At 41.6% G+C, this 72,089-nt stretch overlaps 2 long non-coding RNA genes across 2 annotated transcripts; one reads left to right on the top strand and one right to left on the bottom strand.

Annotated features, from left to right (window-relative positions):
- Positions 1-15,108: 15,108 nt before the first annotated feature.
- Positions 15,109-40,114, bottom strand: LOC117509162. Its single transcript, XR_004560281.1, has 3 exons — positions 39,986-40,114; positions 19,143-19,151; positions 15,109-15,120 (listed from the first exon to the last, which is right to left on the bottom strand). It is a non-coding gene; the product is annotated as an uncharacterized LOC117509162 (long non-coding RNA).
- Positions 32,158-49,020, top strand: LOC117509161. The gene is made up of 3 exons (XR_004560280.1): positions 32,158-32,168; positions 38,584-38,589; positions 48,863-49,020. It is a non-coding gene; the product is annotated as an uncharacterized LOC117509161 (long non-coding RNA).
- The last annotated feature ends 23,069 nt before the right edge of the window (positions 49,021-72,089 follow it).

The raw sequence follows: 72,089 nt of genomic DNA, 5'->3' as shown, positions 1-72,089 counted from the left end.
CACTCCATGTGGCAAGGTAGAAGGACAGCCGTTAGTCCCATCTGTGATCCATGCAGAGCACCAAAGTGAGAGAGAGAATAAAAAATGATAGTATATTATAGAGCATAGGTTCTCAAGTACCAGTGAACTTACACATTTTCCGTCTCTCCCTGCTCTGCCACATGCACATTGGCTCTTTCAGGTGTCTGTTAGTAACATGGACTGTATATACAGACAGACAGATATATATATAGACAAAGCCTATGTGACGTCACGCATAGGTTTTCTTTAGAGACCCAGAACAGCCGATATGGGCATCACCATGTTGGCAGCAGCGGCACAATGAACTCATTAATGCATAAAGGGGTAGAGCATGGGTGGCTCAGTGTGTGATGAAAGAAACCTGAACACGCCCTTTTCTTCAAGTGCGATCCACCTAAAGCCTGGGTCCCATCAAATACTGAAGGATGAATAATGAGCCACGCAGCATGTTTTCTTTCCTATGAGAGGGTTTCTTCAACTATCGTGGGAGTTTCATGGCTCTTAGAGCATTATCTTCAGGTAACGAGGCTCCTCTCTGAGCGTGGCGCTAATTTCAAGATGTTCCAAATTTAGCAACAACAACGTGGGGCAATTTGTGTACGAGTTACTACGACGACTTAGAGGCATGTGCGTGGTGCTTACGAGGCTGCTAAAAGCCCATTATCCGTGTGCCTGGCACCTACGCAGGACCTGAGAGGCTATTTTTGGAGCGGCTGCCCTCTTGCGCACACAATTCCACCTGCTCTGTGCGCTGGACGCTATATATAAAATAATTATTTTGTGGCGGATTAATCATTTTCTGCCAAACTTTGGATGCTGAAATCACCTCTAATCACTTCTGGAATCAGAGGACTGTTTCATCTGAATGCATTTTTTTCCTCTTTCCTGCTCCATGTGGAATGTATTTTGAACAGCTTAAGGTAACTATTTTTAATGTTTTTATCGCTTGATAAAACAGTTCCAAGCTGTTAAGGTATGTCTATGGTTGATGTAATATCTTGTTAATGGCTCACATGAGCTCCGCTGTGTGTGCGCACTGTGCACTGACGCAGTGACTCATCATGTTCCAAAGGAGCATTTAGGCAGAACGGCAACTCACAAAAGAGTGATTTTTCAGTCAATAATGGACTAACACAAAGTTAAATTTTGGATGACTGTGTGAAAGTGGATGTGTGTTTAAAGCCGCAGAAGAAATGACTCCAATGAAGCCGCTGAAAGCAGCGCAGAGCTGGGCAGCAACACAGAAGGAGAGCGCACAAAAGACCGATTTTGTAGACATAACACAAAGATAAAAGTTGTATCACGGTGACTTGTAAGCTGTGGAAGAAATAAAGAATTTATTTATTTATTTTTTTAAAGTGATCTACATGAGTTGCGGCAGCAGGTGTATATAATTAAATCAGCCACCTCATTGTGTATGGAGAATGGCAGCACACGCAAAAGAGCGATTTCGCAGAAATAAACAGATGAATACAAAGTTAAAAGTGGGATCACGGTGTGAAAATGACTGGTTAAAGCCAGGGAAAAAAATAAAGCCAGCAAGCCACGGATGGAAAGGAAGCCAGTGAGAAGGAGCACAGAGGCGGTTGTTCAGGAATGGACAGCAGCGCGCACAAAAGGGCGATTTTGCAGAAATAAATGGACGAATACGAAGTTAAAAGTGGGATCACGGTCTGAAAATGACTGAGTTTAAAGACGGGAAAAAATAAAGCCAGCAAGCCGCAGAGGTGGCTGTCCAGGAACCCTTGGTTTGGTTCTAGCTGGTCTGGTGCATTACAGGTGGACAGCAACCTGGCGCACAGCGCACAACCGCGGGTCTGTACTGGAGCATCTATTTTTGGACTGCGTTTAAAAAAAATTACTTCCTGCACAGCCGACCAATCTGCTCCACATGGACTGGGTCCTCAGGATTCAGCTTCAGAAGCCTCCAACTCCACGAACTGCAAAAACTGAACCCAACCAACAGGAAGAACGACACACATTTCACCTTTCTGTATATTTTCAAATAAAAGCTTCAGTTACTGTGATCCTGCTGCTTGATTCTATCCTGATCCATGGTCCAGTTATCAGTACAAATCTTGTCTAGCGTGCACTGGTGCACGTCCATCACAAGTTGCATCAATTGTGCTGTCTCTCTCTTTGTGGAGAAACAGTTCATCAAATATTGCAGAGAAAGACTAAATGATCCTATATGAAGATTATTTTTCAAAATGCGACTTACAGAAAGCACGTTTCACATGTCCACATCCTGTGATGCTTTTTCTTTTCATTTTAATTGGGTCATGTCTGTGACGCTTCTCATCTGAGTCTCTATCAGTAACTGCTCGATTGATGCATCATCACTCCAGCAGTACCCAAGGATCTTTTGAAGAGACCTCGTACCAAGGACATTGAGTTGTCAGCGTAAGTCACTGGTTATCACCCAAATTTTACAACCATACAATGAGACAAGAAGGAGCAGGACCTTCAAAACTTGGATTTTCATTCTTCTGTTACAGTTGTTACAGGTCTCTGGGTTTTTAAAGATTTAAATCATATTTTTTCTTCAGCACCACTGTAATTTTATTCCTTTATTTTCTTCACAGCCGGTCTGCTCGGTGTCAGCCTGATCCCGTCAGATCTCAGAAGCTAAGCAGTGCAGGATCTGGTTAGTACTTGGATGGGAGACCTCTTTGGAACACCAGCGGCTGTGTGTGTTTCTCCAGTTGAAACTGGTGTTGTGTCAGGAAGGGTATCCGGTGTAAAACTTGTGCCAAATATCAGTGCGGCTCTGGCTGTAATACTGTGGAGACCTCGAACATTAACGGGAGCAGCCAAACTGATGACAACAATATTTTATTTCCTTTCTTCACGCTGTGTGGGTACAAAGTCGAATTTCGATCCCTGAATGAGAGAAATTCAAGCAATAAGATGCCATGATCTACATTTGGTAGTGATGCCAGAGATCCCATGGGGGATCCCGCTGATCAGTGCGAGGATGCTGGGAAGAACACAGTGACTGCCAATCACAGTAAAGAAAAGCAGCGTGACGACACTTGAACAAAATCAAGCAAGATGATGGAAAGCAGTTTGACACAGCTTGCTCAGGGGTGCACACCTGAAACATTTTGACTGAACCTATGCCTGGGAGATCATAACCGGGTTGCGACCACCGGTAACCTCCAGTGTGACTGGACCTCAACAGTTTAATCCAATCATATGTTTTAAGGACATCAGATGAATCTGCCCACCATAAAAGTTTATTTTTCAGGATGAGAGGTCATAAAGTGAGTAAAAATTTAAAACAATGTAAACAGAATACAGGCACATAAAAACAAAAGTTGGTTTGTTATTTTCTGGTATATTACAGTATGTGCTGTCTTAGTGCTCTTGAATGAATTTTTCACAGTAGATAATGAATTCGCTGTTCTCTTCGTGAATCAAGTAGAATTAAATGTGTCATTTAAACTTTTCTGTCTATTATAATTAATGTTTCATGTCCACTGGAACTGAATTTATTTTATAAAAAATGATCTCTTATGACTTGAAGATTTTGTGACACCCTCTTTGTAACATGAAGCTGTGATGTCCACCTGACCGCAATGTGTGTGGGGCTTAACACATAAACATCATATTAATTTAAGCGGTCATGAATTCTGGAATCATTTCTGCCACAAAACTCAAAGGGAGAAGTCATAAACACAAGAATATAAATTTAAAACTGAACACTCCACCGAGGTGACCTTACATTTAATGTTTCAAAATAAAATATACAAAATATTACTGCAAAATGATAAGTTGATGCACTGTAATGTGTAATTTGTGGGTTTATTCGTTAAATTATTTGAATCAAATGTTTTAAGGACATTGGATTCATCTGCTTATCACAAAGGCTGATTTATAAAATGAAGTTGGTTATTATCAAACTGAGGTATGTGATGCTCTTCTGGTTTTAATATTTTCATGAATTTTCTAAATATATAATTAAACCTTTGAGTTGTTTTCATGAACCAAACAACTAAGGGAATCAATTGAACTTTGACAAAATTTCTCTTTATTTCAAAAATGTTACAATCATAAAAGTTAAACTGTTAAAATCATAAAGTTAAAGTTTATTTTTCCCCCATTTAAACTGACTGTTATGTTAATTAAAATTTATTGTCTCAAAAATGATTGGTTGTGACCACCAATCACTATATAATACTGGATAGCTCATTGGTCAATATTTTTGAAGCAAACTGGCCGCCATATTACCACTCAGATGTTCCGCTCCAGATCCCTCATTTCTGTTGATCTTTAATGAGGTGCACACAACTTTATTCTTCATAATTTTTTAAAAAATACCTTCATGCGCACCTATAACCTGCGCAAATCGCCAGATCAAAGGCTGTGGATGAACATTTCACCTGTGAGTATGATTGAAATGGGAAGTAATGAACAACAATTTGAAGAGTTCTATCCATTATTCCAGCATATATGCAAAGATAATAAGTCTGTGTAGCCACATGTTGTGTTTTGTGTTGGATGAGCTATTTAAGACATTTATTAGGTCTACTTATGCATAGTTTTGTAGCTTTAAGTGTTTCTACAAGCTCCATTACTTATATTAGGCTGAAGCTTATAGAGCTACGATGTGTAATAAACATTGTTATTTTAGGGAAAACTAGCTAGTTAAGTGGTCTTTTCTTTTAGCGCAACTATTTTAAAAAGTACACTCTTTCTGTATTAGCCATCATTACTTTTGTTATCCGGTTTTGTTCAAAATATGGTACCAATACATAAACACACACATACAGTAGTGTTCAGAATAATAGTAGTGCTATGTAACTAAAAAGATTAATCCAGGTTTTGAGTATATTTCTTATTGTTACATGGGAAACAAGGTACCAATAGATTCAGTAGATTCTCACAAATCCAACAAGACCAAGCATTCATGATATGCACACTCTTAAGGCTATGAAATTGGGTTTTTAGTAAAAAAAAAAAAAAAAAAAAGTAGAAAAGGGGGTGTTCACAATAATAGTAGTGTGGCATTCAGTCAGTGAGTTCGTCAATTTTGTGGAACAAACAGGTGTGAATCAGGTGTCCCCTATTTAAGGATGAAGCTAGCACCTGTTGAACATGCTTTTCTCTTTGAAAGCCTGAGGAAAATGGGATATTCAAGACATTGTTCAGAAGAACATCGTAGTTTGATTAAAAAGTTGATTGGAGAGGGGAAAACTTATATGCAGGTGCAAGAAAGTATAGGCTGTTCATCTACAATGATAGAAGAATAACCAGAATGGCAAAGGCTCACCCATTGATCAGCTCCAGGATGATCAAAGACAGTCTGGAGTTACCTGTAAGTGTTGTGACAGTTAGAAGATGCCTGTGTGAAGCTAATTTATTTGCAAGAATCCCCCGCAAAGTCCCTCTGTTAAATAAAAGATGTGCAGAAGAGGTTACAATTTGCCAAAGAACACATCAACTGGCCTAAAGAGAAATGTAGGAATATTTTGTGGACTGATGAGAGTAAAATTGTTCTTTTTGGGTCCAAGGGCTGCAGACAGTTTGTGAGACGATCCCCAAACTCTGAATTCAAGCCACAGTTCACAGTGAAGACAGTGAACTGGTGGTGCAAGCATCATGATATGGGCATGTTTCTCCTACTATGGTGTTGGGCCTATATATCGCATACCAGGTATCATGGATCAGTTTGGATATGTCAAAATACTTGCAGAGGTCATGTTGCCTTATGCTGAAGAGGACATGCCCTTGAAATGGGTGTTTCAACAAGACAATGACCTCAAGCACACTAGTAAACGAGCAAAATCTTGGTTCCAAACCAACAACAACAATGCCTCGCAGATGTGAAGAAATGAAAAACTGTGGTTATACAACTAAAAACTAGTTTAGTGATTCACAGGATTGCTAAAAAAGCAGTTTGAACATAACAGTTTTGAGTTTGTAGCATCAACAGCAGATGCAACAATTATTGTGAACATCCCCTTTTCTACTTTTTTTTACTAATAGCCCAATTTCGTAGCCTTAAGAGTGTGCATATCATGAATGCTTGGTCGTGTTGGATTTGTGAGAATCTACTGAATCTACTGGTACCTTGTTTTCCATGTAACAATAAGAAATATACTCAAAACCTGTATTAATCTTTTTAGTCACATAGCACTACTATTATTCTGAACACTACTGTATACAGTCACTTGCCCAGTTCCAGATCATTGCCAGTTCTGGATCACTGCTATAGTTTTTGCACTGCCGTTTCTCGTCATCAGTGCAAATAAGCTAATACTTGGTACCAATGGAAAGACTGATGTTTTTTCTACAAACGACCACAAGCTCGACCAGATCCAGCCACCCTTGTAATCAGCAGAGGAATCAAAATATCCCGGTCTCGGTGGTGTATGCGCGTTTTCTGACTCACTCATTCCTGCAAGTGTGAAAGTGATGATCTCTAAGAAGTAGCAAAGGTGAGTTAGCCATTCAGTGTCATTGGTTCTAGAGTGGGAAAATACTTATTTGGGTAGAACATGTCATTGTATTATGGCTTTCTGTTTAATTGCTGTTTAATTAATTGCTGTGTATATATGTATACACACAACCCCAATTCCAATGAAGTTGGGACGTTGTGTAAAATGTAAATTAAAAACAAAATACAATGATTCGCAATTACTCTTCAACCTATATTCAATTGAATACACCACAAAGACAAGATATTTAATGTTCAAACTGATAAACTTTATTATTTTTGTGCAAATATTTCCTCATTTTGAAATGGATGCCTGCAACACATTTCAAAAAAGTTGGGACGGGGCAAGGAAAGACTGGGAAATTTAATGAATGTTCAAAGAACACCTGTTTGGAAACAGATGAGTGTCATGATTGGGTATAAAAGGAGCATCCCCAAAAGGCTCAGCTGTTCACAAGCAAAGATGGGGCGAGGATCACCACTTTGTGAACAACTATGTGAAAAAATAGTCCAACAGTTTAAGAACGATGTTTCTCAATGTTCAGTTGCAAGGAATTTAGGGATTCCATCATCTACAGCCCATAATATAATCAGAAGATTCAGAGAATCTGGAGAACTTTATACACATAAGCGGCAAGGCCAAAAACCAATATTGAATGCCCGTGACCTTCGATCCCTCAGGCGGCACTGCATTAAAAGCTAACATCATTGTGTAAAGGATCTTACTGCGTGGGCTCAGGAACACTTCAGAAAACCATTGTCAGTTAACACAGTTCGTTGCTACATCTACAAGTGCAAGTTAAAACTCGACCATGCAAAGCGAAAGCCATACCTCAACAACATCCAGAAACATCGCCGCCTTCTCTGGGCCCGAGCTCATTTTGAAATGGACAGACGCAAAGTGGAAAAGTGTGCTGTGGTCTGATGAGTCCACATTTCAAGTTGTTTTTGGGAATCATGGACACCGTGTCCTCCGGACAAAAGAGGAAAAAGACCATCCAGATTGTTACCAGCGCAAAGTGTAAAAGCCAGCATCTGTGATGTTATGGGAGTGTGTTAGTGCCCGTGGCATGGACAACTTACACATCTGTGATGGCACCATCAATGCTGAAAGGTACATCCAGGTTTTGGAGCAACACATGCTGCCATCCAAGCAACGTCTTTTTCATGGACGTCCCTGCTTATTTCAGCAAGACAATGCCAAGCCACATTCTGCATGTTTTACAACAGTGTGGCTTCGTAGTAAAAGAGTGCAGGTCCTAGACTGGCCTGCCTGCAGTCCAGACCTGTCACCCATTGAAAATGTGTGGTGCACTATGAAGCACAAAATACGACAACGGAGACCCCGGACTGTTGAACAACTGAAGTCGTACATCAAGCAAGAATGGGAAAGAATTCCACCTACAAAGCTTCAACAATTGGTGTCTTCAGTTCCCAAATGCTTATTGAGTGTTGTTAGAAGGAAAGGTGATGTAACACAGTGGTAAACATACCAGTCCCAGCTTTTTTGAAATGTGTTGCAGGCATCCATTTCAAAATGAGCAAATATTTGCACAAAAACAATAAAGTTTATCAGTTTGAACATTAAATACCTTGTCTTTGTGGTGTATTCAATTGAATATAGGTTGAAGAGGATTTGTAAATCATTGTATTCTGTTTTTATTTACATTTTACACAACGTCCCAACTTCATTGGAATTGGGGTTGTAAAGCTTTTATAGCCACATTTCTTCATTCATGGATGGATATATGAACATGTCCAAGTCCCTGAGTATCTTGGAGTTCACTGATCTTAATAATTAAAAAAATACAAACAGCATGGTACTGGACAGTGACTATCTGGTGCAGGCAGTTTTCAAAAACTGAGTGATCGTGCAAGGAGACTACTGAGGGAAGCCATCAAGACACCGTGACAGCGCTGAAGGTGAATGTGTGCATCGTGGAACGTTTGTCTGTTGCATCTTGTCTGTAGCTTCATGGTGTTTTTGGACGTCATATAAATAACCTAACATCCTTATAAACGTGTCACCCCTGTTAAAAGTTGCACAGCAAATCAGCATAAGCAGGAAACCCGAACTAGTTTATTAACATGTTTTTATTGTTTCGATTTAATTCGAATTTTAAATCGGGATAATTAACAAATATTAATTTTCTGACAATTTCTGCCATGCCTACCAGTGTGACACAAAAAGAAGAAGAAGAAAAAAAACATGCAGCAGATAAACTGTGTATCCTTTCATTCACAAGCAAACAGAGCTGTGCTGCAGGACAAAAAAAAAAAAAAAAGCCCATATAGTGAAAATATAATTTCACACACAATTCACTCTTATTTTTCCCAATCAACAGTCTGATTTTGAGCATTCTGGGCAGAAGGCAAGCTAAAGCACTTCTGAAAATGAGTTGTACAGTTACCATCTTGTCAACATCATATTATGTTCTTAATGATGATGACAAGCAGCTTGTCTAGTGTGAGGAAAGCACTCGAGATTTTTACATCTGTATAAATATCCTGACTGTGTGCTCTGCCCTGCAGCGCTGTTGACAAAGTGGATAATAGAGGGGAGAAGATGGGCCGACATGATGTAACACAGTGGTAAACATACCACTGTCCCAGCTTTTTTGAAATGTGTTGCAGGCATCCATTTCAAAAGTTTATCAGTTTGAACATTAAATATCTTGTCTTTGCGGTGTAGTCAATTGAATATAGGTTGGAGAGGATTTGCAAATCGTATTCTGTTTTTATTTACATTTTACACAACGTCCCAACTTCATTAGAATTGGGGTTGTACACGGGAGGTCTGGCTCTGCTGGTGGGTGTTTTTATGTCAGAGAATTTGCTTGTCAGGTGGATCTGAGTGTGTTTTTTATATAACGTCTGAATTTTGCACAGTGATGTATGGGGAACCATGAGGTTCTGTTCCAGGTCCATTATTGTTCTCTCTGTATGGTCTCTCTCTTGGTCAGATTGTCTCACTGTGATCCTGATGATCTGCAGATGTTCGTGACTGTTTATGTCACTAATGTTCTAAAACTGGACCTTTGTCTGGCTTCAGTTTTCCACTCCTTCGTTGTGGAATAATCTGATAGTGGATTTTAGAAAGTCCGCTTCTGTTTAATCACTTCAGGTCAACCTTAAAACATATTTGTTTTGTACAGTTTTTAAATCATCTTTTGATGCATTTCAATGAATATGATTTGTGTGTAATTCCTGTTTTGATTTCTAATCTTTCTGTTTCATGCATTTATCGTGTAAAGCATGTTGTAATTTTCTATTAAATGATTATTATTTTTAATCTTGTCTCCATGATACAGCAAACATGATGGACGACTTTATCTGTGGATTGATTTAAATCGAAGAAGAGACTGATTTAATGCAGAATCCAGCCTTAAAGAGATATCTGGACCAGGAATCTCCTACTCCTGCACCTCCTGAGGAGGCACAGGTGAGGCTGGACACAACATGCTGTCAGTAGGAGTGTTACCTTATTACATCATTCATGAATGTTTATTCTTTCAAATGAAGCAGCACTTCAAACAATTTCAGTGTCACATAAAACATGAATGTAGGCTTGACAGAAGATCAGCCACAGGAGAAAAACCTAATGATATCCAACCGCTTACTCCAATAGCGCAGCACTCTCGTTTGAACCCCTCTGTGATATTGCGGGATTTGACCACTTCTGGCGACAGCCTCCCATTGCGCAATACAAACACAGCATAACTTCACACGGGTAAATGGTGTACTGTTTTGTTTTTGGCTGCAATCACTGAAGCACTTGCAAAAGTGCAGATTTTTTTTTTTTTTCGGTTCCCAGCAGAGAAGGGAAGACGGGACAAATGGGAGAGGTCGTGTCGGTAGGTGTTAGCCTACAGAGCTAACCAGAGTAGCTGCGTTCTCTCACGTGCACAACCACCCCAACACATTTGAGCTCCGGGTCATAAACAAACCGCAAAACATGTCCATTTTCCACCACATCGTCACTTTTTCTTTATATTTTCACTTTGTTTGCCGTGTAATTTGCCCAGAAACACAGAGGGCTGTCCCAGGATGTAGGATTATTGCATCATATGCGTCATATTTTAACCCTTTAGCGCCCACCCTCAAACGAGACTGCACTGCCCAATTAAGGGTCACGGGGGGCTGGAGCCTATCCCAGCAGTCATAGGGCATGAGGTGGGGTACAACCTGGACAGAAGACCAGAGTGTCGCAGCTCCTAATGATACATTATTTTGTAAATGAAAGAAGCAGCTGTTGTAATGAACAGTTTTAATTCAATGAAAGGCAGATTTAGGACATTTTGTCACAACTGGTTGTGTTTGCTTGTTTCTCCAGGATTGGTATGATTCCCTGATCCTGCACTTTATCTGTCCTGAGGACACAGCTGGGCCTCTGGAAGTCCCTGCAGACCCTCCTGTTCCTCCTGTGGTCCCTCCCTACACCAGTGCTCCTCCCACCTGTGAGGCCCCTCCTACCAATCTTTCTCTGCAACCATCTTACATCCCCACCATCACTGACGCTCCTCCACCAGTCCATCCCTGCACTCCTTCCCCACCCAGACCTCACATTTAAAAAACCCCAAACTCCTTCATGCTGTTTTGCCAGGAGCAGCGCCCCCTTGTAGTGACACAGAACAATATCACAGACTGTGGTGAACAAAATTCTGGGACAGATGGTGAGTGTTGTGTGCACACTCATGCACATGTACAATCTTGTCTTTGTGTCAGTGAGCGTGTTGACTGATGGTGTGTTTTTGTCTGTTTGCATTGGAAATCACTTTCTGAAACAGAAAAAGAAAAATATGGCCGACAGGAGAAAGAGTTGAGCGACTGACATAATGAGCTCCACCCAGGGTGGACGCCCAGCAAGACTGTGAGTAAACACATCGAACAAACGTGTTGTCAGTGATAAATGTCAGATGTCTTTTTATCAGTTCATCCATGTAGAAAGTCTCAAATGTCTTTTTGTTTTGTTTTTTTACAGCGCACAAAGAGAAAGTCTGACAGCCAGACCGGGACTGAAGGTGAGTAGAGGTGGGCGGATCGATCCTAATATCGATAATATCGATACCAACACTGGTATTGATATTGAACGATCCTTGTGTAAAAAGATAGATACTCAAGCTTTTTTTCTCTCCCGCAGGCACTGACTGCTGCGCACGCAGATTCATCAACGTCTACTCTCTGTCTGTAAGAGCAGCGCTGCGCTGTGTCACAAAACACGGAGCAGCGCACCCTTGTATTGTGGTTTGTCAGCCCTCTACCTCAGGAGATTTTTTTTTGTGTTGAGTGATATTTTTTTAAACAAAAAAGTTGATTGCGACAATGTCACATACGATGTTTGGCGAAATTCTACCCTAGGTCTTTTGGATCCTTTGGATCTATGAAGCTTAAATATGAAAAAGTATCATATTGGTATCAATATTGGCGATACTGGGTCTGTATTTACTTGGTATCGGATCAATACCAAAATTCCCTGTATCGCCCACCTCTAAAGGTGAGAAGATTTCCCCGGAAGACTTTAAAGAAACACAGCAGCATTTTCAGATTAAAGTCCTTTCATATTTAAATTAATAAATGCAGTTTTAACAAAATTGTGAAATGAAGTGAGATTGCTGATGTTTTTGTTGTTTGTGTTGCAGAACCAAAGAAAAGAAGCAAGAAAAGGAAGCAGACAGAAGAAACCAAGAAAAAGACGAAAGATGACGAAGATGACAGCCACGTTGTTCAAATCCCAGTCAGGATCCCGACACAAAGTTTCCGTGCGTTTTGGGAGGAGCAATGCAGCCATGCAGTCCAACAAGACACCTTCCAAACCAGCCTCTGCAAAAAGATGGATCAGATGGGTGAGTGTGCACACTCCTGCACGTGCGTGATCTTCTCGTTGTGTGAGCGTGTTAACAGAAGGTGTGCTGTTTGTTGTCTGTCTGCGGTGGGATTCTCTGACTGTCCAACAACACATTTTACCGTCTGGGTCACGGGTTGGCTGTGAGGAAGGTGAGAAACACTCAGATCATACATGTTGTATGTTGATGTCACTCACACATGACTCTTGTTTTTAGCAGCTGACATTATGTAGGAAGTCTAAATGTGTTTTTTTTTTTTTCTTTTTTTGTGCAGGTTGGAAATGACAGAACGTCCTGACACTGACAGTCAGCAAACAAACACATGCACTTTGTGGTTGATTTTTTTTTTTTTTTTTTTTTAATTGTCACAATAATAAATTATCTTTACAAAATAAAATGCTTCATTGCATTCAATGTTTTCCCCTAAAAACCAATACGTCAAATAGATAGATACATAGATAGGTGGTATAATACAGTATATGCTGAACTAGACTTTTATGGTATAATAATACAATTCAAAGCAGAAAAACTGCAATGAATAAAAAAATAAATCAATACTTCAAAAACTTTGTGTTTCCATCCTCTGATTTCTCTCAAGAGAAATGGTTGTAAAAGTGATGTTTTTAATAAAAGATAATCATTACAGTCAAGTCAAGCCTGGGAGCAGGCGCTGGTGCTGCACATCACTGCATTCATGACACCACAGAATTCCTGAGGTTCCTGGATGGCAACCACCCAGGCAGACAACAGGTCCATCCCCACATTTCAGAAAATAACCATCTATCTGCTGCAGCCAGGTGAAGTGTTGGCACCTGCTTGGTCTCCTCCAGCCACTCACAGACAAATGTGCTACATGTCCAAAATGTCAAAGGTGGTGCTCCCTCACAATGTCAGTGACACGCCTTTATCTTAGTCTCGCCTCAGGACACTGGTTAGAGTCCAAGTCTCATAACTACAGTACATCTGAAAAGTATTCACATCGCTTCAATTTTTCCACATTTTGTGTATGTTACAGCCTTATTCTAAAATGGATGAAATTCATTTTTTTTTTCCTAAGGTTCCACACACAGTACACCATACTGACAATATGAACAAAAAGGTTTTTTTTTTTTGGTTTTTTTTTAAGAATTTTGCAAATATATTAAAAAACTAAGAAATCACACCTACATAAGTATTCGCAGCCTTTGCCATTAAGCTCAGAATTGAGCTCAGGTGCATTTTGTTTCCACTGATCATCCTTGAGATATTTCTACAGCTTAACTGGAGTCCACCTAGGGTAAACTCAATTGATTGGACATGATTTGGAAAGACACACACCTGTCTACATACGAGGGCTGTTAGAAAAGTATCCGACCTTTTTATTTTTTTCAAAAACATAGGGATTTGAATCACGTGTGATTGCATCAGCCAAGCTTGAACCTTCGTGCGCATGCGTGAGTTTTTTCACGCCTGTCGGTTGTGTCATTCGCCTGTGAGCAGGCTTTGTGTGAGCAGTGGTCCACCCCTCTCGTCGGATTTTTATTGCGAATAAATGTGAACGATTTGGAGCTTTGCTGCATCAATTTTTTCCAGAAACTGTGAGAGACCTCCAGGTGGTAACCATTCAGAAAATTCAAATGGCTTTCAGGGACGATTTTATGGGGATTACACAGATTAAGGAGTGCTCCAGCCGGTTTAAAGACCGCCCACAGCGGCTGAGAGCGCGCCGCGCTCCGAGCGCCGATCGACAGGCTCAAACCCCGCTGAAACAACCAGATCATTTCCAGCGTGAAGGCTTTGTTGATCCGGGACGTCGTCTTACAAAAAATGGCAGGAGACGTGGACATCAGTACTTTTTCGGCACATTCCACTGTTACAGGAGTTTTTTTCATGGAAAGAAAAGCGGACGGATGCGCCATGGAGCCGCTCATGGTGTGGCACAAAACCACCTCGGTGTTGGTCTCACAGGACGGCTTTGAGATGGCTTTCAGATGGCTGTCGGTGGGTTTTCAGTTGTGTGACTAACCGAGAAATTGTGGATGAGCTGGACATGCCAGAACATGTCCTGTGAGGCTTCATCACGGCGTTGCTTTGTGCCATGCGGCTCCACCGCGACGTGCGGAATTCCTCCGCACGTCTGTCTCAATGTGCCGAAAAAGTGCTGATGTCCACGTCTTCCGCAATTCCTGTGCCAGTCAGAGGACGTCCCGGATAAAACACAGTATCCAGTTTGGAAATTAACGGCACATTCCACTGTTACAGGAGTTTTTGTCATGGAAAGAGGAGTGGAGGAATTCCGCGCATCGGGACGGAGCCGCATGGCGCAAAGCAACGCCGTGATGAAGCCTCACAGGACATGTTGGGGCATGTCCAGCTCATCCACAATTTCTCGGTTAGACACGACTGAAAACCCACCGACAGCCGTCTGAAATCCATCTCAAAGCCGTCCTGTGAGACCAACACGGAGGTAGTTTTGTCCCGCGCCATGAGCGGCATGGTGGCGTATCCGTCTGCTTTTCTTTCCATGAAAAAAACTCCTGTAACAGTGGAATGTGCCGAAAAAGTACTGATGTCCACGTCTCCTGCCATTTTTGTGTAAGTCAGACGACGTCCCGCAACAAAGCCTTCACGTTGGAAATGATCTGGTTGTTTCAGCGGGGTTTGAGCCTGTCGATCGGCGCTTGGAGCGCGGCACGCTCTCAGCCGCTGTGGGCGATCTTTAAACCAGCTGGAGCACTCCTTAATCTGTGTAATCCCCATAAAATCGTCCCAGAAAACCATTTGAATTTTCCGAATGGTTACCACCTGGAGATCTCTCACAGTTTCTGGAAAAAACTGATGCAGCAAAGCTCCAAATCGTTCAGACATTTATTCGCAATAAAAATCCGATGAGAGGGGTGGATCACTGCTTACACAAAGCCTGCTCATAGGCGAATGACGCAACCGACAGGCGTGAAAAAACTCACGCATGCGCACGAAGGTTCAAGCTTGGCTGATGCAATCACACTTGATTCAAATCCATATAGTTTTTGAAAAAAATAAAAAGGTCGGATACTTTTCTAACAGACCTCGTATAAGGTCCCACAGTTGACAGTACATGTCAGAGCACAAACCAAGCATGAAGGAACTGAACTGCAGACCTCTGAGACTCAATCATCATGAGGCACAAATCTTTGGAAGGGTACAGAAACATTTCTGCTGCTTTGAAAGTCCCAATGAGCACAGTGGCCTCCATCATCCGTAAATGGAAGAAGTTGAGATCCACCAGGACTCTTCCTGGAGCTGGACCCCCGTCTAAACTAAGTGATCGAGGGAGAAGGGCCTTAGTCAGGGATGTGACCAAGAACCCATGGTCACTGTCAGAGCTCCAGCATTACTCTGGGGAGAGAGGAGAACCTTCCCGAAGGACAACCATCTGTGCAGCAATCCACCAATCAGGTCTGTATGGTAGAGTGGCCAGACGGAAGACACCCCTTTGTAAAAGGTGCATGACAGCCCACCTGGAGTTTGACAAAAGGCACCTGAAGGACTCTCAGACCATGAGAAACACAATTCTCTGGTCTGATGAGACAAAGATTGAACTCTTTGGTTTGTCCTTTACACTGTTACTTAACTTTAACCAATTTAAAGATTTTGGTGATATTAGTTAGCCAAATTATTTAAGTTATTCTAACTTCTTTATTTTGCCTCCATTCCAGTCAGTAATGTTAATGCAAAATATTACCTTAATTTTCTCTCTGTCTCTCAAACACACACACACACACACACACTCTCTCTCTTTCTCGCTCTCTTTCTTTCACACTCTTTTTTTTTGGAAGGTGGTGTAAACATTGTATGTACATAATGTTCTTTTGTCATTTGAGGAATTTTTCCATATTTGCAAAGAGTCTAAATTTGCTGATATTTTCTATTCTGTTAAGGTGGGGGGTCACTGTGAACCTCAGGATCTGTTTGGGTGAAGATAATGGCAGTGCAGTACAGTTTGGTGTACTGTGTGTGTAATTGGTGTCAAATGGTGAAATGTTCCTTGCAGAAGAACTTGAATGTTTTATTGTATTTGACACTTTTCCTTTCCAAAGTATAAATGAAGCCTAATATAGCTGTAAATGGTTAACTTTATCTGTGAAACTGCTGATTTTGAGGATATGAAATGATTATTGTGGAATTCCAATAAAGTTGGGACACTGTGTAAAATGTAAATAAAAACAGAATACAGTGATTTGCAAATCCTCTTCAACCTATATTCAATTGAATACACCACAAAGATATTTAATTTTCAAACTGATAAACTTTATTGTTTTTGCGCAAATATTTGCTCATTTTGAAATGGATGCCTGCAACACATCTGTGATGGCACCATCAATGCTGAAAGGTACATCCAAGTTGTGGAGCAACACATGCTGCCATCCAAGCAACGTCTTTTTCAGGGACGTCCCTGCTTATTTCAGCAAGACAATGTCAAGCCACATTCTGCACGTTACAACAGCGTGGCTTCATAGTAAAAGAGTGCAGGTACAAGACTGTCCTGCCTGCAGTCCAGACCTGTCGCCCATTGAAAATATGTGGCGCATTATGAAGCGCAAAATATGACGATGCTTATTGAGTGTTGTTAGAAGGAAAGGTGATGTAACACAGTGGTAAACATACCACTGTCCCAGCTTTTTTGAAACGTGCTGCAGGCATTCATTTCAAAATGAGCAAATAGTTGCACAAAAACAGTAAGGTTTATCAGTTTGAACATTAAATATCTTGTCTTTGTGGTGTATTCAATATAGGTTGAAGAGGATTTGCAAATCATTGTATTCTGTTTTCATTTACATTTTACACAACGTCCCAACTTCATTGGAATTGGGGTTGTAGTAATTTTCCGACTATTCATTTGAATGCCTCTACTGGGCAAGGCTGTGGCTGTTATTGGAGAAATTGTGCAGAGTGCATGTTTTGCATTTTGTGTCCCGTTATACAGCTTCATGATGAAGTGGTATAGAGGAGGGTTTTCTTTCACCAAAACATTAAAATCTAGGCTTGCATCTCAGATGTACCCTCTGGCAAATTGTAGCTGAACTTTCAGGTCTTGTGGATTGTGCAAAACATGCACAATGCACAATTTCTCCAATCACAGCCACAGAAGCCTGTAACTTCGTCTGGGTGTCTTGGTGGCTTTCCTCACTCTTCCTTCTTGCACAGTCACTCAGTTTTTTGAGAACTGTCTACTCCATGCAGCTTTATCATAGAGTGCCATACTGTTTGTATTTCTTCATAACTGATGTAAATAAAGTTCAAGACATATTCAGTGACTTGGAAATGTTCATGTATCCATCCCCTGACTTGTCTGAAGAAAACTGGCAATTAAACTGATTATATACAGGTATTATAAAAGGGGATGATTACTTATGCAACCCATCATCTTGGATTTTATATTTTAATTAATTTACATCAAGTTGTAGAGATTTACTTTCAGTTTGAGTCTAAGGAAGATAATTTTAGAAATTTTTATATTGAGAAGCCTGATTTACTTTTTGTATTTGCCATAAACAAATTAAAATGCATGAAATATCAAGGGGCTGGATACTTTTGCAAGCCACTGTATATGAAAATTCAGTAAGGTATATCTTATATATTAAATTCCAGTTCTAAGGTGGAACTATGCTATTATACTAAGATACAGTGAAGAAAATAAGTATTTGAACACCCTGCGGTTTTGCAAGTTCTCCCACTTAGAAATCATGGAGGGGTCTGAAATTTTCATCTTAGGTGCATGTCCACTGTGAGAGACATAAATTTAAAAAAAAAAAAAAAAAAAATCCGGAAATCACAATGTATGATTTTTTAATAATTTATTTGTATGTTACTGCTGCAAATAAGTATTTGACCCCCTACCAACCAGCAAGAATTCTGGCTCACACAGACCTGTTAATTTTTCTTTAAGAACCCTCTTATTCTGCACTCTTTACCTGTATTAATCGCACCTGTTTGAACTTGTTACCTGTATAAAAGACACCTGTTCACACAATCAATCACACTCCAACATGTCCACCATAGCCAAGACCAAAGAGCTGGCTAAGGATCCCAGGGACAAAACTGTAGACCTGCACAAGGCTGGGATGGACTACAGGACAACAGGCAAGCAGCTTGGTAGAAGACAACAACTGTTATGATTATTTATTAGAAAGTGGAAGAAACACAAGATGACCGTCAATCTCCCTCGGTCTGGGATTCCATGCAAGATCTCACTTTGTACAACAGTAACACATGATGCTGTCATGGTTTAAAATCCTTCAGGGCAGCAAGGTCCCCTCTGCTCAAGCCAGCACATGTCCAGGCCCATTTGAAGTTCACCAGTGACCATCTGGATGATCCAGAGGAGGCATGGGAGAAGGTCATGTGGTCAGATGAGACCAGAATAGAGCTTTTTGGAATCAACTCCACTTACCATGTTTAGAGGATGAGAACAACCCCAAGAAAACCATCCCAACCATGAAACACGGGGGTGGAAACATCATACTCTGGGGGTGCTCTTCTGCAAAGGGGACAGGACGACTGCACCGTATTGAAGGGAGGGTGGATGGGGTCATGTATTGCGAGATTTTGGCAAACAGCCTACTTCCCTCAGTAAGAGCATTGAAGATGGGTCATGGCTGGGTCTTCCAGCATGACAATGACCCCAAACACACAGCCAGGGCAACTAAGGAGGGACTCCGTAAGAAGCATTTCAAGGTCCTGGAGTGGCCTGGCCAGTCTCCAGACCTGAACTCAATAGAAAATCTTTGGAGGGAGCTGAAACTCCAAACCTGAAAGATCTAGAGAAGTTCTGTATGGAGGAGTGGACCAAAATCCTTGCTGCAGTGTGTGAAAACGGTGAAAAACTACAGGAAACGTTTGACCTCTGTAATTGCAAACAAAGGCTACTGTACCAAATATTAACATTGATTTTCACAGGTGTTGAAATACTTATTTGCAGCAGTAACATACAAATAAATTATTTAAAAAAAAAATCATACATTGTGATTTCCGGATTTTTTTTTTTTTTTTTAGATTATGTCTCTCACAGTGGACATGCACCTAAGATGAAAATTTCAGACCCCTCCATGATTTTTAAGTGGGAGAACTTGCAAAATCGCAGGGTGTTCACATACTTATTTTCCTCACTGCATATCTAAATATCTGAAAAGGAAGAGTAAAATAGAAGAGTAGAAAAGAGTAGAGTAGAGCCACTTAGGTGCCTGGTCTTGAGGACCAGGGATGGTAGGTTTAATATATGATATGTTGAACCACGGCAGCAGAAAGAACATCGAGCATAATGCAGCTGCAAGTTATTAGCACCTACAACAGAAAGTGAGATGAGCCAGCATGTCATAAAGTCAATAAATAACTTCATGTTCTTGCCACAAGCTGTTCCTGAAGGAGCGTTTCACACTCAGGTGGGATGGATTTCAACACCCAGCAGGCAATTTCTGCCTCTGAAAGCTGCTTCTGTCTCTGCAGACTGCTTTTCCTTCATGCAGACTTCTGCATCTACAGGTTGCTTCAAGCTTTGTAGACTGCTAATTCTGCCCCTGCAGGCTGCTTCTGCAGGCTGCTTTTGCCTCTACAGGCTGTTTCTTCCACTGCAGATTTTTTCTGTCCTTTGTGGGCTGCTTCTGCATCTACAGCCTGCTTAAGTCCTCTGCAGGCTGCTTCTGCCTCCTGTCTTTGCTAGTGCAGCGGATAACTGAAAAAAATCATTCAAATGGTGATGCAAGCACCAAATTGAGCACAAATACACCTTAGACGTTACCCTTTGAAAAGGCAGGCTGTCCACTTGAATTTTCAATAGGCAGACAGGTAGGGATCAACTGAAGAATTACACAGGGGTCAAAATTAAAATCAATCATATTGCTTAAATTTTCATTGTTACGCAGATGATACCCAGCTTTATCTATCCATGAAGCCAGAGGACACACACCAATTAGCTAAACTGCAGGATTGTCTTACAGACATAAAGACATGGATGACCTCTAATTTCCTGCTTTTAAACTCAGATAAAACTGAAGTTATTGTACTTGGCCCCACAAATCTTAGAAACATGGTGTCTAACCAGATCCTTACTGTGGATGGCATTACCCTGACCTCTAGTAATACTGTGAGAAATCTTGGAGTCATTTTTGATCAGGATATGTCATTCAAAGCGCATATTAAACAAATATGTAGGACTGCTTTTTTGCATTTACGCAATATCTCTCAAATCAGAAAGGTCTTGTCTCAGAGTGATGCTGAAAAACTAATTCATGCATTTATTTCCTCTAGGCTGGACTATTGTAATTCATTATTATCAGGTTGTCCTAAAAGTTCCCTAAAAAGCCTTCAGTTAATTCAAAATGCTGCAGCTAGAGTACTGACGGGGACTAGAAGGAGAGAGCATATCTCACCCATATTGGCCTCTCTTCATTGGCTTCCTGTTAATTCTAGAATAGAATTTAAAATTCTTCTTCTTACTTATAAGGTTTTGAATAATCAGGTCCCATCTTATCTTAGGGACCTCGTAGTACCATATCACCCCAATAGAGCGCTTCGCTCTCAGACTGCAGGCTTACTTGTAGTTCCTAGGGTTTGTAAGAGTAGAATGGGAGGCAGAGCCTTCAGCTTTCAGGCTCCTCTCCTGTGGAACCAGCTCCCAATTCAGATCAGGGAGACAGACACCCTCTCTACTTTTAAGATTAGGCTTAAAACTTTCCTTTTTGCTAAAGCTTATAGTTAGGGATGGATCAGGTGACCCTGAACCATCCCTTAGTTATGCTGCTATAGACGTAGACTGCTGGGGGGTTCCCATGATGCACCGTTTCTTTCTCTTTTTGCTCTGTATGCACCACTCTGCATTTAATCATTAGTGATCGATCTCTGCTCCCCTCCACAGCATGTCTTTTCCTGGTTCTCTCCCTCAGCCCCAACCAGTCCCAGCAGAAGACTGCCCCTCCCTGAGCCTGGTTCTGCTGGAGGTTTCTTCCTGTTAAAAGGGAGTTTTTCCTTCCCACTGTAGCCAAGTGCTTGCTCACAGGGGGTCGTTTTGACCGTTGGGGTTTTACATAATTATTGTATGGCCTTGCCTTACAATATAAAGCGCCTTGGGGCAACTGTTTGTTGTGATTTGGCGCTATATAAAAAAATTGATTGATTGATTGATTGATTATGATTTAAAAAGAGTAAACCTGGTTGTTTGACAATAAATGGCTTCAGCCAATCACTAACCATAAGTGAAAAAAAGTTTTTGTGTTGTCATTCATATTCTCTGAAAAATGGCCAAAACCAAAAATTCCGCCAGGGTATGTAAACGTTTGAGCTCAACTGTATGAACTAAAAAAAAAACACAAGCTGCCCACAAACTCTCTTTTTCTGACTGAAATATTATTTCCTTTCATCACATGATGTGGTTTAGACAGAAGAAGCTTTTTTTGGGGGGGGGGGGGGGGGGGGTTGGTCTCAAGATGTTTTAACTTGCGATTTTCAGATCTACTTGATCCAGGCATTGTTTTATTTTTGTATTGATTGGTATCATTTCATTAAACCCGACTGAAGCAGAGTCATCACGTGTGCACACATTCTCTCTACTTCATTTTAGAAGTTCTTGTTGGCACGTCGAACAGACTCCTGGCTGCTGCTGCCAGGGGTGTTGGACTGGGGGGTAAAGGGTACTATGTACCCAGGGCCCAGAGCATGGGGTGGGGGGGCACAAAAAACTGGCATTAAATACATTTTTGTGTTGCATGTTATTAATGTCCATACAATTCATGTTGTAAAAGAATATAATTACAATGAATGTATAAATGCTGCGAACATACACATAATTCTGCCCTAACAATAATATTGAAAGATCTCTGAGGGCCCTTCCCACCCCTGCACAGTTGTACAATGGTTTAGTCCAGGTGCACAGGCGGCACTCACACACACACATCCCAAACGGGATCTGACAGAAAGAGGAGGTGTTTAGTAGTGCTGAAACAACTAATCGATTTAATCGATTATGAAAATAGTTGTCTACTAATTTAGTCATCAATTTGCTGTTGAATAACTTTGTTTTACCGCAAATGTTTTGTTTCTTCCATATAAATCAACCACTTCTGCAGCGTGGCTTTGCTTTGAACCTTGAACCAAACGAAGCAGTGATTCGCAGATCGAACCAGTGCTTCGATCTGGTGCTTTGTTGATTCATTGTTTTATTTCGCTTAATCTTACTTTTTCCCCACTAAAACCCCAAAGAGCATATGTCTGTGAGTAACATTTACCTTTGTATGTTAATCTGACCTGTTATGGTCTTCTGAAACAGTTGGTAGATGTATTTTAGAACTTAAAAACGGGACCAATGCTAACGTGTTAGCATGTCTGTGGCGTTTTCAATGTTAAAGTTAGCATTAAGCTGTTGCAGCTGTCAGCACATTTGTGTGCATTTGTTTTCTGTATAATAATTCATGGCTCAGCGTTTGTTGTCGTAAAAGAGTCAAATGTATTACAAATTGTAATATTTTATTCATTTATATATCAATAATAATAATAGCAACAACAACAATAATAGTAATAATAATACAATAACATGCTCTTGGAGGGTGGTATGCATTAAAATGCATACCGCACGACAACAGCATGTTATTTGCATTATTATCACTTACTGAGATACACAACACATGGAATCACATTAACAATATTTAATGTAATTTCAAAACGCACGACACCCAGCAAACACGTACATGAAAAGTTGGCTCACTTTAACTTTTGTCATGTTGGCTGGTGCGCGCTGCTCTCCAAATTCACCAGTGCGTCCTTTATCAAGCTGGCTGCTTTGGCTGCTGTTCACTGTCATACTATTCATGATAAAATCATCCGGAATATCCAAACTGGGACCAACACACACTTCTCACCTTTTCATTTTTTCCTCTGCAGACAGTTCTTGGGCTGCGCGCTATGACGTCATTTGTTTACGCAGTGGGCGGGTATGCCGATACTCATTCGCTTCTGTGGGCGGGTATAGCCAGGTAGCGTCGACGTAAATCTACGCTACCGGCCTAGCAACGCCTCTGTAAAGTCATAATAATAACTAACAATGCCACAATACAGTTTTAGAGAAACGGACAAAAATAATCATAAAACAAAACAGAAAAGATCAAACCAACTAACAATGAACATAAATAAATAAATATAGAAATAAGTGTTTCCTGTGAACACTTAGTGACTCTTAAACCTCCACTTCATCCCTGTTTTACTTAAGTTTAATGACAATTCGTTTTGGTCAAACCACATCTAAGCTGTGTTTTTACACAAGAAAAAAATGAAATGCAGTAAATTGCACATTTGTGTCTTTTTCATGAAAATATCTTATTAAATATAACATATTACACTTTAGTCAGGCCTTTAAAATAGTTTGGTAGACTCTTGCTGTAATATGTTGTCAGTGGTTGAGATAGTTGCTGTAGGCATCTAAAAATGCTCATAATCGGGTGAAACCTGATAGAAATCTCTTTGTGGTGTGTTGGTGATGTATGTATGTGCAAAATAAAACAAACACTACTCCAGGTATGTTTTTGAGGAGAATATAACATAACTTTGTTACAAGCTAAAACGTTGATGTTGCGTGATAAAGGCCTTTTAATAATAACTCACTTAAAGAAATAACGGCAAAACTCACATGTAAGTAAAAAACAACAACAAAACGATTAATCGAAAAATAATCGACCGATGAATTGCTTACTAAAATAATCGTTAGTTGCAGCCCTAGTGTTCAGGCTGTCATGTCTGATTGAGCCAGAGTGCAAAAGTATTATTTCTGCTCAGTCTGTCTGCCACCACTGCCCCTGCAACATTATTCATTTTGCAGTCAATTTCATTGACGTCATATCTTATTTCATGTACTAAGAGTAACCATTTTTCATTTTATATTTTATTTAGCCAACAAACAGTTTTACCCTATTTTTAACATTTGATCCAATATACGTTTTCTATTTGTCATAAAACAAACACTTACTGTAATTATTGTCTGTCATTTTAAGAAGGTCAGTGTTGTGTGGGCCACTGAAGAGGAGGTACTGCTGGCCCACCACCAGAGGGCACCCTGCCTGAAGTGCGGGCTTCAGGCACGAGAGGGCACCGGAGCAACCGGGAGTGACAGCTGTCACTCATCAACAGCACCAGCTGTCACTCATCATCACCAGCACCATAAAAGCCAGGCAGCAACTCCACCTCGCTGCCGAGATATCAGCTACTAACTAGGTAATATTCTCTGCTGTGTCTGAACGTTGACTTACGTGTGATCTGTTTGCAGCCGTTGTCCTGTGGTGCCCTGTCAGCTGGGTTGGCGGTCAGTGAGAGTGCCGACGTCTTCGCCTCTCACTCCAACCAGATAAGTGGTAACAGGAGCTGCTATCGTGTTCCTATTTCGGAGGTAGAGGTGCTCCCTCCCGGAGGAACTGTTTCTGTGAGTGAGGATTTACTGGGTGTGTATCCACACACCCACCATTAACTGTCTCTGCTTCCTGCCAGCAGTACCAGGTCTGACAGCTGGAGACGGTGGTCACCTGGAGATTCAGGACTTGTCGGCTCCGGTGTTCTTCAGATCCGTTGGCGGTGGAAGCCGTGTGGGACCCGGCTCTTCTCTGGACGGACGTCTTCTATCCTCGAGCCTGCCCACACGTCACTTCGTATAATTGACTATCATTCTCAAACTGCATTTGTCTGTATTCCGTTGTGCACAGTTTGCAACATTAAATTGTTATATTTTAGCTTATCCATTGTCCGTTCATTTACGGCCCCTGTTGTAGGTCCGTGTCACTACACTTTCCCAACAGTCAGAAGTATTTCTGATGAAAATCCTTCATGAATGGTAATTTGGTTGTAGGCTAAATACCAATTACAATGACAATTTACTGTACTAAGTTACTGTGCTGTGCTGCAAAGCTGATTTTGTAGCCGCTGTATTCAACATCAAGGCACTGTGAGAATATTACTTGAAGCAATGATAACAAACGTTACAGTGTCCACTGCAGTTAACTAAAAGTCCAAAGTATTTATTACCAATGTAGGACAGATAACAGGACTGGAGAAGTTTTTATTGCTAAGTTAGCATGGCAGTAGCGACGTCATCTTCTTCCAACTTAAATTGTGGTCGGAAAATGTTTTGATGCATTAAACCTCGGTCCCACCGAATAATAAAGCCATGAATAATGACATATCCACGTATGGATTTGTCAGTGATTATTCAAATAGTGATTCACATATAAATCTATCACGTACCCTCTATAATGAAGCCTCTATGTGCCTCTAAGTACCTTGCATGTGCCAGGTATCAGCCTGTAGTGAGCCACGACTGACCTGTTATTTGAGCCCTGTCCAGCCTTGAATGGCTCGTGTCTCCGCATATGATCCATGTAGCGCCTGGGTGACGGTGCAAGTTTAGGCATGGTTTTGGTGTAACCCACCAGCCCTCCCACACTTGATCCCTTTAATGTGTGAGTTTTCAATTCACAACATCCGTTCAAGATGTCACATTTTTAAAACGCAGTCCAAAAAAGCAACTCCTGTTACAGTCCGGCCGGTGTGCGTCGTGCGCCAGGTTGCAGTTCACCTGTGTTACAGAGTCATTAAACGCAGCAGTTCTGTGTGTGCACCCAGCTCGCTGTGACCAAAAAAAAGATGTCACTTTTGACATAGTGATGAAACTTTTTTTTTTTTTTTTGCTTGAATTAACTATGATCCATTGAGAGACAGGAGTGATGTTAATTTTAAGAGTTGTAGCACCACTTTTAAACCATTCCACTACAAATATTTCTACAAGTTGGTGATACATCCAATAATGATCCACTTTATTTTTTGCTTGAAGGAACCTCAATCTGATTAAGGTACCTTTTTAACACACTAAAGTACATTTTCAATAAATGCCCCTTTGTCTTAACAGTGTCATATGTTGCAGTAATACTTTCTTCCATTTGTGGTATTTTTACATAAAGCATGTGACTTCAGGATTTCTGTACTTCGTGTTTATATTTGACAGAAAGATTAAAGTAAAAAAAAAATAAAAAAATCACAAAGTAGACATTTGTTACACTCATCAGCCACTAGATGGCAGATTTGCTCCACAGACATCCTGCAGACAGTTCGGCCCATCTGCTCCCATCTATTATCCACTTTGTCAACAGCGCTGCAGGGCAGAGCACACAGTCAGGATATTTATACGGATGTAAAAATCTCGAGTGCTTTCCTCACACTAGACAAGCTGCTTGTCATCATCATTAGGAACATAATATGATGTTGACAAGATGGTAACTGTACAACTCATTTTCAGAAGTGCTTTAGCTTGCCTTCCGCCCAGAATGCTCAGGATCAGACTGTTGATTGGGGGAAAAAATGCAATAACAAGAGTGAATTGTGTGAATTATATTTTCACTATATGGGCTTTTTTTGTTTTTTGTCCTGGCAGCACAGCTCTGTTTGCTTGTGAATGAAAGGATACACAGTTTATCTGCTGCATGTTTTTTTTTTCCTTCTTCTTTTTGTGTCACACTGGTAGGCATGGCAAATTTTATCAGAAAATTAATATTTGTTAATTGTCCCGATTTAAAATTCTAATTCAATCAAAACAATAGAAACATGTTAGTAAACTAGTTCGGGTTTCCTGCTTACCCTGACTTACTGTGCAACTTTTAACAGGGGTGACACGTTTATAAGGATGTTAGGTTATTTTTATAATATGACATCCAAAAACACCATGAAGCTGTAACCAGTGATGCAACAGACAAACGTTCCACGATGCACACATTCAGATTCAGCGTTGTCACGGTGTCTTGGTGACTTCCCTCAGTAGTCTCCTTGCACGATCACTCAGTTTTTTTGAAAACTGCCTGCACCAGATAGTCACTGTCCAGTACCATGCTGTTTGTATTTCTTAATTATTAATATCAGTGAACTCCAAGATTCTCAGGGACTTGGACATGTTCATATATCCATCCATGAATGAAGAAAAGCGGCTATAAAAGTGAAGATTTAGTTGTGCCGTGCTAGGCAGTACTCATGATTCCATGAGTTTGGCTCATATTTTTTAATTTATATTATTAATTTGATGTCGTGTAAAGATTTGCGTTGACTAAGTCCAAAGAGCATTAAAAAGTTAAAGACTTTCCTAGGCATGTACTGTTTATTAACAACATGGCCACTAGTTTGAGTGGATGGTATGGCACAAAACACGAGGTGCATATGGTTTTGGGGTGTTTCTGCTATCACATTGTTTTGTCAGATACGTCATCTCTATGGTAATCGAGCTGTAATGCTTCAGTAGACAACAGCCCCACCAAATGGACTGGTGGCCCAGGAAACTAATTTTATAAATGGTCACCTTATGAAGCTTATTTACATTCACTGACATAAACGTGCACGCGTTTACCTCCATAGGGATCCTCTCCATGATACCAAACACTTCTGACATTTTCACCTGTTCTGTGGCAACAAGAAGCAGTTTACTGTGTGTTTTTTAGACTGCCCCAAACCAGTAACATTATACAGTACAGTGCGTTAGCCTGTGATGGTGTTTGTGTTCCAAATCAGTACTGTAGTCTATGGGCCAAGCAAGTTTTCAGTACCACTTACGGGGAATAAACAACACTTTCAATCCAGCCTCAGTGTACCATGGCCTACACAAAAATGAATGGTAGCCATCCAGGGCGATCAATAGCCACGTAGGGGTCAATAAAGAATTACACAGGTCTCAAAATTTAAAAATGCTCCAATCATATTGAAAGGTATTCCATATTATTTGACTGATCATAAAAATTCCAAAAAGGTATAGTTTGGGTTATCTATGACTGATTGTTATTGGGTAAAAACAGCAAAAATGGTGACAGGTCCATTTCATTTTGTACAAGGTTCAAAAGCTAAAATTGTTCCAATATTGGTAAAATGTGATGCAAATTACTGTTTAAGTTAATAGTTTTTTTTTAAAAGAACAGTCTGCACCATCTGGCATGCTTAGTTATGTTATGGGGTGACATATGTCATAGAATCCAGTGGATGTTGACCTTGTTTGATCTTTGGAGACCAAACATTCAGCAGAGTCCAAACTTTTGCAGCTATTCATATTTGCTCAAGCAGTCATTTTCATCACTTTTTTACTAAAATTAGAGCAACTTTAACTTGTAACCCCTGTACAAACTGAAACTGACCTTTGTTACCATTTTGGAGTTTTTATTCCCAAACTCCATAACATTCAGTCAAAGATATTCCAAACTATGCCTTTTTAGAATCTTTATAGACAGACAAATAGTGTGGTATACTTTTCAATATGATTGGAGCATTTTTAAATTTGGACCCCTGTGTAATTCTTCATTGGCCCTTACGTGGTTATTGCTACCACTCTGGAATGACCATCATGCATTTGTGTGTAGGTCATGGAACACTGAGGCTGGATTGTGTCATTTAGTACCCTGTTGTGGTACTGATTAGGTAAAAATTGACTACTGGCTCATGGTCATGTTGCAGTGATTAATTTAGTTTCTTTATCCAGACCACAAATGACTAGAAATAAAGCCTAAGTTGAAAAATGGGTCTTTTTAACTGTCGAAGTATTGAAACTGAACAAGGGCTCAATTTAGAAGTAGAAATCGGGGGGACAAAGTGCAAGGCCCGCAGGGCCGAAGCCCATAGGCCGGGGGTCTGGGGTCTGCTTTAGGCCCCCAGAAACCAACGATTTCTAGATAAGCTCAAATGCATTCTGAGCATCCAGAACAGTAATTTTAATGTTTTGAGAAGACCATAAAGTGGACACCATTTGACTTATGCAATTTGAAACTGTGGATATAAGTACTTTATTCTGAGAATAGCCAACATTGATTTTATTAATATCCTGGTGTAAATAAGGTATCACCACATGTGTAGAACTCAAAAAGAATGATAGGTTGAGTTTTCATTAAAAAAAACTGCAATGTGGTATTCATAAATATGAAAGAACAGGCTGTTATTAATTATTAACTATCGCATACTGTATTTTTTTTTCTCAAGATTTATTTTTGCATAAGTTTGAAAAAACAACAGATCATAAGTTTAGGATAAATTACTTCTCATGAATTTAATTTTCGAAGTGGCACTAATGACAACACTCATACTGAACATAATTTCGCTTGAATAGACTGATTTTGGAGATCAAGTAATAATTGCAGATGGGCTTTCTGAGGTCCCAGAGAGCTTTTCTGATTTCCTTTTCTAACTTTCAGAATTTAGTAAATTAGCATATGGTCCATTGATACTTATGTGTAGACACTAGTCCCTAGAGGCAACTATTTTTGGTTTCAAATCTGGGCAAATGCAGTCCCAGAAAATTCCGAATGTGACAAACAAGAAACAGGTGTTGTAAACAAGTCAATGCTGCTAAAAATACAAACTTGCAGAAACAAATATACTATTCTGACATGGTTTTGCACATAAGACTGGCATAGCATGTTTGAAGTACACATATATATGCCAGAAGGTGGGGGGGACATACCATATTCTGTCCCTCCTGGTTGAAAAGGTGGAGGGGACATGTCCCCCTATCCCTCACCAAATTGCACTCATGAAACTGAATCTATGGAAAGTTACAACAAACACCAAAAGTGTTAATTTGGAAACAACAGGAATAAAATGGCAAGTAATTTGTACTGAAGTTGCAGTGGATTTTTTTTAAATAAAGCCATTTGTCTGTTTCTGAGTCACACCCTAAGATTAAGTTCACGTCTCAACCACAAAGTTCAGGCGAACCGCACAAATCTATGCAAATGTATTCCAAAACTTTCCCTTCTTACTTCCAAGCCTCCCGGGCCCTTTCCCATGTTATGCCATGACGTCAGGGCTGTTAATAATAGGAGTTAACTCTCCCTGGCCAGCCTGAGTACCCCCTCCACTCCCCACCTTCTTCCACCAACACCTTACCCTCCAGGCCTTGACATCCCTTCACCATCCAAGCCTCTGATGTCATTCCGCCAGACTGAGGCGGAGCAGCAATTTCCGCAACTCACTCCATCTTTGATATTGTTATGCTGCCTCCAGCTTTGACTCATGCACTCATGTCTCTTCGTGCATGTAGCGGGGGAGGAGAGCGGGAGAGTGGTAAAGACATATCGAGGTGAAATGCGTTCCGTGATGCTCGGCTTGCCGTGTCCGTTGGATCTTTTGTCTGTCCCTGAGCATTGTCCACTTGACCCGGTCTGGCTGGCAAATCCTCAGTATAGATTTCAACGTGCACCAGGATGACATCAAAGGCAGCACGGTGGCTGTAGAAGAGCGAGTGTGGGAGGGAAGGCCGGTGACTGACAGTACAGACGACAGGAGAGGATCATTGTGGTCAGTATTTAGAAAGGAGAAGGAGGTTGTGGTTATGGTTTGACATTAACCTCATGGAATCGGCCTGGACTCCCTCGCTCCGAAACCGCAGCTTTAGCCACGAGCTGGAGGCATTATACGAGATTAGATTTCACGTTGTGAAAAGGTTTCGTTAGAGGGACAAAAGCTCGGGGCAGACGAGCCAAGTGTCGACCGGGGGAGTAAGAAGATCGAGTTCAGTCTTGAAGCACCGCCGAAAAACGATTTGTGGTTCCCGCAGTGGGTTCTCCTACAGTACCCGCCATAATTCATAAGAAATGATCCAGTTAGGGGCTGTGTGAGAGTGACATTCCTTTCATAGCTGTTATCTATCCACGTGCAGCACAGACCTCTGCTTCCATACCTAGAGGGGAATGGAGCCATAGCACTGGTGCACGGCTACAAAAAAAAAAAAATCATTAATTCTCTCAACCTCCAAAGTTACTGAATCCAGATGCATTTAGATAAAAAAATGCACAGTGCAAGATGAACAAAATTTTTGAAAGGGAAAGAAAATAATCATTCAAAACACAAACATCAGTCAAAATCAAGTGACAACCTTCGGTGCTCAAAAATGAAACTAACGTGGAGGTGTTGAAGCCTGCAGTTCATTGACTGGCCACTTGACTGGCTCTAAAAGTGAACAGCGAATCAATCCCCATAGGAGCCCATGTTAAAATCTTCAACTTTACAGTGGAAATAAACATCTTTAGAGCGTGCTTCAAAAATAAAATTGATAAATATGGCTGAATTTTTTTTAGTAGTGACTTAAAAATGTAAAAGCTTTAATAGATGTTTGGCTTCCAAAAGTGGGTTTGATCAAAAAAGTATGGAAACCACACCACAACCACACTATACACTTCAACACTAAAACTGTGTTCACGTAAGCACTGAATTGCTTCAAATTTTTTTTTTTCTAAATAATGTGAACATGTCCTTTTTCTCAGATTTGGGTATTTGTGGTTTGCTCAGTCTTGCATGTCTGATCCTGGATCTGTTTTGTATCTAATCTAGTTAGGCGAATACAGAAAATGTGATCCAGATCACTTCAGCTGGGAATGTGAGTGTAGCCTTCCCTTTGTGTCTCATTTGTAGCTGATCTCTGGTGAAGTGACTGTTATAAGAACAGTCAGATCAGTTGCAGGTAACGTCTAAACAGGAGTGTGAACAATTTAAAAAAAACAAAAATTTAAAGTCACTTCAGACTGAAATGTAAACGTAGCCTAAAACAAGATTGGTGCTCTGTGCTGGAATTCTTGCATTATATCCTTCAAAGTGACTGTTTGGAATGTTTTAAACGGTTTTCAACCACATTATGACATTTGAAACAGCTTCTCCAAGCTACAAACAAAAATTCTCCAGCAGTTCACCATGTGTGAAACGTGGTCAAACTGAGAACCTGCCGAGCGAAGCAAAGCGATATTCTTAGAGCAGGAGGAGACATTTCTGGGTGATGATGTGACAGAGGAGATTTGTGAGAGAGACGGTAAGAGTGTGCGAGCTAGGCTAAGGGTCAGCTAATTGGGGTCTGCTGTACGTTTGTCCCATCTGTCAGTGTCTGCACTGACTCACTGGTATGTTTTCTCACATGTGAGACTTCATTAAGCCCTTTACTTCAGCGAACGCGCTGCCATGTAAATGAGCGTGCACGTCGCTCTTCCAGTTTGAACGGAGGCTGCGCCTCCTCGTGTGCGCTTACCTGTTTGATTTGTTGAGATGGGGCTGAGTTCTCGTTAGATAAAATAATCAGGATTTATGGACCTCTGTGTGCTGTAAGTGACGGGCCGGAGGCATCGGTCGGCACAGATGCGCTGAGCTTAGCTAATTGAATTTGGTCATTACTGTCTCTTTCCTCTATCAAGGGCTGATTCACGCAGTCATCCATCACCAGGCGTGCACAGACTCAAAGAAGCAGGTTAGACATATAACTTTCTTCTTTGTGTACAGTCGAACTCAAATGGGGCGGCTTTGTATGTCGCCATCTTGTCAGTGCCAACTCAGAAATGAGCAAAGAGGTGGAACATGCAGTGTTACCAATTTAGCAGCTTAGACACTAGATCTACAGATGCTTTGACCTTTCCTAGATACCAAAAATGCTATCTAGCAAATCCCACAAACCGGACAGTTTGCAAATAGTTGAAGATCTACAGACATTTTGATCTTTCCTAGCTACCAAAAATGCTATCTAGCAAATCCCACAAACCGGACAATTTGCAAATAGTTGAAGATCTACAGACGTTTTGACCTTTCTTAGCTACCAAAAATGCTATCTAGCAAATCCCACAAACCGGACAGTTTGCAAATAGTTGAAGCTCTACAGACGTTTTGACCTTTCCTAGCTACTAAAAATGCTATCTAGCAAATCCCACAAACCGGACAGTTTGCAAATAGTTGAAGCTCTACAGACGTTTTGACCTTTCCTAGCTACCAAAAATGTTATCTCGCAAATCCCACAAACCAGGCAGTTTGCAAATAGTTGAAGATCTACAGACGTTTTGATCTTTCCTAGCTACCAAAAATGCTATCTAGCAAATCCCACAAACCGGACAGTTTGCAAATAGTTGAAGATCTACAGACGTTTTGATCTTTCCTAGCTGCCAAAAATGCTATCTAGCAAATCCCACAAACCGGACAGTTTGCAAATAGTTGAAGATCTACAGACATTTTGACCTTTCCTAGCTACTAAAAATGCTATCTCGCAAATCCCACAAACCGGACACTTTGCAAATAGTTGAAGATCTACAGACATTTTGACCTTTCCTAGCTACTAAAAATGCTATCTCGCAAATCCCACAAACCGGACAGTTTGCAAACAGTTGAAGATCTACAGACGTTTTGACCTTTCCTAGCTACCAAAAATGCTATCTAGCAAATCCCATAAACCGGACAGTTTGCAAACAGTTGAAGCTCTACAGACGTTTTGACCTTTCCTAGCTACCAAAAATGCTATCTAGCAAATCCCACAAACCAGACAGTTTGCAAATAGTTGAAGCTCTACAGACGTTTTGACCTTTCCTAGCTACCAAAAATGTTATCTCGCAAATCCCACAAACCGGGCAGTTTGCAAATAGTTGAAGATCTACAGACGTTTTGACCTTTCCTAGCTACCAAAAATGCTATCTAGCAAATCCCAGAAACCGGACAGTTTGCAAATAGTTGAAGCTCTACAGACGTTTTGACCTTTCCTAGCTACCAAAAATGCTATCTAGCAAATCCCACAAACCGGACAGTTTGCAAAGAGTTGAAGATCTACAGACGTTTTGATCTTTCCTAGCTACCAAAAATGTTATCTAGCAAATCCCACAAACCGGACAGTTTGCAAAGAGTTGAAGATCTACAGACGTTTTGATCTTTCCTAGCTACTAAAAATGCTATCTCGCAAATCCCACAAACCGGACAGTTTGCAAATAGTTGAAGATCTACAGACATTTTGACCTTTCCTAGCTACTAAAAATGCTATCTCGCAAATCCCACAAACCGGACAGTTTGCAAACAGTTGAAGATCTACAGACGTTTTGACCTTTCCTAGCTACCAAAAATGCTATCTAGCAAATCCCACAAACCGGACAGTTTGCAAATAGTTGAAGCTCTACAGACGTTTTGACCTTTCCTAGCTACCAAAAATGTTATCTCGCAAATCCCACAAACCAGGCAGTTTGCAAACAGTTGAAGATCTACAGACGTTTTGACCTTTCCTAGCTACCAAAAATGCTATCTAGCAAATCCCACAAACCGGACAGTTTGCAAATAGTTGAAGCTCTACAGACGTTTTGACCTTTCCTAGCTACCAAAAATGCTATCTAGCAAATCCCACAAACCGGACAGTTTGCAAAGAGTTGAAGATCTACAGACGTTTTGATCTTTCCTAGCTACCAAAAATGCTATCTAGCAAATCCCACAAACCGGACAGTTTGCAAATAGTTGAAGATCTACAGACATTTTGACCTTTCCTAGCTACTAAAAATGCTATCTAGCAAATCCCACAAACCGGACAGTTTGCAAATAGTTGAAGCTCTACAGATGTTTTGACCTTTCCTAGCTACCACAAATGCTATCTCGCAAATCCCACAAACCGGACACTTTGCAAACAGTTGAAGATCTACAGACGTTTTGATCTTTCCTAGCTACCAAAAATGCTATCTAGCAAATCCCACAAACCGGACAGTTTGCAAATAGTTGAAGATCTACAGACATTTCATCTTTCCTAGCTACCACAAATGCTATCTAGCAAATTCCACAAACCGGACAGTTTGCAAATAGTTGAAGCTCTACAGACGTTTTGACCTTTCCTAGCTACCAAAAATGTTATCTTGCAAATCCCACACACTGGACAGTTTGCAAATAGTTGAAGATCTACAGATGTTTTGATCTTTCCTAGCTACCAAAAATGCTATCTAGCAAATCCCACAAACCACACAGTTTGCAAATAGTTGAAGATCTACAGATGTTTTGATCTTTCCTAGCTACCAAAAATGGTATCGAGCAAATCCCACAAACCGGACAGTTTGCAAATAGTTGAAGCTCTACAGACGTTTTGACCTTTCCTAGCTACCAAAAATGTTATCTTGCAAATCCCACACACTGGACAGTTTGCAAATAGTTGAAGATCTACAGACGTTTTGATGTTTCCTAGCTACCAAAAATGCTATCTAGCAAATCCCACAAACTGGACAGTTTGCAAATAGTTGAAGATCTAGAGATGTTTTGATCTTGATAGCTACCAAAAATGCTATCGAGCAAATCCCACAAACCGGACAGTTTGCAAATAGTTGAAGATCTACACACATTTTGATCTTTCCTAGCTACCAAAAACGCTATATAGCAAATCCCACAAACCGGACAGTTTGCAAATAGTTGAAGCTCTACAGACGTTTTGACCTTGCCTAGCTACCAAAAATGCTATCTAGCAAATCCCACACACCGGACAGTTTGCAAATAGTTGAAGAGCTACAGACGTTTTGACCTTGCCTAGCTACCAAAAATGTTATCTCGCAAATCCCACAAACCAGGCAGTTTGCAAACAGTTGAAGATCTACAGACGTTTTGACCTTTCCTAGCTACCAAAAATGCTATCTAGCAAATCCCACAAACCGGACAGTTTGCAAATAGTTGAAGCTCTACAGACGTTTTGACCTTTCCTAGCTACCAAAAATGCTATCTAGCAAATCCCACAAACCGGACAGTTTGCAAATAGTTGAAGCTCTACAGACGTTTTGACCTTTCCTAGCTACCAAAAATGCTATCTAGCAAATCCCACAAACCGGACAGTTTGCAAAGAGTTGAAGATCTACAGACGTTTTGATCTTTCCTAGCTACCAAAAATGCTATCTAGCAAATCCCACAAACCGGACAGTTTGCAAATAGTTGAAGATCTACAGACATTTTGACCTTTCCTAGCTACTAAAAATGCTATCTAGCAAATCCCACAAACCGGACAGTTTGCAAATAGTTGAAGCTCTACAGATGTTTTGACCTTTCCTAGCTACCACAAATGCTATCTCGCAAATCCCACAAACCGGACACTTTGCAAACAGTTGAAGATCTACAGACGTTTTGATCTTTCCTAGCTACCAAAAATGCTATCTAGCAAATCCCACAAACCGGACAGTTTGCAAATAGTTGAAGATCTACAGACATTTTCATCTTTCCTAGCTACCACAAATGCTATCTAGCAAATTCCACAAACCGGACAGTTTGCAAATAGTTGAAGCTCTACAGACGTTTTGACCTTTCCTAGCTACCAAAAATGTTATCTTGCAAATCCCACACACTGGACAGTTTGCAAATAGTTGAAGATCTACAGATGTTTTGATCTTTCCTAGCTACCAAAAATGCTATCTAGCAAATCCCACAAACCACACAGTTTGCAAATAGTTGAAGATCTACAGATGTTTTGATCTTTCCTAGCTACCAAAAATGGTATCGAGCAAATCCCACAAACCGGACAGTTTGCAAATAGTTGAAGCTCTACAGACGTTTTGACCTTTCCTAGCTACCAAAAATGTTATCTTGCAAATCCCACACACTGGACAGTTTGCAAATAGTTGAAGATCTACAGACGTTTTGATGTTTCCTAGCTACCAAAAATGCTATCTAGCAAATCCCACAAACTGGACAGTTTGCAAATAGTTGAAGATCTAGAGATGTTTTGATCTTGATAGCTACCAAAAATGCTATTGAGCAAATCCCACAAACCGGACAGTTTGCAAATAGTTGAAGATCTACAGACATTTTGATCTTTCCTAGCTACCAAAAACGCTATATAGCAAATCCCACAAACCGGACAGTTTGCAAATAGTTGAAGCGCTACAGACGTTTTGACCTTGCCTAGCTACCAAAAATGCTATCTAGCAAATCCCACACACCGGACAGTTTGCAAATAGTTGAAGAGCTACAGACGTTTTGACCTTGCCTAGCTACCAAAAATGCTATCTAGCAAATCCCACACACCGGACAGTTTGCAAATAGTTGAAGAGCTACAGATGTTTTGACCTTTCCTGGCTACCAAAAATGCTATCTCGCAAATCCCACAAACCGGACACTTTGCAAATAGTTGAAGATCTAGAGACGTTTTGACCTTTCCTAGCTACAAAAAATGCTATCTCGCAAATCCCACAAACCGGACAGTTTGCAAATAGTTGAAGATCTAGAGACGTTTTGATCTTTCTTAGCTACCAAAAATGCTATCTAGCAAATCCCACAAACCGGACAGTTTGCAAATAGTTGAAGCTCTACAGACGTTTTGACCTTTCCTAGCTACCAAAAATGCTATCTAGCAAATCCCACAAACCGGACAGTTTGCAAATAGTTGAAGCTCTACAGACGTTTTGACCTTTCCTAGCTACCAAAAATGCTATCTAGCAAATCCCACAAACCGGACAGTTTGTAAATAGTTGAAGATCTACAGACGTTTTGACCTTTCCTAGCTACCAAAAATGCTATCTCGCAAATCCCACAAACCGGGCAGTTTGCAAATAGTTGAAGAGCTACAGATGTTTTGATCTTTCCTAGCTACCAAAAATGCTATCTAGCAAATCCCACAAACCAGACAGTTTGCAAATAGTTCAATAAAACAGAAACATGTTTGAGTCCCCACATGTCCCCCCCCCCCCCCCCAAAAAAAGCCCAAAAGTAAATAACGAAAGAAATAAAAAGAAAAATATCTAATCTTCAAGAGAACAGGGTGCCATTAGCTTCCTGCTATATGTGTGATGACCACTTTGATGATTAGCACGGCATTTGCTGACGGAGTGAAAAGTTGCCTACCGTTGACCACTGTAATTAATATATTACCCTAAATATTCATTATGGCATAGAATAGCTTAAACTGCCAAGTTATTAAAACACACACACACCTTGTACAGTTGTCATGAACAGAGAAACTAGCTATAGCGACCAAAATCGTTTTTTATACTGGCCTGTGAACATGTTCATTTCTACCATACAGTTGGACATTTTAACATGGGCTTCTGTATAACTCCAAGGCGACTTGCATTACAGCCGCTTGACAACATGGCTACTGCACAGACTGTTGCTAAGAGAAAGTGCAAGGACAGACAGGACATTATTAACCTCCTTCTTTTCTGATTAACCAAAATTGCTACAGTGACGGGAAAATCATGACAAATCTGTTCATGTGGAAAGCTGTACTTATTTTCCATGTGAACTGTAGGCAATTGTGCAAGCTGGCAGGAAAAAAAGGAGAAGTTACAACATTGTGGTGAGTGATGTTTTATGTTGTTGCGGGTGCTCGTCCTCTCTGCTTCCATCTGAGTTACTTTGAGTTTACTTAAAGTTACAGTTGTAGTTGGAGGTTTACATGCACTCGGGCACAAATGTCATGAAAATTCAGTAAGGTATATCTTATATATTGTATTCCAATTCTAAGGTGGAACTATGCCAGTATACAAAGGTATCTCTAAATTTCTAAAAAGGAAGAGTAAAATAGGAGAGTAGAAAAGAGTAGAGTAGAGCCACTTAGGTGCCTGGTCTTGAGAACCAGGGATGGTAGGTTAAAAAACTCTTTTATCCCTTGGGGACTCTCCCTACCCACCCAAGCAGCTCAAGAAAAAAGGTATATATAAGATAATAAATAATAAGACATAAGAAGGATAAAACATCACAGGAGAAGATTGTTATCAAACACAAAGGAACTAACTATTTTGTAAGCTACGATGAACGTTGCTAAGGCCGGCTAGATAAGCTAACGTTAGCTGTTAGGTATAACTAATTGTACCCCACTCCTCCTATATTTACTTAAATATAATAATATTAAAAAGGGGGCAACAAGAAAAAGTAAAGCATGTAGAAATGTATATGGAGACATAAGTACATATATTTGCAGAAAAGAGAAAAACGGCGGCCGTTTTAATCACCAAACCTGCAGTTGCTAGCGTTACACAGCTTGCTGTTTCTTCTTCTTCTGCTTATATTTCTTAACACAGTATTCAGTAGCTTCGCCCTCGTGAGGGAACACATGTAATTACAGCTATCATCCCAGTAACCACTTAAAGCGTTAAACATCAAACTGGCATATATATGGTTATTATATGGTCATGGTTATTTTGTGCTTTTAATGACTTCTTTGAACTGTTCTTTTGTCAAGATGAAATGATTCTGCATCATCCACCATTAATGACTTCGCAACAACAACAACAGAAGATTTGGGTGCACAAGTCTGAATTTATTTTGGATCTTCTCTAATCCACACAAAGTCAAAATTATACATACAGGCGCAAATGTATACATACACCCCCACTAATATTTAGTTAAATGTCCCTTAGTAAGCTGCACCTTGACCTGACACTTTTGGTAGCCATCAACATGCTTCTGGCATAATCCTGGCTCGATATATGACCACCTTTCTTGGCAGAATTGGTAGTGTTCATTTAAATTGGTTGGTTTCCTGGCACAGATCTGGCTTTTAAACATAGTACACACATTTTCAATAGGGTTTAAGTCGGGGCTTTGAGAAGGCCATTCCTGAATTTTAATGTTAGCCTGCTTTGTTCAACCCACAACCACTTTTAATGTGTTTGGGATCATTGTCCTGTTAGAACATTGTGGCCAGGTTTCCCCTGTCTAGCTGTTGATTTGAGGTGATGTTGAAGAATCTCGAGGTAGCCCTCCTTCATTATTCCATCCACTTTGTGCAATGCACCAGTACCACTTGTAGAAAAACAGCCCCAGAGCGTGACAATACCACCACCATGCTTGCCAGTTGGTACTGTGTTCTTAGGTTTGAAGCCTTGCCTTTACTCTTCCAAACATACCTCTTGCCATTGTGGCCAAATACATCAGTCTTTGTCTTGTCTGACCATAAAATGTGTGTAGTGACATTGATAGTAATGATAATAACGTGATTTTATAATAATAACGTGAACAAATTTCTTAATACAATTTCATTGTAAAGATAACTATAAAAGTGTGAAATTTCCCCTTTTTTCTGTTTTTCATACAATATGATCAAAGGACATAATCTAAGAATCACCCATATATATATATATATATATATATATATATATATATATATATATATATATATATATATATAAGCTTCTTGAAAGCCTGGGTGGAGCTGGGGGGAGAGAGTTCAATAATTTCACAGCCTGGTGGATGAAGCTCTTTGTGAGTCTGGTGGTGCGGGAACGGAGGCTCCTGTACCTCTTCCCGGAGGGCAGAGTGCTGAACAGGTTGTGTGCGAGGTGGCTTGCATCGCCCACAATTGTGGTTGCTTTGCGGGTGAGGTGGGTGGTGTATATGTCTTACAGAGAGGGGAGTGGGGCACCAATGATCCTTCCAGCTGCATTCACTATGCGCTGCAGGGCTTTCCTGTTGTAGTCAGTGCAGCTTCCACCCCACACAGTGATGCAGCTGGAGAGGATGCTCTCAATGGTGCCACGGTAGAAAGTGCTCATGATGGTTGATGGAGCACTTGCCCGCTTGAGTTTTTGCAGGAAGCAGAGACGCCGCTGGGCCTTCTTTGCCAGTGATGCAGTGCTGGTGGTCCAGGACAGGTCCTCACTGATGTGCACCCCGAGGAATTTAGTGCTGCTCACTCTCTCCACAGCAGCACCCTCGATGGTCAGTGGCAGGTGTTGGGTGTGACCTTTCCAGAAGTCAACAACAATCTCCTTGGTCTTGCTGACATTCAGCAGGAGGTTGCTGTTTCTGCACCACGTGGTCAGAAGGTTGACCTCTCCCTTGCAGTGAGTCTCATCACCCTTGGTGATGAGGCCCACCAGAGTTGTGTCATCCGCAAACTTCACTATGTGGTTTGTGCGGTGGGTTGTTGTGCAGTCATGTGTCAGTAATGTGAAGAGCAGTGGACTGAGCATGCAGCCTTGGGGAACCCCTGTGTTCAATACAATGCTGCTCGAGGTGTTGTTGCCAACACAGACTGCTTGTAGCCTCTGGGTGAGGAAGTCCAACAGCCAGTTGCAAAGGGAGGTGCTGAGCCCCAGTGTGTCCAGTTTGCAGATGAGCTGTTGAGGTATTATGGTGTTGAACAGTATTCTCACATATAAGTCCTTCTTGTCCAGATGGGTGAGGGCTGGGTGCAGGGCTGGGCAGATTGCATCCTCTGTAGATCGCTTGGCTCTGTATGCGAACTGGGAGGAGTCTAGGATTTGGGTTTGATGTGTCACATGACTAACCGTTCAAAGCACTTCATGATGATGGGTGTCAGTGCCACCGGACGGTAGTCACTGAAGCAGGATGGAGCTGATTTTTTTGGCACAGGTATGATGGTAGCAGCTTTGAAGCATGATGGAACAACAGCTTGCTTCAGGGAAGTGTTAAAGACGTCTGTGAAGACATTCTTAAGCTCCTCTGCTCAGTCCTTCAGCACGCGACCAGGGATGTTGTCCAGACCTGTTGCTTTGCGGGTGTTGATGGCCACCAGTGTTTTCTTCACGCTGGCGGCAGAGAGGCACAGGGTCTGGTCATGGGGAGGGGGTGGGGTCTTCTGTGGCTGTGTGGTGTTCAGTGCTTCAAAGCGTGCAAAGAAGCGGTTCCGGTTGTTGAGCAGAGAGGAGAGAGTTGGTGCATAAAATTAAAATAGTGCAACAGCATAACTGCAAGTGGCTTTCAGAAAAATAGCAATATTTGCCAAACGGCATAATAAACAATGAACCAGTATTGCAGTGTATGTTTTGAGGAAATGTAGTGGTTTACGTGTTGGGCTTCAGACCAGAGGATCCTCGGTTCAAAACCCAGCCAGACTAGAAAATCAAAGAGCCCTTGGGCAAGGTCCTGAGTCCCCAAGATGCTCCTGTGGCGTAATGAGAACCTTGCATGGCAGCACTTTGACATCGGTGTGTGCATGTGTGTGAATTGGTAATGTGAGGCATAATTGTAAAGCGCTTTGAGCTTCTGATGCAGATGGAAAAGCGCTATATAAATGCAGTCCATTTATGGATTGTTATTTACTAAAGGACAAAGCAGTAAACCTTTCCAGGCAGCCCCATTGAAGTTACTTCTACAGGAAAATGCATTGACTACAGACTGTATGAGAAAAAAGATTTATGAGAAGTTAACAAAATAGAGTCAATCAATTTGTGATAAGTAGCTGATTCTGAATGAAATCTTCAAAATGAATGTGTTCTAATATATTTATAGTCAATGAAATGTTAACAAACTGTACATATTTGACCACTTAATATTTTGACATTTTAGGGGAAGCTGAGCTTCCCTTGCAGTCTTAGAGAAATTGCCTCTGCCTGGAATGTTTTAATATAAAAATAGGTACATTATGTTTGTGTGGATTCGCCATCAGCTTTGTCCTTTTTTCCATGAGTTTGGCAACCGGAGAACAAAGTAAGATTTCGGAACCGGACAACAATTAAGTAACTTTATTCAGCCCCTGCAATTTTTTTTTTTTTTAAATCTCTATTTTTTATGGCTCTGTTATTTTCCAGCCATAGAAAGTCCAATGAAAGGTGCTAATTATCTATCCAATGATGTAATTTTTTCTGCCAATTTAGCTGACGCCGCTCGTATGAATGACAGAGAAATGCACACGCACACAGACACACACGCACACAAGATAGAGCCAAACTGAAGAGTGTGGACAATGAGTACTTTAATATTTAGCTCATTTTGTCCACAATATATATCTCTCTCTCTCTCTCTTTGAGTTGTTTGATGTCTTTGTGCACGAAGAGTGAGGAAATCCCCTCCCCCCAGTGAGCAAACTCCGCTCCAATCCACCATATACATCCATAAACTGGGAAAATCTGTGGAAATGTGACATCATCTTTAGTGCCACATCTGCACCGAAGACAACAACAATGCACAAGGGAGGCTGAAGCAATTACACAGAAAAGTGTTTTCATGTCCCTTCTGTGTTTCTGCAAAGTTGAAGAATGCAATGGGGCATTTAACTTTATATGACATTTACTGCAGTTCATTTTTGAATAAATTTTGTTAACTTTACATTCAGTTAGCCTCATGCTCAGTTAGTTTTGTGTCACATTAACTTCACCATACTGCATTTTAGCTTGTCAGTTAGCTTTATAGCCTGTTAGCTTCATAGTTCCATTTACCCACACACACAAGCTACATCGGGTTTGGACCTGGAAGCCGCTGTTTTGTGGACCACCCCTCAGCACTGCACCAGTCACCACCCTCTCCATACAAGAGCCTTGGTGCACCGAGCAAGCTTTAACACGTGAAATGGCTGACCACACCCATCATTTTCACCCAGCATGCTGCTTTCTGATGAAAGGATGCAGTGTACTGCAAACAGCGAGGTTGTTTGCTGGACTGGAACTGCATCAAAGAAAAGAGAAGTAGCCAGGCTGTCCCTAAAGTGAGACATGCTGTTTGGCTCGAACAGATGAAAGGGTTACGCTCCTTTGACAACACACAACGAGTAATGACTCCAAAACCTCACACTCCTGTTGTACTGTTTCACCTGTTACTTTGCTCCTGAAACATGGCCTTATTTGCTGCACTCACTCTGCCTTCTTTGACTCCATTGTATGCGGCGCAAGCTGCTTACCGCCTGTGCATGCCTAGGTAAACAGTTTTTGGGAATAGCAGCTAATCCATCATTGGTATCCTGCTGAAATGTTTTCCCCTCTGGGCCCAGTGGAGCTGTGGTATCAGGTGGAAGGGTTCCACTTCCTGTCTTTGTGGGCAGGTTCCTGGCTGAGGGGGGACATTCACTGTACTGGCCCCCAGAGGACTGCACACTGAGCTACTGGCGACACTACCTGTTCCACCAGAGCCTGGACGGCGCCACTCTGGGTTGTGTGGACAAGCATGGTGTGTGCATGTGTGTGTGTCTGAGTAAGCGTCATATTTTTATGAAATGTGGGCAAGTTTTGTTTTTGTGGTTGAGAACAGAAGCTAGCTTGAGGCACAAATTTCTGTAACATGTCGAACTCTAAATGAAATGTTCGGCAATTAATCAACTTGTTTTTATGAATTTAGACCTATCATCACTCAGTGTGTGCATAACCCGAGTCTGGCCCGAGTCTGTGTGTGTGTGTAATATGCCTGTTCCTCCCTTTTTCTAATTGCTACTCACTTTCCTCTTTTTGGGATGAAAAACAAGCCACTCAATTACTCACAGTACTCCTAACCTGCACTCCCCATACTGCACATGGGAACACTCTGTCCACGAGCATCATGTGTTCGTTGGCTCACAAACAGTCATTGTTCCACCTCACTGTCCAAAGTCTGCTTTCGTGGTTATGTTTAATTCCCAACTTCCCGCCTGGCAACATCCTCAAGTACACAAGACAAAAACAAACAAACAATACCAACAAATAAACAAACCATTGTTTTTACTGTAAAAAAAAATGTCAGTTAACATTCAAATATACAAATATATTTACAGAACCAGTAAATTTTACTGTGTAAAGCTTTTGTAAATTATAAAAGTTACAAAAATTTCAGGTTCAGAATTACTCTTACAGCTGCCATTTTTTTTCCCACACATTGGGCCTCATGTATCAACGTTGCGTACGGCGATATTTGAGCATATATGGGGTGTACGCCAAAACGGCTGCGCTACTTGGCATTTATCAATGTGGTCCTTGGCGTACGCTGCGCTGAAAATATACACCAGGTCAAGAGGTGGCGTAAATTATACACCAAAATGAACCAGCGCTGGAATCCACATAAAAATGAAGATGATCAACATGATAAACAGTGCCATTATACAAATCAATGCATATGTTACATAAATAACACTTTCCTGATTATACTACATAATAATCAATACAAATCCCGCCTTTGCGGGATTGTTATGGAGCATGATCTGTGGTCACAGCGCTGACTGCAAAGAAAGCGCTGCTCGCCCTTTTCTCCAGACTTCGAGCCTGGAGCCAGAGCAGCACTGAGCTTAACTTCATGTGGTGTGATCGTTATGGAAAATGGAATTGATAATTACAACTGTAGTTCCGTCATTCCCTTAATTCGCCCGTGCTGCAACCAGGTTTTGTCATCTCCATTCAGTTGTCACAATAAAATAAATACAGAAATACATTTAAAAAATAAAGAAATCTGACAGATTAGGCATGTCTTATTAATTGAGCAAGCAAATATCCACATGTCAAGAATTATTGACATGTGAAAAGAGAATACAGTGGTCCCTCGCTATAACGCCGTTCACCTGTCGTGGCCTCGGAGTCTCGCGGAGTATTTAGTCCAATTTTGCATCCTTTTTTTTTTTTTACAGTGTTCTGTGTTCTGCGTATCTGTTTATAAGAATCTTGTTGCCCAGAAGAGAAAAGAGCGCCAACAACTACTCATAACTGTGTTTGTCACACGGAAACAAACACCTGCTGCAGCCAGGTGTGAGTGGAAAAAGGCGCGGCGTCAGGACGCAGAGGCCCGATCTGTGAAATACTGGTGAGTCACTATTAATAATTTCTTATGTGTCCGACCTCGTTCGTTGATCGTTAAAATTAATTTGTTAGTTCTAAATGCCATCATAATTATTTATAGGAAAACGTTCTATTTTTATTTCTCAAACAAATGTTTGGGCCTGAAAACAGTTTGGTATTATTTTCCTACTAAGGTTTGAACTTTGAGAGTGTTTACACACGAGAGAAAAGTGAGAAAATGTTCATGCCTGATTGAGAAAGTGTATAAACTGTGTAGTGAGGGGTTTTACAGCTTTGAAACGTCTAGAATAATTGTAAAAAATAACGCTGACTACGTCGCGGTTTCGCGTATTACGGGCTATTTTTTAGAACGTAACTCCAGCGATTAATGAGGGACCACTGTAACACTTTATTGATTATACACTACAAAACAATTGATACGACAGCCGCTTTTGACGCTCTATTGGCACGCGTCGTGATTGGTGTTCTTTTTCATTGCCGTCTTCCTGGCTTCCATGTTGTAAAATGGGGGTGTGTCTGAAGCGGAGTCTGAATATTTATGGGCGTGTTTATTATAATTACGATTGTTTCCACCCGCCGCATTTATCAAGATCACGTCAGGCGTACGCCAGAAATGGGCAGGTGCGCACTGCTTGATACATGTCATGGCGACTTTGGTGTATTTCAAGTTTACGCCACAAGTGCGCAACATTGATACATGAGGCCCAATGAGTGTGCAACCAGTACACTGCATGCCGGTCCCAAGCACGGATAAATGAGGAGGGTTGCATCAAGAAGGGCATCCGGTGTAAAACGTGCCAAAGAATTAAAGATGCAGAGTACAAATCAAATTTCCATACCAGATTGATTGAGGCCCGGGTTAACAAAGGCCGCAACCGGTGCTGTTGCTCAACGGGGTGCTGGCGTAAACTGGGCTACTGCTGTGCGAAGAAGAAGAAGAAGAGGAGGAGAACATGTCCACACACAGCTGGAAAAGAGGAAAACTAGAAGGATGGACGTGAGAGTCGGGACTTTGAGTGTTGGCAGTATGACTGGTAAACGGAGAGAGCTGTCCGATATGATGGAGAGGAGAAAGGTAGACATATTGCATGTACAAGAGACCGAGTGGAAGTGAAGTAGGAGCAGGAACATCGGCAGAGGGTTCAAGTTGTTGTATCATCAATCAATCAATCAACTTTTTTCTTATATAGCGCCAAATCACAACAAACAGTTGCCCCAAGGCGCTCCATATTGCAAGGCAAGGCCATACAATAACCATGAAAAACCCCAACGGTCAAAACGACCCCCTATGAGCAAGCACTTGGCCACAGTGGGAAGGAAAAACTCCCTTTTAACAGGAAGAAACCTCCAGCAGAACCAGGCTCAGGGAGGGGCAGTCTTCTGCTGAGACTGGTTGGGGCTGAGGGAAAGAACCAGGAAAAAGACATGCAGAGAAGGGGGGCAGAGATCGATCACTAATGATTAAATGCAGAGTGATGCATACGGAGCAAAAAAAGAAAGAAACAGTGCATCATGGGAACCCCCCACAGTCTACGTCTAAAGCAACATAACCAAGGGATGGTCCAGGGTCACCCGATCCAGCCCTAACTATAAGCCTTAGCGAAAAGGAAAGCTTTAAGCCTAATCTTAAAAGTAGAGAGGGTATCTGTCTCCCTGATCTGAATTGGGAGCTGGTTCCACAGGAGAGGAGCCTGAAAGCTGAAGGCTCTGCCTCCCATTCTACTCTTACAAACCCTAGGAACCACAAGTAAGCCCGCAGTCTGAGAGCGAAGCGCTCTAATGGGGTAATATGGTACTACGAGGTCTCTAAGATAAGATGGGACCTGATTATTTAAAACCTTATAAGTAAGAAGAAGAATTTTAAATTCTATTCTAGAATTAACAGGAAGCCAATGAAGAGAGGCCAACACGGGTGAGATATGCTCTCTCCTGCTAGTCCCCGTCAGTACTCTAGCTGCAGCATTCTGAACCAACTGAAGGCTTTTTAGGGAACTTTTAGGACAACCTGATAATAATGAATTACAATAGTCCAGCCTAGAGGAAATAAATGCATGAATTAGTTTTTCAGCATCACTCTGAGACAAGACCTTTCTGATTTTAGAGATATTGCGTAAATGCAAAAAGGCAGTCCTACATATTTGTTTAATATGCGCTTTGAATGACATATCCTGATCAAAAATAACTCCAAGATTTCTCACAGTATTACTAGAGATCAGGGAAATGCCATCCAGAGTAACGATCTGGTTAGACACCATGCTTCTAAGATTTGTGGGGCCAAGTACAATAACTTCAGTTTTATCTGAGTTTAAAAGCAGGAAATTAGAGGTCATCCATGTCTTTATGTCTGTAAGACAATCCTGCAGTTTAGCTAATTGGTGTGTATCCTCTGGCTTCATGGATAGATAAAGCTGGGTATCATCTGCGTAACAATGAAAATTTAAGCAATACCGTCTAATAATACTGCCCAAGGGAAGCATGTATAAAGTGAATAAAATTGGTCCTAGCACAGAACCTTGTGGAACTCCATAATTAACTTTAGTCTGTGAAGAAGATTCCCCATTTACATGAACAAACTGTAATCTATTAGACAAATATGATTCAAACCACCGCAGCGCAGTGCCTTTAATACCTATGACATGCTCTAATCTCTGTAATAAAATTTTATGGTCAACAGTATCAAAAGCAGCACTGAGGTCCAACAGAACAAGCACAGAGATAAGTCCACTGTCCGAAGCCATAAGAAGATCATTTGTAACCTTCACTAATGCTGTTTCTGTACTATGATGAATTCTAAAACCTGACTGAAACTCTTCAAATAGACCATTCCTCTGCAGGTGATCAGTTAGCTGTTTACAACTACCCTCTCAAGAATCTTTGAGAGAAAAGGAAGGTTGGAGATTGGCCTATAATTAGCTAAGATAGCTGGGTCAAGTGATGGCTTTTTAAGTAATGGTTTAATTACTGCCACCTTAAAGGCCTGTGGTACATAACCAACTAACAAAGATAGATTGATCATATTTAAGATTGAAGCATTAAATAATGGTAGGACTTCCTTGAGCAGCCTGGCAGGAATGGGGTCTAATAAGCATGTTGATGGTTTGGATGAAGTAACTAATGAAAATAACTCAGGCAGAACAATCGGAGAGAAAGAGTCTAACCAAATACCGGCATCACTGAAAGCAGCCAAAGATAACGATACATCTTTGGGATGGTTATGAGTAATTTTTTCTCTAATAGTCAAAATTTTGTTAGCAAAGAAAGTCATGAAGTCATCACTAGTTAAAGTTGGTGAGGATAGGAAGAGAAATGGTTGTGGGTTCATTTTAAAGGCAGAACAAGTTAAGAGTATGTTGGCAGTTAAGCGAATGTCTGATGAGTGATGAAGAAGGGTCTTTATTGTAATTGTACATATACACAATGAAATTTGTCCTCTGCATTTAACCCATCCTTATTACAGTTAGACACATTCCAACCAGTAGGAGCAGTGGGTTGCCACAGTCCGGTTCGCGGGAATCAACTCCAGATGTAGAGACGCTGCCTTGGTTATGGACAGAGAAAGAAGCAGACCCTAAAGACTATGTATGTTTTTGATTGTAGGAGGAAATGGGGTACCCGGAGGAAACCCATGCAGACACGAGAATAAGCAAACTCCACACAGAAAGGGCAGGAAGCGATCCCACAACCTTCTTGCTGTGAGGCATCAGTGCTAACCACTAAGCCACCATGCCACCATGTGAAGTTAGAAATTGAAGGGGTGATGATGAATATCATCAGTGCATATGCCCCACAGGTAGGTTGTGAAATGAAGGAGAAAGAAGATTTCTGGAATGAGGTAGATGAGGTGGCATGAAAGGGTGGTGATAGGAGCAGACTTCAATGGGCATGTTGGCGAAGGGAACAGAGGTGATGAGGAAGTAATGGGTATATATGGTATCAAGGACAGGAATGTGGAAGGGCAGATAGTGGTTGATTTTGCAACAAGGATGGCAATAAGAAATGGGAGGAGCACAGGGTGACATAGAGTGGAGGAAAGTGCACACAGGTGGACTACATTCTGTGTAGAAGATGCAAGCAAAAAGAAACTGGAGAGTGTAAGGTGGTGGCAGGAGAGAGTGTTGCTATACAGCATAGGATGGTGGTCTGTAGGATGACTTTAGAGTTGAAGAGAGTCACAGCTCAACAAAGGATCAGATGGTGGAATTGAAGGAGGAAGACTGTGGTCTAGACTGTATGAAATTCAGTGAGCAGGTGAGAGAGGCACTGGATGGAGGGCAAGCAATTTTGGACAACTGGAAAAGTGCTGTAGATGTGGTGAGGGACAGCTAGGAAGGTACTAGTTGTGACAATCTGAACAGCGGAAGGAAGACGAGGAGACTTAGTGGTGGAATGAAGATGTCCAGGAAAGCATAAGGAGAAAAAAGTTGGTGACATGGAGGAAGTAGACGGGGTTACAAGGAGATGTGAGGTAAGATGAAAAGAGAAGTGGCAAAAGCGAAGGAAAAGGCATTTAGTGAGCTGTACAAGAAGTTGAATAGTAAGGAAGGAGAAAAGGACTTGTACTAGGCATGTGGAGATTAATTGATACAAATCTAGATCTAGATACAAATGTGCGCGATGCGAGTGCTTCTATTCATTCAGTGTACATCAGTGCAGTTGACGGGTTGAATTGTGTTGCATCGCTCGCTGCCTGCTTGCATCGACTTTTTTCCAAGGTACATTGAATGCACCACAGATGGTTCAGGACACCTGAACGGCCATTGTTTTTGAGGGTGTTTCTCGAGAAAATGATTATTTCTCTACATTGATTGCAGACTGCAGCAGGTCTGCTTGAAACTTGAAGCAACGAAGAAGTGTTTCAACCCAAAATGAGACATCTGTCGTTTTTTTTTTAATGAATTACATCCTGACATGCAGCAGCCGGCTGAAGAGCTCAGCTCAGAGTCTATGGAGTTACAAATGCTTTTGACAAAAACTACAGATTTTACTTCTGTTTATGTCCAGAGATCTAGGATCCATCATGTACATCAAGGATCCAATGACCATGTACAGATTTATTTACTTGAAGACTCAATAAAATGTGGCTGGCATAGAAAACCTGTAAAGCCTACTTTTACTACACAGAAAATTCACAAGATGTATTGATAAGGGAATCGATAAAGAATCTGATCAATAAGCGGAATTGATAATGGCATTGATATCGATAAAATCTTATCAATACCCATCCCAATCATATCGCACCAAATCGCATCGTATCACATTGTGAGGAATTGAATCGCCATCAAATACATATCAAATCGCATCAAATCGAGAACAGGGGTGAATCGTATCACATCGTATCATCAGTATCATCATGTATTGCTATATGTATCGTATCGCTGGTGTATAGAGGTGCATATAGAATCGTTGTCAGTGATGAGATTCAAATGCCTAACTTGTACTGATTGGCCAGACAAAAGGGACAGAGCTGGAAAGGATGTGCAGCAGTTTAGGGTGGTAAAAGATGCCCAAAGTAATGTGCGACAAGTGAGGAGCATGTGTTGAGAAGGTGAAGGGAATATTTTGAGGAACTTATGAATGAAGAAAATGAAAGAGAGAAAAGGCTGGATGATGTGGAGAGAGTAAATCAGGAAGTGCAAGGGATGGATGTGGGCATCTATGAACAGGATGGAGAGTGGAAAGGCAGTTGGTCCACTGGAGGCATGGAAATGTCTTGGAATGATGGCAGTGGAATTTCTAACCAGATTGTTTAATAAAGTCTTGGAAAGTGAGAGAATGCCTGAGGAGTAGAGACGAAGTGTGGTGGTTCCTATTTTTAGAACAAGGGTGATATGCAGAGCTGCAGTAACTACAGAGGCATAAAGTTGATCAGCCACAGCATGAAGTTATGGGAAAGAGTAGTAGAAGTTTGAAGATCTGTGTGCTCACAGTAAGATCTGTGAGCAGCAATATGCTTTCATGCCAAGAAAGAGCACCACAGATGCAATGTTTGCTCTGAGAAAACTGATGGAGAAGTATCAAGAAGGCCAGAAGGAGTTACATTGTGTGTTTGTGGATTCACAGAAAGCTTTGTTTAGATGCTGAAGTCTAGTGCAAGTGTGACATCTACAGTATATTTCATGTTTAGTCATTTTCTCATAAGGTATCTTTATTCTTAGTCAAGCCTCACTATCTGATGCCTTATATAAATCACTTTGCCTTCAGTTATGTCATCATGACAACACAGTTTTTTGTTATTCAACACTGACTGGATAAATTTTTTCCATCCCCATGAGAGCCCCTTCCCAAAATTGGCCCAGACTACTCCAAACTAAAACCCTGCACCATAAGTAATCAAAACTCAGTTTTATTTATACTCCTGCTCATTGGATTCTGGAAACGGATCACAGTTGTGTCAAAAAGAGCAGATGTTGGATCTGGTTTTGCTATGATGAAAATTTACTGCATCCTGTGGGTCCTGTGGAAGGATGTGTCAGTATCTCACTTGCTGTACAGGATAAGTTATCCTCTGTGACCGGTACAGATTGCAAATTGAATCTATGCCGTCCACGCCGTGGGTGACCTTGCCATTCTGAGCTGAGGAGTGTTCCAGAAACCCTATACAGCCACTGTGATTGTATTCTTACAGAGCCAGGCTGTGACATACAGGGAAAGACATCCAAAGAGACAGCCAGAGTGAGAAACCCAACTCTAATTCTGGCCACATTCCCTGTTACTTTCTGATGTGACTCCAAAGGTGGCACAGAGCAGATTGGATCGATCTCTGGACATATACATTAAATGAGATTCTGCTATAACAGGCTTAATTATATTTAACCAGACGCAACAGAATACACTACATTTTGAGTGTTTTAGGTACTTATTTATCCTCGGGGTTCAAAGTAGAGAGGCTCAGGGACACGTGAGGCCCTCGTGTCAAACAGTCACACCATTGTGGTCATAAATAAAACATCAGAAGTATTTCTGCCTTGGTGAGGAACATAATCACCACAGATGGCAAGTCAGCAGCAGCAAACTGACAGAAAAGTTCAGCTCTGTGTCTGTAGGTGGTGTGAGGAGGATGAATGCATCAGGAGGATGCAAGCATGAAAGAGTGGTGATAGGAGCGGAGCAGTGAAGATAAATGGCACAACATGGCTTTTCAGTACAAACAACAAGAGTGCCATATGCAACAACTGAAAGTCTGAAAATTAAGTGCAAATATATGTCTATGAATATGTCTAGGGTGTCTAAAATATTTATACACTCCCACTTAAAATCGATTAAGGGTGGGAAGAAAAGTCAATATTCACATTATCATGATATTTATCTTTATGACATGAGAATAGATTTGAATTGATATAATTCAAGTTCAACTGCTTTTAGTTGAGGTGGAAAACATGTAGTACTGCTGAAATTCAATAGAGGGCAGTGTCATCACTTCATGTTCAAACAGACACAAATAATGGTGGACAGTGATAAAGTTCCCCAGAGATTAAACTAAGCACTGATGAATACGTACTTTGAGGAGAGGCAGCCAGAGAGTGAAAAAATTTGTCACATTTTGGCCCTGATCGGGGCTTTGATCCTATTTTATTCCCTCTTTCTTTTTCCACCATCTGCTCCAGCTTTGATTTATTAGGTATTTTATTTTCATCATATGATTATTCTCTGTTCCATTTCTGCTTTGCCATTTTGTTTCTTTGTTACTTTTCATACTTTGGCCATACAGTTCTATTCTAGTTTTGTTCTGTCAGTTTCTTTTAATTTTTATCATGAGTTTATCACTTGTTTATTTAGGTCCTTTCATTCGTAATATTATCTGTTGTGCTTTAATGTCGGATTGTGTTTTCTGTTATCATGTGTTCTCTGTTTTACCTATAGTTTGTTTTACCACTTTGTTTTCTTAGTCAGTTCCTGTTTAGTTTAGCTTTAGTAGTTATTTTCCATGTATTCTCTGATTATGTTCTCACTCCACTGCACCTCGTGTCTCTGTCTCGCACTCTGATTCAGTGTACTTTGTGTTTTCATTCACTCACGCTCTCGGCACCTGCTCACACATCTTTGTCTATTACATCAATCCACTTGGTGCACTCCCTTTTTCACTATCTTGCACTGTGCTTAGCCTTTGTTCACTAGCCATGCCCCTTTCTAGATTGTTCCTCACACGTGCACCTAATTAACACCTGCCTTACTTAAACACCTCCTTGTCGTCTTTGCACACATTCCAGCTCTTGTTTTCAGTCCTGATTTTGTCTTGCCGTATACCATATTTTTGCTCTGTTTTCCTCAACCATGCCTGTTGCCTCATCCCGGATGTCTGTGTTTGCTCGTGCCTCTGACCCCTGCTCAACCATGACTGCGTTTTTGCCTGATCCTGATTGTACCTCCTTTCACTCCTTTCCTTAGCAAAAGGAGGTACAATTGTTGAAAGGAGCCAGCTGAGGTGGCTCGGGCATCTTTTCCGGATGCCCCCTGGACGCCTCGCTGGAGAGGTGTTCCGGGCACATCCCATCGGGAGGAGGCCCTGGGGAAGACCCAGGACACGCTGGAGGGACTACATCTCTCGGCTGGCTTGGGAACGCCTTGGGGTGCCCCCGGAGGAGCTGGGGGTGAGGTGTGTGGATTGGGAGGTCTGGGCAGCTTTGCTTGAGCTGCTGCCCCCGCGACCCGACTCCGGATAAAGCGGAAGAAAATGGATGGATGGATGATTGTACCTCTGCTCCACTGACTGACCACGTGTACCGAACCAGAAGCTGGAATAAAGACCATTTTTTCCTCTTACACCTACCTAGTCTGGGAGTTTGCACTGCAGGTCCAGCCGCTACAGTTGCCAAGCAGCTGCCCGCCCTGACATAATTAAGTATATGGGTGAGTCTTTATAGTTGAGATACACCAAATGTTTGCGAGAATAAGTGTTAGTCCCTGTTGACATGTCCTGATGGGACACTGCGGTTCCAATTGGATGCGCTGTATGCCTGGTGGTGATGGCGATGACACTTTAGGCCGGTGTCGCCGACTGAACGGTCCCCCCTAAAAATCACTCCCCCCGCCTTCGTTGTACATGCATTATTTTGGAGTGTCAGCAGCAATTCACCGATTATCACCTCGTTTCTGCTTCAAACTGCACTCCAGTCATCATCTATCTCAGCGACAGATATCTGAAGCTTTTATACAACAATCATTTCCAAATAAATTCAGCATTATTTCATAACAAAAGATGGAGGAAGCGATCAGAGCATGACAGCAGCACATCTGAGATGGACTCTTTACTACACCCAAAGCAATCAAAGTGAATGTGATTATTTACCATAAAGCCCCGTTTACACAGACGGTTTTGTCGGCGGGTAGTACGTAGACCGAAGTTCGCGGTAGTTCCGGCTGTTTTCGCAGTGGAAAGGGGCGGAGCATTTCGCCGGCGTTTTGACCGCCGTACTAGCCGCAAATACGCTGATAAAATGCTGCTAAATCCGCCGAATAAAGCGGCGTTTTGACGCTGTAGCATCCAGCACACGTCAGGCAACGGGGGTTAATACCCAGTTCTATCCTTTAACAATCGCAGGTTAAGACGCGCGTGAGAACGGTGGTGTTCTGCTGCCGCCGATAATGCCCTGTGTACCGCTGGATTTATCCAGGCAAATCCTGCGTTACTCCAGGAACTTTTGCATATAGGCACCGCCCCCAGAGTATAATAGGCTGAAGCAGCAGGAATACATGCCTCTGTCACTGCAGGGGGAGGGAGATCATCAGCCTTTTCTTCTCCTTCCTTTTCCCCTCCTCAACATGTTGCTCCGTCTCCACCACAGGGCTACCCTCTGCTTCTGAACCAGACCTCTTGGTAAGTCCTTGCCGCTGCCAGTTTTCTTTTAGGAGGCATACTGGAGCTTCTCTGCAAAAATATCTGGAGCTGGCCGCGAGTGAGAGGCCTGCATGCAGCGTGCTAGCGTTTTTATATTGACCGCCGCCTATCGGCCGTTTGGAACGCCGTTAACTGGGAGGTGGCGTTTAGAACGGTGTACTGTCCGCTAGCGCCGCCATTTTGTCTGCCTCTGTCGCTGGTTAAAACGCCCTTGAGGACACCGATGTGGGCTCTATCGCCGTTTTACACGCCGTTGATTAGGGATACAACGCCGGCCGCCAATTATGGTGGTGTAAACTGTGGCACTACAGGAAGGGGCAGGATGAAACGGCGATTAAAAAGAGTATCAAACGCCGTTGTTCGCGTTGTTTCCGTCATCACGCAAATTCTCCGGGAGCGCTCCCGGAATTATTTGACATGAATAATTTTTTCGACGATTCCCAGTAAAGCCGGAACTAAGCCACGCCCCCTAGTGCCGGCGTTAACAACGGCGTGTGATCCTTAAGACGGCCAAAAACTCTTCCGGGACGCTTCCGGGAGCTCTTACCGTCTATGTGTAAACGGGCCTTAAGATGACAAAGTGAAACCTCTAAAATCATTCTAAAGTCAGTTTTAAGCAGAAACTAGGCTGTTTTAAGCAGAAAATGAGGCGATAATTGGTGAATCGCTGCTGACGCACCGAAATGAGGCATGCACAGTATGGGGGGGTTCAGTCTGCGACAACGGTTTTCCACATGCCATGTCTTTGTCCCGTCATTGGATGAAAAACTAATGTTCGGGGGGCGGGGGAGGGGTTATGGCATGTAGAACCTGGACAAAACAGCTCATCCATGTTTTTTTGTGACCGTGTGCTTTGTCTGTAGGACTAAATGACAACTGAAATGTGTTTTCAGGATGGCAAGACCATTTATTTATTTTTTGCATTTAAGAGGGCTTAGTGGCAGCGTGAATCAATCTGACTCTTCGACTGAGCAATGGTGTACTCTGAATGTAGCCTTGTAGAGAAGTAGAACTGTTGCTTTCTCATTCTGCTGCAACTTAAATGCACGGCTGTGGAGCTCAACCCAGAGCTCGAGGAAAAGGAAACACAGACTTGAGTGGAGTGTGTCAGCTCTGTAAATGTATCACAGACGCTAAAGATGGCAGATGGAATGCAAATGTAGTGCAAATTTGGTGCTACTCACCCACTAATCTGCACGCTGAGCATGGGGAAAAAAAAATTAAACCAACATTGTGAGAAGAATTCGCCTGCCTGATACCCAATAGCAGACATAATAAATTAAACATTACCAAACCCTAATGGAAAAATATTTATACCCATTTTTTTTTTACAAATTCAAATCTGAGGTTGTGAAAGATATGTTTGCAAGAAGCAGTTTGCTTCAAAAGGTGTTTAATTACCAAATATGCAGTGCGGTTCTCCTTGGGGCAACATATTCCTCAAAAAAATGTGATGTGCATTGTTTTTATAAATATGATTTACAGCGGCAAGAATAAGTTTGTGAACCCTTGCACTATTACACCGAACGTTGGAATATCATCGAAATAATAAAAAAAAAAATCTAAAATGATGCCCTTTAAAATCACAGTGAAAACTAGTCTCTAGAGCATGACATAAGTAAAATAAAAATATAAAGCCAAAATGGTGGGTTGCATAGGTAATGGCACCCTTTAGTGTAAGACAAGTAAATTATCACTTTTACACCCAGCTTTCTTCAGCCAAGTCAGGGGACAGATAGATGGAGATAACAGAATATTTACAGAGGAATCTTTCAAATGGTGAAACAAGCACCAAATTTGGCACAAATACTCCTTAGACATTAGTCTGATTGGCCACTTGAGTTTGCAAACCGCAGTCAGGTAGGGTTCACCTGAAGAAATACACTGGGGTCAAATTTTTAAAAAGCTCCAAACATATTGAAAACTATAATACATTATTTGTCTGATCATAATTACAGTAGTGTTCAGAATAATAGTAGTGCTATGTGACTAAAAAGATTAATCCAGGTTTTGAGTATATTTCTTATTGTTACATGGGAAACAAGGTACCAGTAGATTCAGTAGATTCTCACAAATCCAACAAGACCAAGCATTCATGATATGCACACTCTTAAGGCTATGAAACTGGGCTATTAGTAAAAAAAAAGTAGAAAAGGGGGTGTTCACAATAATAGGCTTCGTGGTTAGCACTGTTGCCTCACAGCAAGAAGGTCATGGGTTCAATTCCCACCTGGCCCCTTTCTGTGTGGAGTTTTTGATGCTCTCCCCGTGTTTCCATGGATTTCCTCAAGGTGCTCTGGTTTCCTCCCACATTTAAAGACATGCAGGTTAGGTGAATTGGAAACTTAATAATTGTCCAGGTCTCCCTTGCAAAAGAGGTCTCGATCTCAATGAGACTAGCTTGATTAAATAAATTAATAAAAAAAAACTAAGAAATCTCATGCACAGTAGTATTCACACCCTTTGCTCAATACTTTGTTGATACACCTTTGGCAGCAATTACAGCCTCAAGTATTCTTGAATATGATGCCACAAGCTTGGCACGCCTATCTTTGGGCAGTTTTGTCCATTCCTCTTTGCAGCACCTCTCAAGCTCCATCAGGTTGGATGGGGAGCATCAGTGCACAGCCATTTTCAATTAATTTCATCCTTTTTTGGTATAAGGCTGTAACATAACAAAATGTGGATAAAGTGAAGCACTGTGAATACCTTCTGGATGCACTGTGTCATGATTCGTGGTGGCTTGGCCCAGAAAGTTGTAGGAGGCATATGCAGAGTCACAGACACAAGTATAGGAATAAGAAAAGGGCTTCATCTGGTAAGCTGGCAACAGGGTCAGTACACAGGATATTAGTCAATGGAGCGGAGGTAACAGGCAGGTACCAAGTTGAGGCAAAGTCCAAAAAACAAGGTTCAAAATACACAGCATCAAGGAGTTCACAGAGCACAGGCAGAAGCAAAGTAAAAAAAAAAAAAGAAGCAGAGTTCAGGGATTGGACAAGGCGGAGATCGGTTAACACAAGCAAGGTCAGAAATACAACAAGACAAAACAGGACTACAGCGTGAGGCTGGAAAGTGAAAAAAATTCAACATTCTGGCAAGGGACTGTGAGGGCTTAAGTACTAGTGGAATAATCAGGGTGTGAAATGAGGAACAGGTGTGCAGAAGGCGATGGAAGGGGTGTGACTGGCAAACACAAAAGCAAGTGCAAGATAGTTAAGAGACACAAAAAGTAAAGCAAAGCAAGAGAATTAAGTGACACAAAAACCCAATGGTGAAAACGTAAAGTGCCAAAAGGAACATGAGACCCAAAGACCAACAATTAAATGTGAACAAAACAAAAGGGGGAAAATAGGCAAAAAGGTGACAAACCCCAAAAGTATACAAGAAAAATAAGACTATAACCAAAACTAGAACGGAACAGACTATGGCTGAAGTATAAATGAAAATACAATAAATGACAGTATGGCAAAACAAACTATTGACTGAATAGATAATAAATGATTAACAAAAAACAAAACTACAGAATGCAGGCAATGCAATCCATGACTAAACAACAAATAAATGATGAACAGAGAATTAAACCAGTAACGAAAGCATTACACATAGAAAAGAAACAAACAGAACCAAACCAAGACTTAAATGAAAACCAGTGGTGGGCACAGCTAAGCAAAAAGTTAGCTTCGATAACAGCTAATCAGCTAACTAAAAAGTTTTCTTTTATGAAGCTAAACCGATAAACCACCCCAAAAATTATTGGAAGCTACAGCTAACCGATAACTTTCAGTATTGTTTCTGGTACACTTGCAACTACTAACAAGTTGATTTTGATTTTTAAAACCACGATCGCTTGTAGTGTCAAAGGTGATCACAAACCCAAACAATAAGTCAGCACTTCTGTCTTTGTGCACCTTGCCCACTGCTGGAAGCTCCTGTTTACTACATATTTTGCAGCAGTGCAGCAGATGACAGGAGCTAAGCTCAACTCTCCACAGGCAGACAGACAGACACAAAAACATCATTATTCCTTAATAGCATATAGCAGTGCCGCCGTGAGGCAGAGGTCTTGGAAAATAAAGCAGTTTTGACTTATGGTTTTGATTAATAAATCAAATTAATCTGGATAGAATAACTCCATTAATGTCAATTCTGTCATTTGTACAAAGTTAAAATATAACACATATCTTTTACTTTTAAATGATGCACTAATTCTGAAGTTTTGTAACAAACACAGACAGATGCCAAAGGGATTATGGGCAAAATGAGCCTCCGCTAACACTGATTGGTTGACTCATTCATTCTATGCAAAAACCAACACGTTAATGTGAGGTGTGTGTTGGTGTTTATGTATAAATGTGCTTTTATAAAATATGCCATTTTTTATTTGTTTAAAAAAAAAAAAGCCATTTGCAAAAGCCAGAAGTCAAGTTGTGATTACAACCCGTGGCAATAATTACGGAATCACTGGCCTCGGAGGAAGTTCATTCAGTTGTTTAATTTTGTAGAAAAAAAGCAGATCACAGACATGACACAAAACTAAAGTCATTTCAAATGGCAACTTTCTGGCTTTAAGAAACACTATAAGAAATCAGGAAAAATAATTGTGGCAGTCAGTAACGATTACTTTTTTAGACCAAGCAGAGGGAAAAAAAAAAATATGGACTCACTCAATTCTGAGGAATAAATTATGGAATCACCCTGTAAATTTTCATCCCCAAAACTAACACCTGCATCAAATCAGATCTGCTCATTAGTCTGCATCTAAAAAGGAGTGATCACACCTTGGAGAGCTGTTGCACCAACTGGACTGACATGAATCATGGCTTCAACACGAGATATGTCAATTGAAACAAAGGATAGGATTATCAAACTCTTAAAAGAGGGTAAATCATCACACAATGTTGCAAAAGATGTTGGTTGTTCACAGTCAGCTGTGTCTAAACTCTGGACCAAATACAAACAACATGGGAAGGTTGTTAAAGGCAAACATACTGGTAGACCAAGGAAGACGTCAAAGCGTCAAGACAGAAAACTTAAAGCAATATGTCTCAAAAATCGAAAATGCACAACAAAACAAATGAGGAATGAATGGGAGGAAACTGGAGTCAACATCTGTGACTGAACTGTAAGAAACCGCCTAAAGGAAATGGGATTTACATACAGAAAAGCTAAATGAAAGCCATCATTAACACCTAAACAGAAAAAAACAAGATTACAATGGGCTAAGGAAAAGCAATTGTGGACTGTGGATGACTGGATGAAAGTCATATAGAGTGATGAATCTTGAATCTGCATTGGGCAAGGTGATGATGCTGGAACTTTTGTTTGGTGCCGTTCCAATGAGATTTATAAAGATGACTGCCTGAAGAGAACATGTAAATTTCCACAGTCATTGATATGGGGCTGCATGTCAGGTAAAGGCACTGGGGAGATGGCTGTCATTACATCATCAATAAATGCACAAGTTTACGTTGATATTTTGGACACTTTTCTTATCCCATCAATTGAAATGATGTTTGGGGATGATGAAATCATTTTTCAAGATGATAATGCATCTTGCCATACAGGAAATACTGTGAAAACATTCCTTGCAAAAAGACACATAGGGTCAATGTCATGGCCTGCAAATAGTCCGGATCTTAATCCAATTGAAAATCTTTGGTGGAAGTTGAAGAAAATGGTCCATGACAAGGCTCCAACCTGCAAAGCTGATCTGGCAAGAGCAATCAGAGAAAGTTGGAACCAGATTGATGAAGAGTACTGTTTGTCACTCATTAAGTCCATGCCTCAGAGACTGCAAGCTGTTATAAAAGCCAGAGGTGGTGCAACAAAATACTAGTGATGTGTTGGAGCGTTCTTTTGTTTTTCATGATTCCATAATTTTTTCCTCAGAATTGAGTGAGTCCATATTTTTTTCCCTCTGCTTGGTCTAAAAAAGTAACCATTACTGACTGCCACAATTTCTTATAGTGTTTCTTAAAGCCAGAAAGTTGCCATTTGAAATGACTTTAGTTTTGTGTCATGTCTGTGATCTGCTTTTTTTTCTACAAAATTAAACAACTGAATGAACATCCTCCGAGGCCGGTGATTCCATAATTTTTGCCAGGGGTTGTAGACAACTGTCTGATATAACCAGGGTCAAAATAAATAGAACACTGCCATCTGCTGGCACCCAGATGCTCAGACCCTAACCCATAATCCTTTGCACACCAGAGAGCTGCTGTGGTTTAAACAGCACAGAGAGAAAACAGGATGATAATTGTAAATGAACATTATACAACCAAAATTTACATTTTTATTTCTTTTCTTCAGCTGCAGCAAGAGGCTGCAACAACTCTCTGGCGCGCAAAGGATTATGAGATATCTCAATACTTAGGGCGAATACTGCCATGAACACTACTGGCCAGTAGATGACAGTAGAGACCATGAAAACGTGTGAAAACAAATATTCCAAATAAATAATACGTGTCTGCTGCGTTTAAGCTGTGTGGAATTTAATTAACGTAAACTGAATTTCAGACATCTTATATATATTACTCTGGAACAAAGACGACAGACAGTGTTTCACATAAGCAGGACGTTAAAGATGTAGAAGAATTTTTAGGTCCATATTTGAACTGTGATGAACTATCAAGTGTCCTGATCCGAACTGTATGTCCTCTGGTTGAACTAGCAGGTGTTCAACCCAAAAAAAAGGGGCTTTATTAGTCATTCAGTCTGTCAGGGGCTTTCCAAGGCCTTTTAGGTGCTTTCCCGCAGGCCACGTGCGGAGGGGGCCTCAGGCCAGCTGCACGTGTGGCTGAGGCCACGTGCGGAGGGGGCCTCAGGCCAGCTGCACCTGTGGCTGAAGGTCTTTTAAAAAAATCAGTTGTAAATCCTTCACGTTTTAATGGGAGCGTTTGTCACATTGAAATAATGGCCTAACACCTGCTTAGGGTTCACTAGAGGACGCTTCCAATAGAAAACCATGTCTTAGGAATGAAATAAATAAAAAAGTTGAAGGAGGAGCGATGCCCGCGGGTCTCCAATAAATAGATGAGCGCGGTTGTCATATTCAGTCTCTCTAGAGGACTCAGTTTGTCTAAGCTTTGTGTCGAAGGCTTAAATAAACTTAAAAACTCTGTGCATTTTATCTTGCTTAAGGCTGAATTATTCTAAAGTGTTGTGTCATTTTCTAGCATATCACTTGCAATTAGTTTGTGTTATCTAAAAGACGACATCCTGAGAAGACTAAAGACGAGCCGCGACAGAACTTGGCGAGCCAGCTTCAGGAGGGTCCAGGGGCATTCCGGCAGCCTGGGGCAGTCCAGCTCATCCCTCCAGACCGTAAATAACAGTGATCACGACTAAAAGGTAAGCAGAAACCTTTTATAATTTCTGCACGATCTGGAGGAGTGAGTCGGGATTTCGGCCCAAGTTGACAGGTGATATTTTTTAATTGCCTCTTACCCAAAAGAACCTGGACTAAGAAAATTGATAAGAGACTAAAAAAAGATAAGATTGAAAATTATCAGGCCTTGTAGATAAAATGCTCAGAAGGTGTGTGTGTTCCCGGGAAAAAAGAATGTCTATGTGAGTGAAAGTTCAGGAATGTTCATGAACTCTGGTGCGGAAAGAGTGCGTGGAGAACTAACCTGGATGCTTGGGGAATAATTGGTGTTGAAATTTGTTACTAACGTGCCGGCTGATAGCATGCGCTGTAGGGGTTAATTTAGGGGAGTATACTGACAAATAGATACAAGGTAATACAAGGTTATTTAAAGAGTTTAACAGAGACTGAAGTGAAATAAGTGAGAAAAAAGAGTTTAACAAGAGAATACGTGCAGAGAAAGCACAAGATAAGCGCCTGAGGGGGCGCAGTAGAAATACCGTACGTGATAAAGAGATTTAAAAGTGCAAAGTGGCACAGCTGATAGTAAGTAAAAGAGCTCAATAAAGGACGTCATTTTTTAAGAAAAGAGAAAAACTATAAAAAATAAAATAAATGAAGAGTTAGTGCAGAATACATGAGAATTAATGAAGCAGAAAATAGTGCAGTAAGGCACCAGATACACGCTTGTGGGGCGTGGGAGAAGAATAAGTAATTAAGTACACAGTAATATGAGTTTTTTTATAAGAAAAGAAAAAGAGAATATTTTCAGTGCAAAGGCACATTAAGCTCACGAGGAGCTCAGTAAGTGAAAAAAGGTAGAAGAAAGTGCAGAAAGGCACAGGATACGCACGCGAGGCGCGGTAAGGCGTAGAAATAAATGAAATATTGTATGCTCAGAAAGGAGCTTGTGAAAATAATATATTAAGCACAGGATACGCACGCGAGGCGCGGTAAGGCGTAGAAGTAAATGAAATATTGTATGCTCAGAAAGGAGCTGGTGGAAAATAATATATTAAGCACAGGATACGCACGCGAGGCGCGGTAAGGCGTAGAAGTAAATGAAATATTGTACGCTCAAAGAGGGCTTGAAAAAAGTAATATATGAAGTTGCTGACAGCGCCGGAGAAGCTGTCTAACGTGAAGAAGAGATACATGCTTAAACAGAACACATTGGTGTTAAGTGAATAAAAAGGTTGTTTAAAGCCGCGGAGTGAAAAGTGGCAGAAGTCTAGATAGAGATATATAGAAAGTTGTTTTTAATAATTTTTGTGTATAAAGCTTTTGAAGATTGGTGTGTGGGAGAGTGGAGAGTAATCTGTGTAAAGCTGTGAGAACTTGCAGGCTGGCTGACATACAAGATTAATGTGAAAGAGTACGAGGGGGAGGTATTTAGACCCAACAGGAGGACTTGGGAGGTGCATGACGGGCAGAGAGGAAAGTGTGAGACAGAGACAGTGAAGAAAAAGACAGGAGAAGAGTGCTATGTAAATACAGAGAAGGTAGATATTATTTCAAAGAGAGAAAACTAATAAACAAATATAGCAGAAAAAGACTAGAAGCAGAAAGTTAAAAAAAATTAGAAGGAAAATAGAAAGTCGGGAGCAAAGACATTAGGAAGTGTTAGGGTTGTAAGAGGATTAAATAAATAAAATTGGTTATAAATCAAAAGAGATAAAGCTTAGATTATAGTGAAAAAGCTGACAGACTGATCAATGCTTGGGACAGTCATTGATGGGAGACTTAAATGATGATGAAATAATACTCCCAGAACATTACTTGACTGACGGAGACATCGAAACCCAGGGAATCAGGACACATTTTTGGCTGGAAAGGACCTATTTTGACAGGGTAGGAGCAGAACATTGGCAGGACGAACAAGAGATCAATCAGAAATTATGGCAGATTACTAAGGTAATCAATCTGAAGCAAAAGAAAGAACAATTCCCTCTAATTAATTGGGAGCTGCTGATAAGACGTCTGTGGCATCAGGGTTTAACCCCGTGGCTGGAGCTGCTTTGTGCTGACCCTAATAAAGAACTTAGCATACCATTAAATCATTTAGTAACACTACCAACCGATCCAGGTGAAGAACTGTTTCCTAGGTTGACTCTGACTGTGGTCCCAAGGAAGGTTCGGTGGGAAGCAGGTAAATTTTCATATTTAGTTAAAGAGAAAGAAGACGGGCATAGCAGTTGGAAATTTAATCCTTTTAAGGGTTTAAAATACAAAACAGGTGTTACAGCCAGCAAGTTATTGGTCTGGATCAGGACAGCCCCTGAGGGACTACCAGAACACCATAGAAACACCTCACATAGCGTTTGTCAGGGTTACATGGGTAACTCTCAAGGTCAAGGTCGGGAAAGTACCCCGCTAGACTTAGTACTAAGAAAATATCCAGGAAAAACGCACTAAGGCCAACCAATGTATGAGAAAGTGGCACAAAGGTCACATGGGGGCAGGCAATGGCCTTTGGTGGGATCATTTGATCCGGTGATGTGTGAAGCAGTTGCGGTAGAAATACAGAAAAAAGAAATTAAAGATCAGCAGAAGAACGTAAAAAACAACAAAAACGCACTGAAGAAAAAGAAGTTTTGGCCTTGTTCAAGCAGGAAGCACAGAGGCTACAGCAGAAAAGAGAAAAAATGACAGAGGAAAGATCCAAAGAGACTAAAGCCAGTGCACCGAGCTGGGAATCAGAGCCACCCCCATATAAACGTCATGATATGGGAAAGACAGCTGGACAATTTGTATTAGGAACTCGTGAAGAGGACCAAGGCATGGATGTGGAGGGCAAATTCACACTGACACTAAAAGCTCGAGAGCCACAAGGAGACAGGTCCTCAGTCTGTCAAATGGATCATACAAGGTCTCCAAGTCCGAAAGTAAGTGGTCGCACACCACGACCAGCAGGGGGGCCACAAATAACAGTGACACGGAGGCAGACGAGGATAAAGAGAGAGACCTGAAGGCTCCGCCTGCACATCGAGGTCCACTGAAAACCGTCCCCTCCCACCATAAGTCAGCCGACTGGACCTTCACAGGCTATAGAGGCTCCGAAGAGTGGCACAAGAGCTTCTGTGACACACTGGATCTGGCCAGAAGAGATAATGAAGAACTAGCTGAGCAACTTCGGCTAGCGAAGGAAAGAATACAAAGACATAGGGACACCGAGGAAAGAAGAATATTACAACAGTCGACGCCCAATCAAGGGAATCACATTATACAGCCACCCACCCGAAAAATTTCTGGTGAGATCATCATTGAGAGTGCAAAAGAGGCCCGACTCAGGCAAAGACAACAATGTGTAGCCAAAGACATAGCGGCTTTAGAACAGAATATAACCGACTGGATGGACTGCCTGGAACCAGTCAGTCGCACTCTATCTGGAAGACAGTATGGAGCCCGCACAGAAGAAGAGGAGGACGAAGACCTCATATGCCCATTGGTGGTTAGAAATGGTCATCATGTGTATACCCCATGGAGCTGGACAGACATGGTGGGGCTGGCCAACAGACTGCCAGACATCACCCAAGGAGCTGGGAGATGGATAACTGCCTTAGAAGAAGGCACTGCAGGGGTAACCTTGTCTTTAGGTGACATAAAAGCCTTGCTAATGCATGTCATGGGAAAACATGACACTGAAGAATTAGCAGGAAAGGTTGGACTAACACAAATGATGGGCACTAATCAACATGATGAAGTCCCCTTTAATCGCTATAGAAACTCCATGTGGGAAGGACTGAGAAGAAAGTACCCTGAGGTCTTGGATCCCTCTAAATTGGATGATGAGGAGTGGACACCTGAAGAGTGCCCAAAGAAGTTCCTGCACCGATTCCAGAAAAGATGGGCGGAGGAAACAGGAAATGCATGGAACCATTCTCCAGCAACTGAAATCCTGTTTAAAATAACTGTAAAAAAGGCTCTACCAGATGAGGTTCAGAAAGCCCTAGATGGAGTCGTGGGACTATCAAAAATGAATTGGGCTTTATACTCTGAGCATATTTGTCACCATCTTGAAATCTACAAGAAAGAAAAACAAAAAGAAGAAGATGCAGCAAAATCCCTGACGAAAAAATTGGTGCAGATGCAGTTGGGAGAGCTAACCAAAGTCAAGAAAGAAAAAACAAAGACCCAGGCACCAATGATGACCCCTGTTCCTTCTGAGTCGGCAAGCACAGGCCCTACGGCAAACACTGCTGCCACCATACAGGCACCTGTGGTAACAGCCACACAGAGCCCCCAAGGAGCAGCAGGAAGCACTCCTACAGGAGAAGTCTCAGCACCAGTGGAGCATCACTATCACTACCATAGCACTGGCACACCCGGAAATGGACCCACCTACAGTCATGGGTGGAGAGGAGAGTCACGGAACTTTCAAGGTCAAAGAGGAGGGTGGCGAAGAGGATCTCGCCAACCTTCATTTGGAAGCAGATTCCAGAACTCAGCTCCCAGGAGCAGTCAAGCGGGACCGCCTATGGGACCAACACCCCCAATAGGGGATCAACCCTCTAATGAGTGTTGGAGCTGTGGACAACCTGGACATCGAATGAGAAATTGTCCGGCCCGACCTTGGGTTGGACCCTCTGCCTATTGGCAATAGGGGGGCCTAGAGAAGACAGAGGGGGAAACGGTGGCATTGGCTATTTCGATGATACCTAAGGAAGAGCCAACCGTCACCGTTAATATACAAACAGAGATTTCCCTTTCATGGTGGATACAGGGGCAACATACTCTTGCATAGGGAAAATGGGCGCTCATCTCCCCCTCTCTGGGTCTGTAATTAAGACCATCGGCTTCTCTGGGAAAACTCAAATAATACCTTTTACACGCCCACTTCCTGTAACGATTGCAGGAAAAACAATTGAAGCACCCCTGTTATACTCACAAAATACACCTGTGAATTTGCTGGGAAGAGACATTTTATGTAAGCTACAAACCCAGATAGTGTGTACCCATCAAGGACTGCAAATACACTTTCCTGACGAAGCACTCGCCAACATTATGGTGCTTATGGACATGGAAAATAAGGTCCGACCTGTGCAACCCATGGTATACTGGCTGAAGTTACAACCAGAAAATTCAAATCTTCAACTGGAATGGGAAAAATGGAAGCCCTGGGCAGAACAACACTATGAAGCAGTATGTACACCTAGTTTACCTTTACATGTCACCCTGATGTTCGATGCCAAACAAGAACAAACTGACTATGCATGCTGCTGGGATGCATTGATGAATCAACGGCTGTTTCACATAACCACCACAGAAATTTATTTAGGCCCCCAAGGGGCCGCAGCTTCTGTCAAGCTAACTTCAGCTGAACAACAATGGTATCAAGTGCCGAATGCCACACATCATGTGACCCTTTTAGTCTCAGAAAAGTACAAATCCCATGACCTAGGTCCAATGGTAAAGACAGCCTCAGAAGTTGAAGAATGGCAAAACATGGAAAGTCCACAAGTACATCTGTCAAAAGACCAGCAGTTTATACGAATTAATTTAAAAGTAAATGATGAGGATATAGCTCAAAAAGTGGAGCTCAATCCTAGACCAGAGGGACAGATGGTGTTATCGGCCCAACAAGAGAGATTGTTAGAGCAAATACCACCAGTGGTGTGGTCCAAAAGCAAAACGGATGTAGGACTAGTAAAAACAGCCTTACCAGTAAAAATAAAAGTAAAACCGGGAGCAAAACTGCCTCACCAAAGGCAGTATCCATTAAAACCTCAGGCTATTGAAGGCATAAAACCAGTAATTAAGGGACTAATGGCAGCTGGAGTTTTAATAAAAACTGCAAGCCCATGCAATACTCCTATCTACCCTATCCCTAAAAACAATACCAAAGAGTATCGGCTGGTACATGATCTGCGTCCTATCAATGCAATAATAGAAATGGATGCACCTATAGTACCTGATCCGCATACTATACTATCAAGCATCCCTGCTGGAGCAAAATGGTACACGGTAATCGATCTGTGTTCAGCCTATTTCAGTGTGCCTGTGCACCCAGACTCACAACATTTGTTTGCATTCACATTTCTGGGACAACAGCTAACATATACACGGCTACCTCAGGGACTGAACCTGTCCCCAGCCATCTTTAACAAAGTCCTGGCTGAAGATTTACAACACCTTGACATACCCAGTACATTGTTGCAATATATGGATGATCTCCTTATTGCATCAGAGACTCAAGAACAGTGTGAAAAAGATTCATTAATTGTATTGCATGCATTGGCAGATGGAGGTCATAAAGTAAGTAAGGACAAATTGCAGTTCTGCAAACAACAAGTAGAATACTTGGGAAGACAGTTGTGTGGGACCACGCGATGTATAGCCCCAAGCCAAGTGGAGGCTATAGTCAAGGCTCCCAAACCCCAAACAGTGGGACAGATGCTTTCATTCCTTGGGATGGCAGGGTACAGTCGGCCGTGGATTTGTGATTATGCTATAAAAACTGCACCTTTGCGTGCCATGATTAGAGCAGTGGGGCAAACAAGCAATGCAGCTCTCCTCGTCTGGACAGATGAGGCAACGGGAGCTTTTGAGGCCCTAAAAACAGACATGCAATCTGCTCCCGCGTTAGGTAACCCAGATTATGGGAAACCTTTCCATTTGTATGTTACTGAAAAAGCTGGTTATGCTTGTGCTGTACTAATGCAGGAAACAAATGAAGGAAAACAACCATTGGCCTATTATAGTACAAAGCTTGACAACATTGAAACAGGATTGCCACCATGCTATCAGGGTCTAGCAGCAGCTGCCTTTGCATTTCAAAAAGCATCATCCATAATCATGGGACATGCAGTAACGTTGTACACGTCGCATCAGTTACATGCCCTGCTAACCAGTCAACGTTTTGTCTTAACACAAGCTAGACGCACTGGATATGAAGTTGTGTTGTCCGCTCCAGAAATAACAATACAACGTTGTCACACGGTGAATCCCGCCACCAAATTGACCACACCGCTAGATGGTACTCCACATAACTGTGTGGCAGAGACAGAGAAATTTTTGAGAGCCAGAGAACATTTGTATAATCACGCCATAGATGCAGATCTAACCCTGTTCGTGGATGGCTCATGCTTTCGGGATGCCGCGGGATTGCATGCGGGTATGGGGATTGTTAAACTAAACACGGATGGCGAGACCTTTGAATTACTGGAGTCCCAAGGAATTGATCAGCCTTGTTCAGCCCAACTGGCAGAAATCAAAGCCTTAACTATGGCTTGCCAGATAGCTAAAGATCAACGTGTTAATATCTACACAGACTCAGCCTACGCTTATGGCGTATGTCATGTACATGCAAACATTTGGAAACAAAGGGGATTCCTGAGAGCAGATGGCACCCCTGTCACTCATGGAGAAGCGATTTCCCAACTGTTACAAGCTCTCCAATTACCGTCTGAGGTAGCCATCATTAAATGTGCAGGTCATCAAAAGAATAATAACATCATAGCTCAAGGTAACAATCTAGCAGATGACGCAGCTCGCAAAGGAGCACAAGGAGAAAATATGTTTCCCCTGCTAACCATCCAAGATTGTGCCCCACTGGTTTCACTTGACGCACTGATAGTGGCTCAAAGTAGGGCCAGTGGAGAAGAAAAACGAATGTGGGTTAAACGAGGCGCTATTGAGACACGCAGTCAGGGGCCAGCGGACAAGCTGTGGCGCAGTAGTCATGGACATTTTGTGTTACCCACCAATTTATTACGACATGCAATCAGTTGGGCCCACGGACCCGAACATTGTTCGCGAGTCCAAATTATGAACAAACTAAAAGCTGTCTGGTGGTCACCATATATGGCAGCAACAGTGGACCGTTTGTTGAATGAGTGTGAGGTATGTGCACAGTACAATGTCCGGAAATCATTCACAGCCCCTTTAGCCCACATTCCGGTCCCTGATGGGCCATTCAGACATCTTATGATGGATTTCATAGACATGGGAGCTGAAAATCGAGTTAAACGAATGAGATATGTTTTGGTAGTGATATGCAGATTCAGCCGATGGATTGAGGCAGTAGCCTCTGCAAATCAAGACCATAAAACGGTAGCCAAATTCTTGTGCCGAGATGTCTTTCCAAGATTTGGCATTCCAGATACTATCTCATCTGACAACGGTAGGGCTTTTGTAGCCAAGGTTACACAAGAAACATTCAAACAATTGGGTATCAAACAGAAGTTTGGGTGTGTTTATCACCCTCAATCAAATGGGGCAGTGGAACGGGCTAATGGCATTTTAAAGAACAAACTAGCAAAAATCATAGCAGACAGCAATGGCAAACTAACCTGGCTGGATGCGTTGCCGCTTGCTTTATTGTCAATGCGCTCACAAACTAACCGACTAACCCATTTGACACCATTTGAAGCTCTTACAGGTCGGCCGATGCCTATTCCATACCTGAGAGGGACCCTACGAAGGACCATCGCTGGAGCAGCTACAAGGACGAATGGCATAATTATCTGAGACAGTTAACCCAAATACACAAAACTATCTTTTTGCAGGTCAAAGGTGCTACAGAAGACAGAGAAGCAGAGATTCCACTCGAAAATCAGAGCATCCAGCCTGGTGATCTGGTTTACGTCAAGGTGTTCAAAAAGAAGTGGGACAGGCCCCGCCGAGAAGGTCCTTTTAAAGTTATTCTTGCCTCACGTACAGCAGTCAAAGTAGACGGTAAGGACACTTGGTTTCATTTAAAACCACTGCTGTAGGGTTGGTGGCCCAGCGCCCCTGCGGCCTCGGCAAGCTCGTCTTGGCAGAGCCGCCGGGCCAAGGGGGGAAGCAGGAGAAGCCAGAGACCCTACAGCAGCACCGAGGGACGGCCACGCCTCCCTGCAGCCAGAAGAAGCACCGAGGGAAGGCCACGCCTCCCTGCAGCCAGGCGAACACTGGCCAAGGCGCTCACAGAGACTGATTGAACAAAGACAATGCACAGCTTCAGAGAGTAGTGGATCCCTGCCAGATAGAGCAGCGACAGACTCAGATGCAGACTCAGAGACAACTGGAGACGCAGGCCAACAGACAGACAGAAATACAGACCGACAGATAGACAGGCCACAGGAGACATCAGACTCGGACAGCAACTCAGTAGATTTACCGACAGAAGAACCACAGGAAGTACAACCCAGACAAAGCACAGATACACCACACATCCCTAGTGACAGCTCATCTAGTGACGGCTCACTCAGTAGCACATCTAGTAGCACATCTCAACAGTCATCAGAGCAATGATTAAGGAATTATTCAAGGGATTGACAATACTACTGGTGGTCAGTATGGGAGAAAATAGACATCCAAAACATACAACGGACTGTGCGTGGCCATGGCCGCAATAGCAAGCTAAACAAGGCATTCTAAACACAGGAAAAAACATATAATTTGGTATACATTAAATCAA

Source organism: Thalassophryne amazonica, chromosome 4 (genome assembly GCF_902500255.1).
Source record: "Thalassophryne amazonica chromosome 4, fThaAma1.1, whole genome shotgun sequence".
In the NCBI taxonomy this organism is placed as follows: domain Eukaryota; kingdom Metazoa; phylum Chordata; class Actinopteri; order Batrachoidiformes; family Batrachoididae; genus Thalassophryne; species Thalassophryne amazonica.
The sequence above is the reverse complement of the archived record's forward strand: the minus strand, read 5'-3'. Positions and strand labels throughout refer to the sequence as shown.